Source organism: Diadema antillarum, unplaced genomic scaffold (genome assembly GCF_040938485.1).
Source record: "Diadema antillarum isolate AM-2024a unplaced genomic scaffold, OU_Dant_1.0 seq00000746_RagTag, whole genome shotgun sequence".
NCBI classification, from domain to species: domain Eukaryota; kingdom Metazoa; phylum Echinodermata; class Echinoidea; order Diadematoida; family Diadematidae; genus Diadema; species Diadema antillarum.
In genome coordinates this window covers 403,657-475,745 of record NW_027271643.1, presented here as the reverse complement: position 1 = coordinate 475,745, position 72,089 = coordinate 403,657, and the positions used below count along the sequence as shown (strand labels likewise).

The 72,089-nt window shown below is 37.1% G+C and overlaps 2 long non-coding RNA genes across 7 annotated transcripts; both read left to right on the top strand.

Annotated features, from left to right (window-relative positions):
• Window positions 1–11,496: 11,496 nt before the first annotated feature.
• On the top strand, window positions 11,497–32,516 carry LOC139738490 (uncharacterized). 4 transcript variants are annotated; one of them, XR_011711450.1, is made up of 7 exons: window positions 11,497–11,738; window positions 13,043–13,087; window positions 15,077–15,187; window positions 15,856–15,989; window positions 17,030–17,102; window positions 26,876–26,899; window positions 27,628–32,516. It is a non-coding gene; the product is annotated as an uncharacterized lncRNA (long non-coding RNA). The 4 variants fall into 4 exon arrangements; XR_011711448.1 differs by having other exon boundaries at window positions 11,498–11,738; window positions 27,631–32,516; XR_011711449.1 differs by having other exon boundaries at window positions 11,499–11,738; window positions 17,030–17,094; window positions 27,631–32,516.
• Window positions 32,517–47,918: 15,402 nt separating this feature from the next.
• Window positions 47,919–66,325, top strand: LOC139738489 (uncharacterized). 3 transcript variants are annotated; one of them, XR_011711445.1, is made up of 7 exons: window positions 47,919–48,048; window positions 49,360–49,404; window positions 51,394–51,504; window positions 52,173–52,306; window positions 53,347–53,411; window positions 63,193–63,216; window positions 63,948–66,325. It is a non-coding gene; the product is annotated as an uncharacterized lncRNA (long non-coding RNA). The 3 variants fall into 3 exon arrangements; XR_011711446.1 differs by having other exon boundaries at window positions 63,945–66,325; XR_011711444.1 differs by lacking the exons at window positions 63,193–63,216; window positions 63,948–66,325 and having other exon boundaries at window positions 53,347–53,778.
• Window positions 66,326–72,089: the final 5,764 nt, after the last annotated feature.

Here is a 72,089-nt window from a genome sequence, read left to right as displayed (position 1 = left end):
AGATTAAGTGTTACTATAGAACCACAATTGTACCAAAACCTTGTGGGTCGAATAACTTGTAAATCTTCAAGTATTCATAATGAAATTTAGAATGTGTGACAATCTAGAGGTGTAGTTGTGCAAGATGTCAGTGAGCAAGTATAAGGGAAATGTTTTGGTGTGGTTACCAATCATTTTGTGTCAAAATGATCCATTTGATTTATGAAAGTAAAACTTGGTTCGTTTGTGTGATGGTCTTTAAGGGCAGTTTACTTTGTGTTTATGTTGGAGTCTGTGTCGCTGTGCATGGTGATCACATAGCAATACTGGGGTGGAATAATTGTATAATTTTAAGTGTAGTTGTAGTTTTAGTATTTTTTTTTTTTTTTGGGGGGGGGGGGGCTATAGTAGGCGTGTTGTAAGTTACAGGGCCGTTGTGGATAATGGTGTAAGATGTCATGATGTTGATGTGCCCAGATGTTATTAGAAATACGTTATTAGACATAGTCAAAAGTTTATGTTTCTGGTGGTGTTTGAAATCTGGTTGATTTGTGTTCAAAGTTTATTCAATTTTTTTCTTTTGTTCTCAGATTTCCTCTTGAGGTGGTCGTGCTGGAGAGTTCTTCAGTGCTGCTGGCTACAGAGTTTTGGAGGGAAGTTTTGGAGGAAATGGCGTTACCGTGCAGAGTTTCGTATGAGTGCGACTTGAACAGGGAAATCACGCAGTTGGAAGTTCTTCAGTGACATCCTAGAGGGGCGCAGTGCTGTCTGTGTGTGTGAGTGTGCGGTGTGTTTTGTTTGCTTTTGTTGTGTTTGATGTTACTTTTTTTTTCATTGTAATCATCACTAGTTATTCATGCAAGCGGTCAGAACCTATCACAGTGGCTTGATTTGTTTCATGCGCTGTTGTTTTTGTTCTTTGTCACACGGTCGTCTGGGTTTGTGTTTATTGTTTTCTTCATTTTTCTGATTGTTTCTTTTCGTGTTTTTTCCTTTATCATTCATGTTTTGTCGTTTTATGCCGGTTAGTAAACTTTGAATGATGCTGTTATATTTTTAGTTTTGATATGGTGCTTTCTGTTGTTGGTTTTGTTTTGTTAAAAGCGAAATAGGAAGTTCATGTCGTGAATTATTATTTGACTATGTGTTTAGTGTTTTTTGCATTTGTGTGATGAGCAGTTTGGTTGTGGGTTTTTACTTTTGGTTTGATGTTGTATTGTTTTTGAAAAAAGTGTTACCTTGTTTGGAAAGCAGAGCTCCTGTTCACTTGTGCATGCGTGGTGATTTTGTAGATGAAAAGTGAAGTGTGGTAAAATAGTTATTGGGTTTCTACTTATGGTGCTGATGTTGGTTTGTTTTTGTTATTAAAAGTTGTGGTAGGAGAACTGTATGACGATAAGAACATTAGATTTTGAAATTGTGTGATTTCAAAATCAGTAGGAGTTTATTTGAGTGTGTGAGGAAGAGGTTTTTGTTTTTTTTTCTGTTATTTTAAGTCTGTTTTGTGGTGTGTTAAAATGTTATCAAAGCCTTTTTCATATATAAGTCAATGTTTTTTTATTGATTTGAAGTTATCATTTTTTTCATTTGCTGTTCACTGTGGTTCATCATTTGGGTCCAAGCTGTGTGTGTGTGTGTGTGTGTGTGTGTGTGTGTGTGTGTGTGTGTTTTGCGGTTGTTTTTCTCAATTTTGTGCCCATTTCATTTACAGAAGTGACCAAAATGTCATTTTGAGCGATGTGGGCAGTAAAGCGTTTCCTCTATTGACTTAAAATAAATGGTGAAGGTGGCTTATGTTTTTGTTCAGGGGTGTAGGTTTACACGTTTTAACACAAGAAGAAGAATAAAAAGAGATGAAATTAGTTGGGTGTGGGTTGGGGAAGTGTGGGGGTGACATATTGTGGGCTCTGTCAATAAAGTATGAATCATGTTGTTAAAGTTTTGTTTTTTTCTTACTTTTCTGATGTGGTTATGTCGTGGTTTTGTTTTTGTGCGCAAAACAGTGAGTTCATGTAGTGAATATTATTATTAGATCATATGTTTTGTGACTTTGTTTTTGTGATGAGTAGTTTGTGAAGTAGTTGTTTTCGATTTAGTTTGAAGTTGTATGATATTGTTTTTGGAAAAAAAAATTGGGGCCTAGTTTGAAAAGTAAGGCATGTGTGCAAGATGTGGGGACATATGCTTTCTGCGTGTGGTGATTTTTGTAGGAAGAAGTGGCCAGTTTTGAAGTAGTTTTTGTGTTTCTACTTACAGTGGGGTTTTTTTTAGTAAGTAATGAGAAAACTGTGTTAGAAAAAGGTTTTTTTTATTTTAAAACTGTATGTTTTCAAAATCAGTGGGAGTTTGTGTTAGTTTGTAAGGAAAGGTTTTTTTTTTGCGTTTTTTATATTCTTTGATAGTGTTTATGATGTGTTAAAAGATTATGAAAGAATTTATGGTCTGTCAATATGCTTTGATTGAGTAGATGTTAGGATGCTTTATATTTGCTGTTGTGCCAACATAAGGGGGTGCATGTGCCTTGTGTTAGTCTTTTGTTTGTTTAAGTTTGTCAGCAACTGTTATACTCGAACAACTTTTTTTTTGAATGGTTGAAGTTAGGGGGAAATGTTTTTATGTTAAGTTTTACATGTTGTGAACTTTAAGGTTGTTTGAAGGTCAAAGGTCACAGACTAAATTTGTTGTGTCTACTCTTATCATGATGAAGCCAGTTTGCCTTTTAATGCTTATAGATGAATTTGAGCTTAAATTTGAGTAAATGTTGCCAAGTTTGTGTGAATGCTAAGGGGAGGAGTGTTGTTAGATTCTTTTTTAAATGCGATGACTTTGGTTACTCGTTTTGGTGTTCGTACCTTTAAAATATGTTCAGAGACAATTTTCATCAGGGAAAAAAGGAACGAAATTTTGAACCAAAGTTGTGAACTATGGAACATTCATAACAAATAAGTAAAAATATTTGAAGATGTGAGAATCGAAATATGTTGGGTAACTTTTGAGAAATGAAAACTGTGAATAAATAAGTAGCAACACGGACAGTTGTGGTTTGAATTCCTGTTTGTTTTTATGGGTCAAGAAAGGAATGAAATGTTTCATGTATAGTTAATGTTATTGTGGCATGCAATGTTTACTGTGTTAATGTCTGTGTTTGTGGGCATGTGTGTGTGTGTGTTTGTGTTGTTGAGTGAGTGTTTGTGTGAGCGTGTGTTCGTGTGTGTGTCTGTGTGTGTGTGTGCGTGTGTCCTTGAGCATGTTTATTGTGATATTGCAATTGTATATAGTGAAATGTTTTTAAGCAACTTTTTGATGGTATTGAATTAGTTGGGATTTGGTTTGGCCTATGAGTTTTGATGATTTGTTCCCTTGGGGATAATAGTGTTTTCATAAATGTTTTGTTTTTTGTTGTTTGTGCATAAATTATGGCTCCATGCTGGGTTTTATGTCGTTCACCAAGAGATGGCTGTGCCAGAAATGCATGGATCAGTTGTGTCACTTGTGTGGGCTACTGATGTGACTGACGGTTTTACTCTTGGCTTGCCTGAGTTTAAATCCTACGATCGGCAACTTTTTAATTAGTAAGTTTTTAATTTTAAAATTTATTATTATAGAACTTTAATAGGTTATAGTACAACAAAAACATTGCATTCAATGAAAGTAGTGCTCTCTAAGAAACAAAATCGAGTGAAAATATTCGCTCTCGAAGAAGTGAACATAAGGAAGAATGAATTTAGAGTGAAATTGGAGTGAATTTCGAGTGAAAATTTTCATTTTCAGTCGTTTTACAGTGATGTCAGTGATCACTCCAAAATCTTTGGGTGATCGCTGACGTCACTGCAATATGAGTGAAAATTGATGTTTTCACTTGGCTTATTCACTCTAATTTCACTCTAAATGCATTCTTTTTTATGTTCACTCCTTCAAGATTGAAACAAATTTCAGTCGATTTTTCAAGAGAGCACACAATAACATTATTCAGTGTTGTGGTTTATTCCGTCAATAAACTGATGTTTTGTATCAAGGGCCAAAAGAGTATATGAAAAGAAACACTTCGGCGGGGGTGGGAAGGTCCGTGTGATGGTTTCGCTCATGTAAAGTAAACATGTGCGAAGTATGGGGGTGGTAGGGCCTGTTTTTATTGAGTTACAGCACAGAATGTCGGAGAAAAAAGGAAATACCTCTACACCTTTTGGATAAGTTTTAATTTGAAATAACATTTTTCATCTGTTCCTGACATGTTACTGTTATTAGAAAATGAGGGACATTCATTATTATGATCAAGCAATGTTTCACAACCACATAGCAAAAATGGTGAGAGAAATTAAGTAAGTGATTTGTTGGTGTCGAACTATTACTTCGACCTAGTTAGGTTTTGTTTTGTTTTGTTTTGTTTTTTATTGTTCCATATTCCACATTTCAACAAATACATAAAACATAAACATCACAATACAAAAGCCTGGATGAATTGTCACGTACAGCTTATAAGACAATAAAACATGTGAAATATGAGGAATCTACATAGAAGCATTGCTTGTAGGGTGTAGATTCCCAGATGCGGATGTGAGATTATTTCTTACTTGGGTATGTAATTAAAGGAATGACAATTTCTGAATTGGAGAAATATAAACGCCAAAAAGTAAAAAGAAAAAGAAAAAAGTAAACAATGAAAACAATGTCCGCGGCACAGACTTCTTGAGTGTTGCGTGATCACCCGAGCGAGGTACAAGTCAGATGCAGTGTACAATAGCAGAGATACCAAATGTGTACAAAGGAAGTTCAGGAGATAATACAGAAATCACGAGCGAGGCACATGTTAGATAATCGATAATGTCAGTAATGTGAAGTATGAACAGAGAATATCGAGGAGGATTGAAGAATAGCTATAGATATGAATTCAGAAAAACTAGTCTAAGTTTATGTTTAAATGAATAAAGAGACTGAGATTGGATTATTTCTCTATCCAACTCATTCCAAAATTTGAAGCACATAACAGAAAAGGTGGAGAACAAAGTCCATGCTGTGCAATGCCAAAAAAAAAAACAAAAAAAAAACTGCAGAGAACCCAGTTCTCCTGCTTTCGACAAGAGGTTTCCCGCCAAAAGCCCCCCCCCCCCCTTTCTTTTTGGCCAAATCTTCTGTTCTCCCGTTGGAGATTTCTCCCGCTTAAAATGTTTTCGCACCTAGTAGTGCCCATGTGTGTTAAAAAGCAAGCCTTAGATGGAACTAAAGATTGTAATTTGTCATCACTGACAAATTAAGGTGATCCGATTTTTTTTTATCAATGATTCGAGTCCTGGTCGCAATACGCATGACCATACAGGTTTCATATGTGTTTAGAGACATTGGCCGTGTGATGTTTGGATTCTCATTTAGAAAAGGGAGTCAGATCTGCCATCTTTGGTGCCAAATTCTGTATACACTAAATAACGAAGATACAACAACAAATACATATGACCTTTGACTCGACTTTACACTCCTAAGTTGGCATCTGAGGAAGAAGTCGTTATTTTGTGAAATGATTCTTCCTACATCGTCTATACGTGTGCAAAATATGGGGAAAATAGGACAGGTGTTCACCAAGATACAAGATGAAACATTTATGACTTTTGACCCTAATTTACATACCCAAGATGGTGTCCGATCAAGTAGTGGTGTTTTATAAAATAAAGTACGTGACATGAACTAAACATGTGCAAAATATGGGGATGTTAAGGGCTGTTTTTCTTGAGTTACTGCAAAGAAAGTTGCAGAAAGAGTATCTCAATACATCGAAGTTAACCTTCAGTTTAACCAAGTTTTTAACGCGATTCCGACATCGTGTGAAAAAACGAAGGAGACTCATACGATAGCGCAAAGCCTCAGCTACAACATATCAATATCTGAGAGAAATTCACCGAGGGTGTTGAAGTTAGGCAGTGCTCGATAAAGACAATCATGTCAATTTTCACATCCAGAAAAATTCCCTCCCGTATGTACGTCATAACGAAGATACCTGTAGAAAGAAGTACACCACCTTTGAACGCACTTTGCACAGACAAGATGCCATCTAAGCAAAAAGTGGTTGTTTTATGAAATGATTCTTGTAACATGGTCTTTGCGTGTGTAAAATATGAGAAAGGTAGGTCATGTATTCACCAAAATAGAGGATGAAACATCTATCACCTTTGACCCTAATTTATACATACCGAAAAATGGCAGATATGACTCCTTTTTCTACATGAGAATGCAAACATCACACGGCCAATGTCTCTAGACACATTTGAAACCTGTATGGTCATCCTTTTGCGATCAGGAAACGAATCATTGATAAAAAAAAAATCGGAACACCTTAATTTGTCAGTCATGACAAATTACAATCTCTATGGTTTTGTGAAACGATTCTTGGGCATTGTCTATACGTGTGCAAAATATGTGAAAGATAGGACAGGTGTTCACCAAGATGCAGGGTGAAACATTTATGACCTTTGTGTCTATACTTTACATACCCAAGATGTGTCCGATCAAGAAGTTGTTACGTTATAAAATAATGTATATGATATGAAGTAAACATGTTCAAAATATGGTTGTGGTAGGGGCCGTTTTTTAATAGTTATTGCAAAGAAAGTTGCAGAAAGAAAGAAATATCTCAGTACATCGAAGATAGGCTTTAATTTCAACCAGGTTTTCTAACGTGATCACAACATTGCTTGAAAAAACGAAGGGCACACATGCGATAGCGCAAAGTGTCAGCTACAACATATTAAAATCTGGGAGAAATTCACTGAAGGGTGAATGAGCAAGTGCTTGATAAAGGGGATCATGTCAATTTTCACTTCTAATCCCGACATCGGGTGAAAACACGGAGGACGCTCACACTACATCTCAAAGTGTCAGCTACAACATATTAAAATGTGGGAGAAATTCAGTTAAGGGTAAGTGAGCTAGTACTCGATAAAGACAATCATGTCAGTTTTCATATCTGGAAAAATTCCTTCCCATAGAGATAACACGTACGATCATGAAGATACAGAAAGAAGTACCTGGTGTAGTACGTATGTCGAACTTTGACTCCACTTTGCACAGGCTAGATGGCATCTGTGCAAAAAGCAGTTATTTTGTGAGATGATTCTTGTGAAATGGTTTTTGCGTGTGCGAAATATGGGAGAGATAGGACATGTATTCACCAAGATACAGGATGAGAAAATTGTGACCTTTGTCCCTAATTTACATACCCAAGATGGTGTCCGATCAAGTAGTTGTAGTTATTTTGTGAAATAATGTGCGTGACATGAACTAAACATATGCAAAATATTGGGGTGATGGGGCTGTTTTTCATGCGTTTCTGCAAAGAAATTTGCAGAAAGAAATAATTATGCAGACCGATTTTTCGGCCAACGGCTACCCATGAAAGGGGGAAATGTACCATTCATCGCCGCAGCTTTGAGAATATTACTAGTACATGGGCGTCACCAGGGGGGGTGCGTTGGGTGCGAACGCACCCCCCTTCAGATCCTTTAAAAAAAAAAAATAAAAAAAAAATTAGTCTGCGAGCGACCTCAACGCCGGACGCTAAATAATTATTCTTTTCTACTTTTTTTTATATTTTGCACCAGGGACACACACACACACACACACACACACACACACACACACACACACAAAACAATTCGCACCCCTGGTTCTGGCAGCACTGATTTTATACTTATCTATTAGTATTCTACAGTATTTACTATTTATCGACCATACTGTACATCCGTACGATACGGAGCACTTATACACGTTTGCATGTACGTGTGCTACTTACAAGTATGTAGGGTCTATGTACGTTATTTCTGACCAATCCATATTGCCAGCCCAAGAGCGAGCCTTAGCCTCATAAAAAAAAATAAAAAGAAATGGAGGGGCAAGCATATTAATTGCCCCCCCCCCCCCGTAATCAATAATTCCCGAAATGAGAAGATTTTCTTGCTTTTGAAAGAAAACAAAAATGTTGCCCCCATGAAAATATTGGAAGGCAAGCGCACCATTTGCCCCACCCCACATAATCATAATTCCCGCGATGAAAAGATTTTCTTGCTTTTTTGTTAGAATTCAAGAAATCTGTCCAATTATTTCACCCAAAAGCAATGGCGTAACTACGGAGAGGGGGGGGGGGGGTGCGGCCCCTCCCAATGCGCTGGTTAAAAAAAAAAGGATTTCCCGAAATAGTAGTTCAAGTGTTAGTAAACTGCTTTTGAATGAAAGGGTGATCCAGAAATAAGATATCTTTCTATGATTTCTTTTAACCATAATTAAATAGGTATATAGTGTGAAACATTGTTCAAAAAGCCCGGACCCGACAAAAGATTGTGATTCCTGGTTGGCATTCTGCATATAAGCAGGATGTGCGCAGTGTACTCAGTACATCCGAACGAAGAGTCGCTACAATCAGGGGCTTCCACCTCCCTGCTACAATGTTGCGCAATGTGATGTAGAATGTACACCTTTGTACGTTACGCTTCGTTATATCAAAGCTAGATCATTGATTTTGCAGTGTTGCTTTACATACTAGTCTATATATATATATATATATATATATATATATATATATATATATATATATATATATAAAATGTCTTGCATTGCCAATAAAAAGACTTGACCTGGGTTAATTCCTAACTTTTCCATGTATATAATATACACACACACAAACAAACACGCACAATTAGTTTAGGGGATGCTGTAAAGTGCAGATTTTGGACGTCCTTTCAACGCTTGGTCACTTCGACGCCACCTCGCTGGTCATACCTCCCCCAGTCATGAACATAAACCCACACCCTTGACTACCAGTGGCGGATCCAGGGGGTGGGGCGCACCGGGCGTCCCCCCCCCCCCCCTTTAATTTTCAAAGCGAAAAAAAAAATAGCTGCAAACGGCAGTTTGTGGACAGTAAATAATGTCAAATTTTCAAGCTTGCTCGCTCCTCTCGCTTGCATTTAGTCGTAATGCCATTCTCCTGGAGTTGCTGCCAGTAATTGCCGGCAGTTGCGCCTGGTGCGCCCCCCTTAATTTCCAAAGCGAAAAAATATACTTGAAGCTACAAACGGCAGTTTGGGGACTGTAAAATGTCAAAATTTTCAAGCTCGCTCGCTCCGTTCGCTCGCATTTAATCTGTATGCCATTCTTCTGATGTTGCTGCCAGTAATTGCCTGCAGTTGCGCCCGGTGCGCCCCCCCCCCTTAATTTCCAAAGCGAAAAAATATGGCTAAGAACGGCAGTTTTTAGACTGTAAAATGTAAAATTTTCAAGCTCGCTCTCTTCACTCACTCGCATTCAATCTTTATGCCATTCTTCTGATGTTGCTGCCAGTAATTGCCGGCAGTTGCGCCTGGTGCGCCCCCCCTTAATTTCCAAAGCGAAAAAATATAGCTACAAACGGCAGTTTGGGGAATGTAAAATGTCAAAATTTTCAAGCTCGCTCGCTCCGTTCGCTCGCATTTAATCTTTATGCCATTCTTCTGATGTTGCTGCCAGTAATTGCCTGCAGTTGCGCCCGGTGCGCCCCCCCCCCCTTAATTTCCAAAGCGAAAAAATATGGCTAAGAACGGCAGTTTTTAGACTGTGAAATGTAAAATTTTCAAGCTCGCTCTCTTCGCTCGCTCGCATTTAATCTTTATGCCATTCTTCTGATGTTGCTGCCAGTACTTGCCTGCAGTTGCGCCCGTTGCGCCTCCCCCCTTAATTTCCAAAGCGAAAAATATGGCTAAGAACGGCAGTTTTTGGACTGTAAAATGCAAAATTTTCAAGCTCGCTCATTCCGCTCGCTCGAATGTAATCATTATGCTCTCTTGATATTGCTGCCAGTATTTGCCAGCAATTGCGCCCGATGCGCCCCCTTAAATTCTAAAGCGAAGAAATATAGCTACAAACGGCAGTTTGTTTGTTTTTTACTGTAAAATGTCAACAATTTCAAGCTCGCTCGCTCGCTCGCTCGCATTTAATTGTTACGCAATTCTCCTGATGTTGCTGCCAGCAATTGCCGGCAGTTGCGCCCGGTGCGCCCCCCCCCCCCTCCTTTATTTCCAAAGCGAAAAAATATGGCTCCAAAAGGCAGTTTTTAGATTGTAAAATGTCAAAATTTTCAAGCTCGCTCTCTTCGCTCGCTCGCATTTAATTGTTATGCCATTCACCTGATGTTGCTGCCAGTAAAATTGCCAGCAGTTGCGCCCGGTGCGCCCCCCCCCCCCTTAATTTCCAAAGCAAAAAAAAAATATGGCTACAAATGGCAGTTTTTGGACTGTAAAATGTCAAAATTTTCAAGCTCGCTCGCTCGCTCGCTCGCATTTAATTGTTATGCAATTCTCCTGATGTTGCTGCCAGTAATTACCGACAGTTGCGCCCCGTTGCGCCCCCACCCCTCCTTTATTTCCAAAGCGAAGAAATATGGCTCCAAACGGCAGTTTTTGGACTGTAAAATGTCAAAAATTTTCAAGCTCGCTCTCTTCGCTCGCTCGCATTTAATTGCTATGCCATTCACCTGATGTTGCTGCCAGTAATTGCCAGCAGTTGCGCCCGGTGCGCCCCCCTTAATTTCCAAAGCAAATAGATATGGCTACAAACGGCAGTTTTTGGACTGTAATGTCAAAATTTTCAAGCTCGCTCGCTCCCCTCGGTCGCATTTAATTGTTATGCAATTCTCCTGATGTTGCTACCAGTAATTACCGGCAGTTGCACCCGTTGCGCCCCCCCCCCCCCCCCACGCCTCCTTTACTTCCAAAGCGAAAAAATATGGCTCCAAATGGCAGTTTTGGGACTGTAAAATGTCAAAATTTCCAAACTCGCTCTCTTTGCTCGCTCGCATTTAATTACTATGCAGTTTACCTGATGTTGCTGCCAGTAATTGCCAGCAGTTGCGCCCGGTGCGCCCCCCTTAATTTACAAAGCAAAAAAATATGGCTACAAACGGCAGTTTTTGGACTGTAAAATGTCAAAATTTTCAAGCTCGCTCGCTCCCCTCGCTCGCATGTAGTCGTCATGCCATTCTCCTGATATCGCTGCCAGTAATTTGTCGTTTCACACCGTCATTCCATAATCCATTTATAGGGGGTATACCCTAACCCTTTCCCCGCTTGGTTTCCCTCAAAAAACAGTAAAAGTCTAGGGATTGAGAGCTTCCTATATTCCAAATGTCTGTCCAAAAAATCTCGTAAACATTTAGTGTCAAAACGCACCCCCCTTGAAAAAAAGCTGGTGACGCCCCTGCTAGTATGTGAAGACAAAGTTGTGCGTAAATTGTTTCATAAAGCTGTTCGTATATCAAGTTACGAACAACTTACGAGCGACTGGTGATCACTTTTCGATTGCTATAGTTATTAGAATTTCAATAATTCAGCACAAGAACTGATCACCAGTCGGTCGAAAGTTGTTGGTGACTTTACGAACAGCTTTATGAAACACCCACGAATTCTCGGGCGTGTGCGACGGGCTTTCCATGGTAGTATCGCGTCTCTCGCAGTGCTCCCTCCGTGATCCACACAGTGCATGCCTGCGTGGAGTGTACGTACGTACCAAAGAGTATAGAAGCGCACGCGTGCTCGTACGCTTATACCATGGCTCTACTCTGTTAGTAGCTCCATGCTTTATGCGTAGTACCTTACCCACATATACAATACGGAGGTGGTGTACGTGTTTGTCAATTCGTAACCTACTGCATTGGCGTGGCAGCGCAGCGACAGGCTCACAAATACGACTTCTGAAGACCTTTGCGTGAGACTGACGGTTTGATTAGTTTGGAGTTCGAGTACCAGGTGGGTATTAGTCTGTAAACGCAGGCATGCCTAAACACAGATGTTTGGGTTTTTAGAACAAAATTTCATGTGTGTAGTCGTGGTGCTGTTAGTGTTAGTGACTATAATAAACGTTAGGGTCTATCAGTAGTATCACTCTTATGTGTTCAGTAGTGTCTGGGGACATGCCCATCGTATCACCACAGCTCAGGCCCTATACGTGTACGAAGCTGTTGTAGTGCGTAGACCGTACGTTTAAATGTCAGGAGTATCAGGAAGGAAGTTGCGAAGTTTTTAACGTTAGACCGCGTTTCCTGAATGGACAAGGTGTGAGCCATATCATGATTTGCTATGTAATTACTAGGAAGGCTAAGTTCCAAAGAACCTACTTTAAGAGTTGACGTTGACTAAGAGGGCTTAGCGTTACTCTGGTGATTTGCTTCTGCCAAATCTGGGCGAGATGCGGGCGCCATACTTTAATGCGTAGCTAACACCACGACCAGTAGAGGGCGTATTTTACAGTGCTATATAGCGGTGATTCCTGTCCCCCTTTCCTGTCCCGTAAATATTCCCTGTCCCCCTTTCCTGTCCCGTAAATATTCAATATTGAATGATGCGCCTTTAAGCACCACCAACAACAACAACCCTTTCATTTCACCTTTTTTTATAGGGGGCATGCAGGGGAAGAAATATAACGTTACTTAGCCTGGACCTTGTTTTGTCATACAGAAGTATCATTCCTGTTTAATCATGAAATGTAACTGAAGAGAAGTCATTTATTTTCCAATATGTAGTCCCACAATTACACATCACAAGCTTGACTTTGACCTAATTTCACTGAGTTATGCTGACCGTGTTATAACAATAGGGTTTCCCTGTGCAGATGTGTGCACAGTGAAAAATGTGTTTTTAAGCAAGATTATAAGTTTAAAAGATGGTTTTCCTTTGTTATAAGAATTGTTTAGATTGCAGGAACAGTAAAATAATTTTACAAAGATTTGTATAAAAAATTTGGGTGTTGTGCCTCATATTCCTCTCAAGTACCGGTATGTATTTTCAGAATGTGTGTACCTCACATTATTAGTGGTCTGTCCTTAACACAAGGTCCTCAGGACCAGAAAAATGTGCTTGTTATAATGAAACCTTGTTATATCAGGGTTACAAAAATAATACAATACAAATTGAAATTACAATCTAGGACCACAAAAAAATTACCTTGTTATAGTGAACTTCGTCGTATCAGTGATAATTGTAGAGAGTTCACTGTATAGCCTATACAGGTATTGTTGTAACGTTTGTATTTTTCCTTTCTTTTCTTTCTGCAGGTACTGGTTGCTTTGGAAGGAGATTTATGTTGGTCTTTGTTGAAAGTACGTTTGTGTTTGTGTTTGTTATTTGTTGAATCATCTTCATCCTACATTTCATCTCATACCATTTCACCTTCATCCTTGAATATTCAGTGAATATTCACTGAGATTACATCTGGAAATTCATCCTGGAATTCACGAACTCATCCCTGAAATATCTGAAATATACCTGAAATACCTGAACTTTACCTGAAATACCTTAACTTGAACTTTACCTGAAATACCTTAACTTGAACTTGAAGAAAGCTGAGAACAGAGAACTTCTGAGTGCATGAGAATAAGACAGTATCAGAAGGAGAGAAAGTTTCAGAATCAGAGGCAGAAAGGGTTAGAGTCAAAGAGAAAAAGAGTGAAATCAAAGAGAGGAAGAGTGAGAGTTGACGAAAAAGGAGTAAAAATTAAGCAGAATAACAGAGTTTTAAAGAGTGTTTGAATGAAAGAGTGCATTCTTTAAAAGGATAGTTAAAAACTGGAAAGAGAATTGTCCTAGAGAAGGCGAGAAGTTTGCTGGAAACTTGAAAATAGAAACAGTTAATTTGAGAAAAGGTGTTTAAGAGTCCAGATTACACTGAAAGATTATTAAAGAGTGCCGTCATAAGACGAAAGCATTATAGTGTTGTAAACTAATTGGGGTAGACAAAATTTGCACCTTCAAGGATTATTTGATATTTGATATATTCTGCATTGAAAGTTGCTGCAAATAAATCAACTACAGTTGGCAAGAGCTAATAGCTAGGAGTTGAAATTTTGAAGGAATTGTTAAAAGTGTGAGAAACAATTTATGAGGTGAGGCGAGAAGTATACTAAAAATTTTATGTAAAAATATTTTTTGGTATCTTGAGTCTTGAATTTTCGTTAATTGTTAATAGGATAAAAGAATAATTGAAGAGCGCCATCTTCAGATAAAAGCATTTTAGTCATAGTAAATGAAGGGAGAGACGTTAATATTGCACCTTAAAGGGCTATTTATAAATATTGGGCTGTGAAAACAAAAGCACAATTAGTAAAAGACATACCTTTATTGCAAAAGGAGTCATCTCAAAACAGAAACATTACTGTTTCTTTAATTGTCAGTGAAGACAAAGAATAATTGGTGAAATTGAAATTTTTGTTGCGAAAGACCCTACCCTAAGAGAAAAACATATAAGGGAGACCGATTATTGTGCAGTTAAGGCAAAAGCATAATTGGTAAAATTGTAACCTTTTTTACAAAGAGCATAATCTCGAGATAAAGGCATAATTTAGTCAAATCAAATGTTAGAGAATTGAAGCTGAAATTTCTGTTGGCAGATATCGTAAAAGGAAATTGGCATAGCTTTTCTATAAAGTAGGAATTGAAGCACGTAACAGACAAAGAGTGCCACCTGTTGCTAGAAACAAGCAAACATTGTAGAAATATCCCCACCTGTTGGTAGAAACATTATATGGATCGGTGTTGCAGCTTACTGCTGGAATTTGTATTGCAGTGAAATATAGTACATGTACTGTACACATGTATTAGTGCAACTTTCAAAGCTATTCAATCCGACAATTTTGTTACCAATCGCAGTACTAGTGGAGTAGGTGTGATTCATAAAAGTATAGTGATTCAAGGAATATAACTGTGTTGATTGACAGTTGATTGATATACATTTATTTAGTAATAGGTACCATTATACTTTCAAAGATTCGAAAGCCCTGTAGTTTGACAATGGAAGCAAGTGAATTCAAGATTGTTATTGGTGATATCCTAGATATCCTCCATAGTTGTGACTTGATGAGAAATGTAGAGGTCAGTGAATGTGATGCATGTTGCAGTGTGATCAATGAAAATGAAAGCAGAGTACCATGTGAGGATTGTGGCAAGCAGTTTCATGTGATGTGTACAGGAACTATTTCTCATGAGGCTAGAATGTGTGATGCAAGGTTGATTTGGATATGTTCAGCATGTGGAAGCAATAATATTGCCCATCGCATCTTTGACAAAATTGGCATTCCTTGTCATTTCAATAGATACGAACTTCTCGAAGACCTTGGTGATGAAGATTTTCATGTTGATGTTTCACTTACATCACGCAAGAGCAACCAGAGAAAGAAACCAACGAAGATGAGACTGAAAAAGAGGTATGTGAGAAGAAAGAACAAACGTGGTGTTCTAGAAATGACAAATGTGTGTGTGGAGGAAAGAGCAAATTGTGACAGAGATGAATCAGATCCGACATTCATCTCAAATCTCACTAGGAGGCAATTTGAACCATTAGAAACTGCAGTTGATGATGGTTGGACAACTGTGAAATCAAGGAAGACAAAAGTGATTGAGAAGGCCAAACTGACAACATCCCAAACAATGACTAACAATCCTAAGACCAAGACCAATAACAAGAGCACAGTGAGATCAGTAAATGGTGTGATTCTCCAACCTGGCGTGACCTACATTGGCAAAGCAATGAAAGGCTACTATCTTGAAAAACAGAGAAGAGCCAAGACCAGCAAAGGCAAAAAATCAAAAGTAGAAACAAGGCAAGAAGAACATGGTGAACTCGTGAAGCGAAATATGAATCGAAACTTGGACACAGAACGAAATGATAGTCTGCAGGTGTATACTGAATCTGTATTGAATGTATATTCAAAGTGTGTTCAGTCACCTCATGTTATGGCAAAATACTCTGAGCAAATCTATGCAAAAACACAGAGAAGTTGGGCTGATGTGGCTAAAAGCACTCCGAATATGACTAATGGATGTTTCGTACTGAGTGGTGATCAGGCTACATGTGTCTCTGTCCTTTCCACAGACATTGAAAAAGAAGTTTGGAATGTAAACAGGCTCTATGGAGGTGGAAATGCACGGCAACCAAGAAAGAAAGGTCGTTTCACGAAGATCCGCAACAAACAAAGTGTGCCAGTGGTTAAAAATGCTGACTCACAGGTGCGTAACAATGAAAAGGTGAAACATGACATTTTTGAAGGAGAACATGCAGCAAAGAATGAAAAGTTGTGTAAGAATGAAATATCTGACCGTGAGGACAGTAATTCCACAAATAGAGACAACACAGGCTCGAATGATATGTCCAAAGTGAAGTGTGACAGAATCCACGATATGCATGAACTAAACCCATGTTACAGCGAAACAAAAGATGTTGAAGGTGACAGTCAAATATCAGTGAATGAATTGTTCTCTGTGAATTCTACTACAAATGTAAATGTTCACTCTCCGTGTCACAAACCTGTTTCAGGTATGCAAAACATGTGTGTTCAAGTTTGTAATGAATCAATATTCCTGCCTGAACGTGAAAAAACTATTAATCCATCTGATTGCATAGTAATGAATGCTGGTTCTGCAAATAGTGTTGACCACCATAATTCATATGATGTTCAAGAATCGTCTGTACTTATATTAGATGGTGAACCAGCTGCAAATGATTTAGAGACTGAAGAACGTGTCTGTAAGCCTGTTTCTCTTTCAGATTCAGAATATGATAGAAGGCAATCATATCCTCTGACTAAAACAATCGCACAAGGAAATTTTAATCAAGGTGATCAACGATTTGGTTATACTGCTGGCAAACAATGTGCATGTAATTCTATTGTGGCAGTTCTCTACATTCAAACAAAGAATGGAATCGAAATGAGACCTCGTGATCTTGATCAGATTCTGACACTTGGGAATGAGTTGTATTATTACATAAAGAAGGATTCACAACTGAATGAAGAGCTTGTAATGATAGATGAATTACCGAAGGAACTTCATATTCTGGATGAAAAATTTCAAATAACCTATGGTGAATCGAAATATGGAGTGTTGGAAGGAGATCAAAACAATTTGTCAAATTTTGGTGCTTTGCCATTGAGTCAAGCATTAGAACAAGAACTGTGCCGATATGATGCATGTCTTATGAATTTTGCTGAGAGTACATTTGCAATCATTAGGCATCACAGTGGTTATTATGTGTTTGATTCTCATTCCAGAAGTCATGATGGATACTTGGTACAAGATGGATGCAGTGTCTTGCTTAGCATTTCATCATGGCAAGGTATACAGGTACACTGTTTGAATTTGGCAAAATCTATGGCATGTGATTTACGTACTACTCAGTTTGAATTAACCGGTCTGGCAGTAGAATTCAATTCTAAGAAAAATGTATTGACAACTAGTGGCTCTAAGAGATCAAAGACCCTAAATACTGCGTGTGGGAATATAAATGATCAAAACAGCGACTATTCGCAACATTGTCATCATATTGAAAGAAATCTGAGTTATAGTGATGAGACTCAAAATGTAACAATAAAGGAAACCAGAGTTAATGTAAGCAGTGATGACTATGGAAGTGAGAATGAAGTTGAATTTGTTTCACTTGAAAAGACAACACAAAGAAGAGATAGAAACTTCAAATTTGCACCAATTACATATGTAGACAAGCAGTGTTTGTGCAATAGATTAAATGTCAATTACTGTGGCGCAGCCAGTGAACCAGTGGAAGATACAAATGAAAATTTGTGTATGAGGAAACCTGTAAATATCAAGAGAGTTATGGGTGATGGCAACTGCTTTTACAGAAGTATTTCTCATGTAGTTACTGGCAGTGAAGGAAACCATTTCATGCTCAGGAAATCCAATGTGGCACATTTACTGGAAACGGGTGATTTATTTAAAAATTTAATTAACACAGTGAAATATCAGAATGTCAGGGACTTTGTACTTCAAGAGAAATTGATGGATTTAGGAACATGGGCTGGTCACACTGATATTAGTTCAATGGCACATATGCTAGATTGTGATATATATGTGTATGATGATCGTACAAAAAATTGGCAAATTTTGTCTGCAAGGAAACCGGGGTACTATAACAAGGTAACAACTGAAAGAGGCATATATATTGTGTTCACTGGAAGCAATCATTTTGATGTAGTTGAAAGTGTAACTGCTGTTCAGTCTAGTACTTTGGATGAAAAATTAAGTGTGTTTCATGTGAATTCAGATGCAAATGTGGAAAGTAAAAAAGAAAGTCATCATGAATCATCTAAGGCTACCGAAAACTTGACATTGAAGAAAGGCAGTGTTAGAGTGAAGAAAATGATGTCCAAACAAATAATGGTGTCAAACTTGCAAGAGACACAAATTCCATTACAAAACACATGTCAACAGATAGTAGTCGATGTTGATGCATCCGAGGTGAAGCAAGTGGGAGAAATTAAAAAGATTAATCTCATGTACACACCTGTGAATAAATTTGACAGAGAGAAGTTTTGTTGCAAATTAGGCATAAAGGTTAATGACAAATGTAGCAGTAATGATGTGCCAAAAGATATGGTGGAAAATGGTAATATTACTGTCCTGTCACAACCATTAACTATCTATAAAATTAGTGGTGATGGAAATTGCTTTTACAGAGCTATGTCATATGTCACATGTGGCAAGGAAGATTCACACCGTGATGTTCGAAAAGCAACAGTTATGCATATTTTACAAAACAAGCAAGATTATGTAAGCCTTTTAAAATCAGGATACACAGATGTTGTAAAATACATTGCAAAGGAAAGAGTATTCAACAATGGCACATGGGCTACAGAATTGGAAATAATGGCCTTATCAAATCTACTAGATACTGATATTTATACATATGAAGAAAACTGTTCAAAATGGAAATTATTTGGTGCAAGCAAACTTCAGTTTGGAATTGTTACATCACAAAGAGGTGTTTACTTGCAACACACAAATGGCAATCATTACGATGTTGTAGAGTCTGTATGTCCAAGGATCCAAACATTAAGTTCATGCCAAAACTTGTCAAGACCACAAAACATTACCGCTATGGAAACGCCTGTGACAAGAAAGAGAAGACTCACAACTGAGAGAAAAGTTACGAAACAAGTCGGTGATTGTCAAATAAATGTATTGAACAATGAAGTTTTAGAGGATGACATTGAACGTGCTGTTAAAATGAGTAGGGATACTGAAGAATCTGAAGAAGTTGAAACTACAAGGCAAACTACAAAAAGGAAAAAACAAAGAAAAAAAAGTAATGCAAATATTACCAGACGAAAAAATAGAGATCGAATGAGAGCACAGAGAGAAAAGAAAAAAAATGAGCAAAGACAGTTAGAAATAGAATGTTTATCAGATGTTCAGCCTTTTCTATTCCGCAAACTAAAAAATGCAGCTGCAAAGAAAGTAAAATATCAAACAGATGAACCTTACCGGTTCGAAAAGAGAAGAGAAATTAAGGAGAGACAAAGAAACAGGTACTTGTTCGATCCTACTTACAGAGAAAATGTCAAGAGAGCAATGAGCAGAAAGATGAGAGCTAGATATCAACGCAATGCTTTATTAAGAGAAAAAATCAAGAAAATGATGAGGACAAAGATGAAAGCTAGATACCAAAATGATGCTTCATTTCGAGAAAAAATTAAGAAAAGGATGAGAACAAAGATGAAAGCCAAATATCAAAACAGTGCTTCATTCAGAAAAAGGCTGAAGACAATGAGGAAAGTAAACTATGGGTGCAATGTTCTACATAGAGAAAGGCTTAAGAAAATGAGGAAAGCTAGATATCAAAACAATGCTTTATTCAGAGAGAGGCGTAAGAAAATTATGAGGAAAGTTTCAAACATTAAGTACAAGACAAATTTTTTGTACAGACAGCAGGTTGCAATGAGAAACATGAAACGAAAAAAACAAGAAAAAATGAATATGAGAAATTGTGACCATGTTTTGAAAAAATTTAGGGAAATTGTTTCACACGGCCCTGAATATGTATGTTGCGTATGTTTGAAATTATTATTCAAGAATCAAGTATTGAAGTGTACAAAAGCAAAATATAACGATTTGAGGTGCTTAAAGGAGGAGTATTTACATACATGCAGCGATGACTGTGATATTGACTGTCAAATAGTAAAGTCATCAAGAAATTTTTTATGGGTTTGTTACACTTGCCACAGGAAATTATTAGCTGGTAATATGCCTGCTGAAGCTAGCAGAAATAATTTAGAATTACGTGCTATTCCTGCGGAACTTGGAAATCTGAATCAGTTGGAAACACATTTGATTGCACTAAACATTCCATTTATGAAAGTTTTGAATTTGCCTAAAGGAGGACAATATGGAGTGCATGGCCCAACAGTTTGTGTACCTTCACGCACAAATGAAACTGTAAAGATATTACCTCGACCAGAGACTGATGATCAATTAATTCGCGTAAAGCTAAAGAGGAAACTGTCATATAAAGGACATTATGAATATCAGTTTGTCAAGAAAAACAATGTCCTAGCTGCATTGGAATATTTGAAAAAGAATAATAAGTGGTATTCTGATATTGCTATTGATAGCGAATGGGACTCTGATTTATCAGACAAAAATAGTAAAACAGCTTGTGGTAAACTATTTGATTTAAGTGAAACTAATGATGATGATGATGATATAGAGGATGATCAAGATGGACGATTACAAGGCATTCAGTTGGGCACATGTTTGCAGAAGGTCGATATGAGACAAGAAGTGCTTGATCAGTTTTTTGATGATATTATATGCTGTGCTCCTTGTGAAAAGAATAGTCCTGTGTCACTATTGATGGATGAGAGTAATGAGGCAAAATGTTTTCCTGCTCTGTTTCCAACAGGCCAGCCAACATTTCATGATACCAGGTACATTAAAGTAACACTTGGTCGTTATTTGCATAATCGTTTGATGCATGTAGACAACAGATTTGCAAAAAATACAGAATATATTTTCTATGCTCAGTGTATTTATGAACTGCAACAAATACTTTCTAGTGTTTCTATAGCTGTCAGAAAAAGCTCAGAGAAAATAGATAATTCCACATTGATGCGATGTTCAGATCTAAAGGATGCAAGAAAACTTCATGAGATACTGGATTCGAATAAAGGATATAAATTTCTGAAACAAATACGAGGAACACCTCCATACTGGCAATCTACACAGAAAGATGTATTAGCAATGGTTAGACAACTTGGAAAGCCTACATGGTTTGCATCATTTTCATCAGCTGAAATGAGATGGCCTGAAGTTATTAACACATTGCTAAATCAACAAGGTGATGGGAGAAAAGCAAGTGATCTGGATTGGACAGATAAGTGTAATTTATTAAAATCAAATCCAGTGACAGTAGCTCGTATGTTTGATAAACGCTTTCATGCATTTTTGAACAGAGTGATTCTTTCTGAGGCAGAACCTATTGGCAAGATAATTGACTATTTTTACAGGATTGAATTTCAACAGAGAGGATCTCCACATACACACTGTTTATTCTGGGTTGAAAATGCACCTAATTTGGGTGTCGAGAAAGATGAAACTGTCATAGATTTTATTGATAAGTATATTTCATGCAACATTCCATGTGAGGATGAAGATGAAGAACTGTATGAAATAGTGAAGAATGTTCAGCTTCACTCAAAGAAACATTCAAAATCATGCAAGAAAAAGGGAACCTCCTGTAGATTTAATTTTCCAAGACCACCTTCTGAGAAAACATTTGTTGTGAAGCCTGATGATAATCCAGAAGTTACAGATGAGGCTCAAGATGTTCTGTCTGCAGTAAAGAATTCATCATGTGTGGAAGGCAAATATGATAATGCTAGGCAGCTCTTTGAAGCTCTTGGGATGTCTCAAAAGGAATTTGAAGATGCCTATAATGCTGTAGCTACAAAAGAAGATGTAGTCATGAAAAGAGATCCAAAAGATATATGGGTTAATCAATATAATTCATTCTTACTCAGAGCTTGGAATGCCAATATGGATTTGCAGTATATAACAAATGAGTATGCCTGCATTGTTTATGTTGTGTCATACATGTCAAAAGCAGAAAGAGAAATGAGTTTGCTCTTGAAAAATGCTGAAAGTGAAATGAGAGAGGGCAATGAAGATGCTCGAAAGAGTATGAAAGAAATAGGACATGTGTATATGCAAAACCGTGAAGTTTCAGCACAAGAAAGTGTGTATCGTGTTTGTGGCCTGAGATTGAAAGAGTGCTCAAGAAAAGTAGAGTTTATACCTGTTGGACCAAACCCTGTGAGAATGAGTCTACCACTGAGTGTTATTCAAAGCAGACGAGACGATGATGATAGGAGCCCATGGATGCCAAGCAGAATTGATAAATATAAAGCCCGACCTGATGGTTTTGAATTTGAAAATATGTGTTTAGCCACATTTTGTTCAAAGTATAGACTACTCAGTGAATCTGATATAAAGGGTAAGAAACAGAAACAGAGTGTGTTTAAATTGAGAGATCAGCTGGGCTATATACAAAAAAGAACAAGAACCAATGATGCTGTAGTGAGATACCCTCGTTTTTCACCGACTGTAACCCCAGAAAAATATTATCAGAGTATATTGCAACTATTTTTGCCATATCGTACTGATAAACAGTTAAAACCTGACCAATTTTTGACATATGAGGAATTTTATCAAAATGGATCTGTTCGAATGTTTAATAAGAATTTGGAAAGTGTCAAAAGTATTGCCAATGAAAATCTCAGGCAGTATGAAAAAAACGCTGATACAATTGATCAGGCACAAGAATATCTTGAGAAATTTGGTGCACAAGAAGATGCATGGGGATTACTCTGTCCAGAAACAGAAGTTGAAAGACATGAAACAGCTAAAATCCATGTAGAAGTTGAAGATGCTGACAATGAGTTTAGAATCCCAGATCTTGAATCTAAATCTCAGGAGAAAGAGTCATATGGCATAGAATTTCGATCATGTAGCATTTCGAGAGAAGACAGTAATGTCTTATTAAGAACTTTAAACAGCAAGCAGCAAAAAGTGTTCTACAAAATACGACAATGGTGTCTTGACAGAGTTAATGGAAAAGAAGCCACACCGTTTCAGATATTTGTGACAGGTGGTGCTGGAACAGGAAAAAGTCATCTGGTGAAATGCATATGTAATGAAGGGACAAGAATTCTAGGTAAAATGATGCATAATCCAGATGATCTTTCAATTATGAAAGTAGCTCCAACTGGAATTGCAGCCTACAATATTGATGGTAGTACTATTCATAATGCACTGTCCATACCCATTTCTGCTTCATTACCTTATCAACCCCTTGGAGAAGAAAAGATAAGTCATTTACGTACTCAGCTGGGCCAATTACAGATACTAATAATTGATGAAATATCCATGGTTGATCAGAAGCTACTGTGGTATGTACATGGACGTTTAAGGCAAATAAAGCAGACGCGTGATGATGCTCCATTTGGAAAGGTTTCAGTTATTGCAGTTGGAGATTTTTATCAGTTACCCCCAGTAAAAGGTACTCCTTTGTATAAAGATACATTGCAAAGTTCTTTATGGACAGACAACTTCTCTATGATTAACTTGGATGAAATAATGAGACAAAAGGATGATGCAGACTTTGCTGTTCTTTTGAACAAATTAAGGGTAAAAGAAAAGAAAGATGAATTATCAAGTGATGATTTTGCAGTTCTTCAATCATGCCAAACTGGAGAGCAATGTGAGGATGCACTGCATATATATTCTTCAAACAAACAAGTAAATGACTGGAATAAAATAATGCTTCACAAGAAATGCACAAATATCATCTGTCTTGATGCAGAAGATTTTGAACTTGGCGATAAGGGTAAAAACAAAGCATGTGACAAGCCACGGAGATGTACTAAAGCTTCTTTGCCAGCATATCTTTGGGTTGCTGAAAATTCTAGAGTGATGCTGATCAAAAATGTGAATGTGACCAAAGGTTTATCAAATGGCTGCATTGGCACTGTAACTGACTTAGTAAGAGTAAATGAAAATGCCAGACCCTCAAGTGTGCTTGTGAAATTTGACAATGAAAAAGTAGGAACACAGTCAATAGAAATGCAACAGGAATCAATTGGGAAAAAATATACGAGGAAACAATTTCCCTTGAAATTAGCATATGCATGCACAATACATAAAGTACAGGGCATGACAATGGAAAAAGCTGTTGTTTCTCTGAAAAATATATTTTTGCCCGGACAAGCATATGTTGCTCTGAGCCGTGTCACATCAATACGTGGACTAACTATTGAAGATTTTGATCCCAAAGTTATATATTGCAATCCAACTGTTAAAGAAAGTTTAGAAAACATGCCAACATTTGTTGATGAAAAGAGCTTTGATAATGATGTTTCTGTTGCGACTCTGAATATAATGCTACATAACATTCAAGGTCTTAAAGCACATTTCAAAGATATCCAATCAAACCTCCTATGTAGAAATTCTGATATTATTTGTTTAACTGAAACTTGGCTTAATGATGACATTTTTGATGTGAATTTAGATCATTTTAAAATGTACAATCAACCTCGGTCAAAATCTTATTCAGATGAAAGTCCCTTATTTTCGGCACTGAAAAATCAAGCACATGGTGGAGTTGCAGTGTACAGTAAAATCAAATCTATTAGTAGGCTGGATTTACATGTCAATAATCTAGAATATATTACATTTGCAGTAACTTGTCCTTCATGTCTCATTTCTGTGATATATAGACCTCCCAGATATGATAAGAAACAATTTTGTGAGAAACTGAAGAGACTACTCATAGAATTGCAGCAGAGAAGTACGAAACGCATAGTTATTGGTGACTTCAATGAAAATCTCAGACAAGGTTCAAGTGATTCATGTGTGCATAAATTGATGTATTCTTACGGATATCAACAACATGTACTTGATGCTACAACAGAAGGTAATACATTGATTGATCATGTATATAGCACAGGTATAGACTCACTTCATGTTGAAGTTATTCCACTTTACTACAGTTACCATGAGGCTATCAGAATACAGTTCTGATGAGTGATGTCTTGAGTTTACGCAAAGTAATGTGGCACATATATTCAAATCAATTGATATTTATTTTCTTTTGTCATCATATTTCCTTTTGTAATACAGAATGAGGAAAATAAAAAAGTGTGAATAGGACAGAGCATACAGCAATTCAAAAACAAATGAGTAGAAGTGATACTTATGATCAATACTGAGGTGTTTGAAGTTAAAAAAAAAAATTGCAATGAGTAAGACATGTGAAGTATGGAGGGTTCCACTGGGAAGATTATGCTTGTGAATATGAAACAAGACTTCAACAAAAGTATGACTACTAGTACTACAGAAAACAGCGACATTATGAGACAGAAAGTGACAATTCAGTGATTATAGACTTCCTAAATATGACCCAAAAATAATGTGAGAAATTATGGAAATTAGTTGTTGAATTGCACCAAATAAGCACAAAAAGCATAGTTATTGGTGAATTTAATGAAATTCTCAGACAAGGTTCAAGTGATTTGCTTGGCATAATTTGATGTGTTCTTATGAATATCAACAACATGAAGTTGATGCTACAACAGAAGGTGGCACATTTATCGGTCATGTATGTAGTATAGGTATTAATGATCTCACCATTGAAGTTATTCGCCTTTACTACAGTTACCATGAAGCTATTTGAATACTGTTTCACTGAACTTGTTTTTACTAATAACATTAGATGTTTATTCAAGGTTTTTTTCACAATGCTGAAATCAAATGAAATATATTTTCATCTTTCATCATACATGTTTTTATGATGTTATGGAGAATAGATGAAATATGATGAATGAAATGAACAGAATGTTCAACAGTAGTGAAACCTTATGATAATATTAAATTGTAATGAATACTGAAGTGATTGAAGTGAGGAAAACAGTGTGCCATGAGCAAAGTGTGCAAAGGGTGGAGAGATCCACTGAAGCGACCTTGATTGTGCACAGGAAACAAAACTTGGGCAACAATAAAAGTACTACATAACACATTGACATTATAAAGAAAAAATAAATAGACAACGACAAGAGCATGCAACAGAAACAATGATCTTTGATTGCTTGTTGAAAGAAATGTGGGCTTGCATGTCAAGAAGAAGGAAAAACACATAAATTGTGTAATTGCAAAAATGATTTAAAGGACTGTAATTATAATGTTACATGTATGTCAGCAATAGTGGTGATATTAAAAATTTATGAAGTGGTAATGCTGAATCTAGGTGAGAATTATCAACCCTTTTCACAAAGCAGTAGCTGAGCTGGTAGTTGCTCTTCTCTAAATATCATTGTTGGAAATGTAACTATAAAAGGAAGATACAAGTTCAGTATGGAACAGAAATAAAACAAAAGACAGAAAATGGAATTGAAATAGAATAGACAAAGAATAAAAATAGAACAGGCACAACAGAAATAAAACATAGCCCAGAAAATGACAGTGCAGAAAGGTAGATTTTGGCATAATAATCATTTTGAAAAATATTTTTTTTCAGAGAATTAAATGCTGATAATGATAAGTTTGTGTTACTATTTGATGAGCGTTTAGAGCTGAGGAAAATCAAATTGTAAATGCTGATGAAAGTGCTTTGAAATAAATGGAAAAAGTAGGAGTTGCATTTATATGTGCAAAACCTGATCAATAGGCATATGTTGTAATTGATAGAAATGAATATTTCACCAGAGAAGATAGAGTGAAATCCATGAGTGATCATGTATGTGGTGCAAGAATTGTATTTATTACGTAAACATTATGAGCTACATAGCACAAGTTTTGATTGATTTCATGCAAATTTATGAAAAATGTTTTGAGTTTTCAAACCCCTGTTTCTCAAACATTTGCTTTCATTGATTGATGTCATTGTTTCTCTTTAGCACCCATGGTAGTGAGAATAAAGCACTGGCCAAAATGAAAAAAGCATCAATTAGGTGTATTTCATCTAGGTGTTTATGGCTAACATCTTTATGTCTTTACATTTGCCTGGTGAATGATGAACTGGTCTGTGCTTGTGCCGCAATCATGTCCAGCCTTGTACCCAAGTGTTTCCACCGGTGAGTTTTATTTCTTTTTTGCTTTTTTTTCCCCCTACTTTTTGTCAGATTTGTATGCATTTAACTTTTCACACAACTTTTTGACAAAATCAGGCTCAATCATACTCAGTGTTCAAATTAAATTCTCACAATAATCTCTCCAGGTGTGTTTTTAAGCTGTATTAGCATAACCTGTAGAATTATGCATACACAGGTGTTTCTTCAGAATTATTTTTTTTTCCCCTGAAATGTTTGTAATATATGTTCTATCATCTAAAGTCTGTGATCTGAAACAGTTTGTTAATTCCATATTACATTTATGAAATGTTATTCACATATTCCTTATTCTTATAAATGTGACTGTACAAGTGTAGTTTTGTTCTGTCCAATTTACATCGTAGCTAAACATGATATACACCCAGAGAACTATGATGTATATGCTGTACTCCTGTAAGAGAAATAGGTGTATGTATTCATGAAAAGAAAGGTTAACATAAAAGGTGATGTGATGTTATGTGAAGTTGTGAATGTTTCAGTACAGTTGTGTTCGCAAGTTATGACTACAAGAAATTGGTTGTATCTGTCTAAAATATGTAAAACATAATGTAACTTTCTTCGTAACATTTGTGATAATGATATTTATGTTCTCCCATTCTAACAACACATATTTCAGTTCTTTCATTTTATCGATGTTAAAAGATAAGCAGTGTACTTCATTTGTAACAGTATGTTGTTTATGTATTTTAAAGCAGGGTCTTGACCAACAGAGAGAACACACCAGCTTTGCTTTGCAGCGTTGGTGTAGCACAGGGAGTAGAACTCTACTGGTTAAAGGCTCAAAACCAGTCAATTGGACCAGGTGTGGATCGCATCTATTTCAACTGTGTGGACAGCTGTCAATCTTGGATCAAACTTGGTTGACATGCAAGCACTTCATATCAGATGATAACAGATGAGCAACGTAATAGTTTCTCAGGACTTCCACTCTCTTCCATCTACAATAATTCTAAGCACAGTGAACAGTATGCATGATAAATGCAAAAGCAAAGGGTATAAATGTAATTGAAGTATTGTGGAATGATTTACGCAACATAAAATACCTCAATAATTATTAATTTTATGTTTATGTGGTGGTAATCAGATCATGTGTAGTATTGGAAGGTACGGTAAGTTAGCCATAGTGGCATGTTAAGCCACCGTCCCTGGAGACACTCAAGTGGTAACGTGTTAATGACCCATAGCATAATCATTTACACCACCATATTGTTTTCGTGATTGACACAGAAACGTCTTTGATTAAGGGCAAAACCAAAATGTAGACCATAAAAGTAGAAGTATGTGAAATGCAAATGTGCAGTATTTTTACATTTTTCCATTATGGATCAAAGCTATGACTTAGATATTAGATGATGATTGTGAGAAGCAAGTGTGGGTCTTTTTTTCTGTTTTATCCTTTGAATAATTGCAAAGATGCAAAGTTTAAAAAAAATTAACAACAAGATTTTCATGACTTAGTGTCTTTGCGCTCGCGCAAACGAGAAGGGTATTCCCCCTCCCACAGTAAGGAGCCTTTTTTAAATTTGTAGCTGTTAATAAAGGATCTGGTGCATAATTAAGTGACTATTGTTTGCTAATTTGGCATGATGAAGGGAAATACACCTTCAATTGCAAGCATCACTTCAATCCTTTTAGCTACACTCCTCATTTTTGGTTCAAGTTGCAATTTCACTTGATGTCTGAGAAAAATGGGTACTATGTGTGAAATCGTGAGACAGACCCTAAATGCATGAGTCTCACCATAATGAGAGACTTGGTCTGTAATTGATGCATATATTTTGTGTATGCACATATATGTAAACCTTCAGTAATGCTCTAGGTGTGGGGTTAGTTGAGGAAGACTCTATGACCCTGTTTACAGTGTGGGGCTGCACCATGCTGCGGCCAAGCCGTGGTTGAGCATAACCTCAATTGCGAGGCCAAGCCCCGCAATTTTGTTCCTTTACACTACTGGGCTCGGCCGCGCTTTTATTTCAAACCTTTTAATATTTTGTCATAGTGGCGCTCTACTTGTAAACAAACACAATTCGGTGTTGTCTGGTTTTCAGACCCTTTGCCAACTGAATTTCATGGCAACGAAATCACCGTTCGGGCAAAGGCCTTTTCTGAAGGGAAAGATCCTTTGCAGGACAAGATCACATTAAACTATGCTAGTTTTCGATGTTGAGGGGGTTAATATCCTGAATAGTGAAATAGTACAAGTACGGGGTTTGGAAACCAGAATAAAATTGGCAGCGCATTTGGCCCCATTTGCGTTTACACAGAGAAAAAGGCCAGGCTCAGCCGCGGCTTAGCCACCTCCAGAGCGAGGCCAAATGCAAGGCCAACTTTGGCCTTGCATTTGGCCTTTTGCACGTTTACACTGAAATGGAGGTTGGCTGGGCTATCGTTGAACTGCGGCCAAGCCTCGCATCGTAAACAGGGTCTATGTGGCAAATTGAGCTATGGCTCAACTTGCCCTAAAGACCTGCATTCATGTCCATGGTACAATTGAAAACATAGTTGAGACCATGGACAATTTGTATGGAGCACTAGGCGTGGTGTGGCCTATTTTGTTAGGAAATTAGTCATTTGTCAACGTAATGACCATTTCTTTAAAAAATGTTCATTTCATTCAACATTTTGAAACATTACAAAGTGACTGATTTTGTAATGAAATAGGCCATGCAATATTTAAGGCTCTATTCAAATAGTCCATGATTTCAATTTTACCATCTTCATAAATTTATGCCATAAAGTCTAGCACATTTTACTAAATATAATGCGTGTAATCACTTCATACTTTTAAATACTTCTGAGATATGAAACTAAAAAAAAGAAGTCCATTTGATTTATGTTGGATAGTAAAAAACAAAACAAAAAACAAAAACATGTTTTTTAAAGAGAGTTTCAAAACTTACACTGCTTCTCTGTGTGGGAGTAGCAAGTAAGCACTACATGTAGCTACCTCGAATTTTTCCAGAGGATTAATTGCAATGGCATGACACAAATTTCTGCAAGACACTCAGTTATTTCTGATGCATCATGCGAAAAACAAAAATTGACCCATAATACCTTACATTCACCAAGTGCAGATAAAGTAAAATTTTAAACCATTTGAGGGTTTTCATGAAACAAGAATGGAATTTGTGTGTAGAATATGTTTCAGTGGTAATTCTAGATGCTGCATTTTTCTGGGGAAAAATATATTTGAAGAGGTTGCTTTGTCATATTTAGAATTGTTGAATATTGTCATTTGAATTGAATCAAATGATGGAAAAATCTTTTGTGTTATAAATTGTGCATTAGGAAATTTAGTGTCCATATAACATATTGTCAATGTGACTTGAAAGAAAATGATGGCCATGTTGAAAGTAGCTCTCATTGCTTATTCAATATTTTGTTTCATTGTAAGTGTAATCAATTCCAGCAGTATTGATGTTTTAGTTATATGTTTTAATAGATATTTATTGCCTACATATCAGATATGACCTGTGACAAAAGTGGTGCCATTTTTGTAGCTGCTTGCTTTCTTCAAGAAAGCTGCCATTGTTAATTGATGTTTTTTGATATTGTTTATAAAGGTTTAAAGTTGAAGGGAAGAAATGTTTCTCTTTTGTATTATAAATCACAGATCAGCAGTTTCTACTGTTTTTATATTCAGCTGAGCATTGGTTAGTGTCAAAAAAGGCTGCCATTGTCATAATGATTGCCATTGTTTTTTTGAAATTCTTTGACATTGTCAAATCAATTTAAGGATTGGAACTATTTGTATGTGTGAGTGTGTGTGTGTGTGTGTGTGTGTGTGTGTGTATAAATCAGGAATTTCATTGTCCATGTTTTAGTTAAAGTGGCAAATAATTGAGTCAATATTGTGACAAGTCAATTTTTAAAGCCATGATGCGCCAAGTAATGGACATCATGAAGACTGTAGTTGATGTCCTGAACCCCGGTCAGATTCCAGTCCTTACATGTAATCAAGCACTCTACACTATGGCAAAGGGGGTCCAATGGAGCAGCCCTAGAAGTTATATTCCAGGGATTATTCCATAGTGATTTTTGGTTGACGATGCGTTTTGAGGATATCCTGACTCATATCACATTGTGTCAGATCTAAACACACATTGCAGCAGATAGGATCAACCCAGTCCTGAATGCAGTTTGCAGAGCTATCTCTGGATGTCTGCGACCAACAAGAGTAGATGACCTTTATTAACTGTGTGGTATTGCCCCACCACACATCAGGCGAGAGGTCTCAGCACAGATGGAGAAAACCAAGCAAGAAGTTAACCCTCGCCACCCACTCTACAATCGCGAACTTGCTAAAAAGAGACTCAAATCCAGACGCAGTTTTCTCCATTCAACCGAATCCCTTGATGGCACCGCCCACGGTCGAAGGATTACCCTATGGTCCAACCACCTCCAGTCTGTGACGAATAAGCTCTCCTATGGACCAAGTGAATCACTCCCTCCGGGTTCAAGTGAGGCATGGCCCACCTGGTCATGCCTGAATCGCCTACGGACAAGAACAGGACGATGCAAAGTCCTCATGCAGAAATGGGACTACAATAGGGATGGAGAAACTGCTTGCAACTGTGGGCAGGATCAGACAATGCAACATCTTTTGGTCTGCCCCCTCCTACCAGAGCCATGCACTGTCAATGATCTGGAGACTTTCAACACCAAAGCCGGATCCTGCACTCTGCACTGGGCAGGACTTGTGTGGTGACTCGAGAAGAAGAAGAAGAAGAAGCAGATAGGTTGCAGACAGATTCTTGCAGCATGAGAGCAAACTGAGCAGGAGACAATTTGAGCTATCAACTGTGGTTACTAAAATGGCAACATTTTTTGCATAACATAATTAAAACCAGACGACTCTGCTGTACTTCTTGGTCTCTAATGGAAGAGACATTAGCACCAACAAAGATCTCATCACCACACAAGGTAGTGACATTCTTTGCTGCGATTGTCCGGACATGTCAGATGATAGCACCGTGCACGTGTGAGGAGGCAGACACTGGTACATCATATACTTGTGCACCTATAGGATGCCGTACATTCGCAGATTAGCAACGTGCCAATATGCACTGTTCATACAAGTGTTGCACCCTTTGAGCTTGTCCTAGCAGCAGCCATCACCGGAATATCCATGAACAGTGGATTGCCTTTGGAGCTGGGAAGAACTTCAGGTTCATAGCTTCTTTATGGGATCACCAAAACTTGGCTGATGTGTTGCCATGCCAATGTTTCATGTTTTTAGTGGCTGTGGCTTAGCGTCTTGTTTTTGTAACAAGGCAGAAAGATTGCGTGGGTACCTGGACTACCTATGAACAAATCACAACCGTATTCAGCGCCTTCTATGCTATGCAGACTTACATACTATTGAGGAGTAGATGCAGCTCAATGGAGCAATTTGTAGTTTGTTGGAGTGTCGCTGAAAGAAAAGAATAGATGCAGAGTGTTAAAGTTGACAATGCCAGAATGTGACTTTGCAGTGTGCAGCTCCTTATTTGTTGTTGTTGTTGTTGTTGTTGTGTTTTGTTGTTTGTTTTGTTTTGTTTTGTTTTGTTTTGATTTTTTTTTTTTTTTTTTTTTTTTGTGCAGGGGGAATTGGCCTGAGTTTCAAACCCACAAAAAAAAAAAGGGTGCTGGCAAGCATCTTGAAAGGTAGCTATTTTTGTCACAGGTCAAATCTGAGATGTTATGCACACAGTAAAATTACTGATGTTTGACTGAAAATACCACAGGAAAACATTTGCACCCAACAATGTATTTAATCTCTAATATCAAAAACTTGCTAATAAAGATATATAGCCATTTTCATAATGGTCACCATTTTTGTCAAAGTCAAATTTGCCTAGCTCTACATCCGTATTTAAGCTAGTATTTCACGTACAGTTATTTTGGTCATGAGAAGATCACATGAAGTGTATTAACAGGGTATTATACAGTAGAAATCAGTGTGTGACCAGTTGGACTGTCTGTTGCAAATGTTGCGTAGAGAATTCTTACAGTTTTGAAGCAATCTTTATGGAAATAGGGATACATCATGAAATTGAGGCTTCTTGGCTGAGCAAAACTGGAAGGGTGTCATAATTTTCTTGTTACTATTTGCTGTGTTTTTCACTTTATATTGAAAGATACAACAGAGGTTAATGTTAATTGGGCAAAATTGTATACCTCATTGGAAAACATCGAGTGTTGTTGTCTGGGAAAGCTGATTTTTTTTTTTCAGCCTTTTTTTACAGGAATCTGCCACATATTGTCAGTTGAGAATGATAAGGGCTTTAAGGTGCCACTGAATCTATAATGTTCAAGACAACTTAATGCCCTTCTCATTCTCAACAGATGAGTATGATGGATGTGTGTCAGTTGAAAGTTCATGTCACAGAAGGAAATCCCCCAAATATGCAAATGGAAGTGATAAATCAAGGGTCTTTTGTTTGATATTGGTATGTAAATGTTACATGTAGAATTGCACAGATGCGAATTATGAGGTATGCAACAATGGAATGTTGTGTGAGCAAAACATGCCATTCTAAAAATGTCTGTCAGTGAATGTGCTTAGACTGTAATTGCACAGGTATTATTATTGTTATTGTTACTATTTTTGTTATATTTATTTGTTTCATTCATTTACTTATTTATTTATTCATTTATTTATTTGGCCATGCAATTGCAATTTAAAGTACAATTTCATGTTACATACAGGGTATAAAGACTCATGTATAAACCCATAATTGCTGGAAATTGCACATGTAAACATAAATGTCAAAGTTGGGTTGAAGCAAATTGACCAAGTTTGCAACTGACATGAAAGAAAGTTAAGTCACATGGCACAGAAATTAGGGCATGAACATTGCATGTTTTGTAGACATGGAAATGGAAAAAATGAGACTTCCTGTGATGCAGCCATAAATAATGAATGAGTTGATGAGAGTTGAGAATAATTGCAGAAATCAATTTAAAGCTCTGTTGTAGTTGATGCAGCTGTATTGTGTCAGTTTAGTTCAGATTTCAGAGTTCTACGCTTATTCATACAGTGGTGAAAATTATGGATAGATATTTCCCTTGGAGCAAGACTGAAGGTGTTATGTCAACGGAACTGTAACACACAAACTATGAATCAGTTTGAAGCTGACATGCACTTCAGAATGTGGTAAAATTATTAATACCGGCACATGTATGCAAAAGTTGCAGCTACCGTACAGTGTAATTGTGTACTTGCAGCCTTATTTCAATAAAAATTGGATTAGTTTCATGATTTGAGAACAGACACAGTGCATAAATTATGTATTTAGTGTTGATATTTTGGGTGCTTGTTTGTTAAAATTATTCCCAAGGTTCGCTATTCTGAAGGGTCGTTAATCCGAAACACAGAAATTTCCTGCACCGAAAGGTTCGTTAATCCGAAAATGAAAAAGGGTTCATTATCCGAACATTTGTGGCGTTATTCCTAAGGTTTGTTATTCCAAAGATTCATTAATCCGAAATGAAATTCGGAACAATGAACCTTCGAAATACCAAATCTTTTGACTAAAGAGCCTTCGAAATAACGAACCTACACAATAACGAGCTGTAACCAATATTTTAAGTCTTGAGATCAAATACTTGATTAGTTCATTTTGTTCATTGCATGCAAGGCAGGTAGTGATATAACAGCGGAGTAAAATATACCTGTACATGTGCCACTTTGACGTAGAGATACAGCAATACATACAAAAAGTGCATTGGCTGTTAATCCCCAACCATTGTATGTGACAGTGTAAAGGGATGGCACAGTATTGGTGGAGATGAGGATCGTGCTTTTAACTTTTCGCAGGATACCTAGTAACTTATGAAGTAGTATGTAGCATACCATTTGAAGAGGAATTCAAAGTTTAATTGAAGAAAATCAGGTTTGGAATGACTGAAACTTGAATTTTTCATGGATTTACATGTTCTTTCATATTTCATAAAAGGTTTCTCATTATCTTACCAAAAAAAAAATGTTAGAAAGCCTGAAATTAGGTCTCGAATAAAACTTTATTGCACAATCATTTTAATGAGTCAGAGCATGCATTCATCAAGAGTAAGAGCAAAAAAGCTTACACACGTATGCACATAAGAGGTTGAATGTGTGGTTACAAAGTAAACTATGCTTTTTTCATGTGACAACAAATATCTGGTGTATCAAATAGGAATAGTAAGATAATTTTCAGATGATAAGAGTAGCCGGTTCAATATCATTCATAAGAGCATGCATTAAGCACACAATGGTGATTGTGCTAACTACAGGTATGTGGGTGGATAAAAAGGAATACACTGTATATGCAATAGCAAAGTACAGTTGTATGAGCTATACATTGTTTAACAGGCAAGTGTTAAAAGAATATGCACACAACAGAAACTGTGTAACACGAAAGCAACATTATTTATGGAATATGAATATTTCTGTTGTTCACCTATGTGTACGCAGATGGAATTAACCATGACCATGACCATGAGAGTAACCAGAGTAGCTGACCCTTGGTGAATCTTTTAAGAATGCAATAAAGAAACATATCACAACAATCAAAATATGATAAGAATCTACTTTCTTCCTAAGCTATTCAGAGGCGTAGATATGCAAGGCAAGTTGCTTTTGGGGTTTTTTCAAACGTGTGTGTCTGTGTGTGTGTGTGTCTGTGTGTGTGTCTGTGTCTGTGTGTATGTGTGTTTGTCACAAAAGATGTTGCTTTGGTAATCACAATTGTCCAGAACCTTAGCTTGTGGAGCAAAATTCTTCTACAGTATTAAAACATTTTTTTTTTAAAATACAAATCAGTGATTCGAGTCTTGATCGTAATAGGCATGACCATACAGACTTCATCTGTGTTTAGAGACATTGGCCGTGTGATGTTTGGATTCTCATTTTGAAAAATGGAGTCATATCTGTCATCTTTGGTGCCAAATTCTGCATACACTATAACGAAGATACAGCAACAAGCACATATGACCTTTGACCCACCTTCATACTCCCTAGATGGCATCTGAGCAAAAAGTGGTTGTTTTGTGAAATGATTCTTGCGACATCGTCTATACGTGTGCAAAATATGGGAAAGATAGGACCGGTATTCACCAAGATACAGGATGAAACATTTATGACCTTTGACCCTAATTTGCATATCCAAGATGATGTCCGATCAAATAGCTGTTATTTTATGAAATGATGTACGTGACATGAATTAAACATGTGCAAAATATGAGGGTGTTTTGAGTCATTGCAAAGAAAGTTGCAGAAAGAAAGAAATAACTCAAAACATCGAAGATAAGCTTTAATTTCAGCCAAATTTTTTAACGTGATCCCGACATCGTATGACAAACCAAAGGGAACACATACGATTACAACATATTAAAATCAAGGAGAAAATCTCCGAATGGTAAGTGAGCTAGTGCTCGATATTTAAGACAATCATGTCAATTTTCACATCTAGAAAAATTCCCTCCCACAGAAATAACACGGCACAACGAAGATACACAAAGAAGTACATATGACCTTTGACCCCACTTCGCACAGACAAGATGGCATCTAAGCAAAAAGTGATTATTTTGTGAAGTGATCCCTGTAACATGGTCTTTGCGTGTGCAAAATATGGAAGAGGTAGGACATGTATTCACCTTGACCGAAAGATCGGTCTGTATCTGTCCGTCGGGGAATGTTCCGCGGAGACTGCGTCTGGCTTCACGGATCCCCTCCGACAGCGTTAATGGCAAAACATAAAAGAGTCCTCCGGACAGACGGATCTTTCTGTCTAGTATTCACCAAGACACAGGATGAAACATTGATGACCTTTGACCCAATTTACATGCCCAAGATGGTGTCTGATCAAGTAGTTGTTATTTTATGAAATAATGTACGTGACATGAACTAAATATGTGCAAAATATGGGGATGATAGGAGCTGTTTTTCTTGAGTTATTGCAAAGAAAGTTGCAGAAAAAAAGAAATATCTCAAAACGTCTAAGATAAGCTTTATTTTCAACCAAGTATTTTGACGTGATCCTGACATCGCATAAAAAAACAAAGGGCACATTACGATAGCCCAAAGTCTCAGCTATAACATATTAAAATCTGGGAGAAATTCACGGAAGCATAAGTGAGCTAGTGCTCGATAAAGACAATCATGTCAATTTTCACATCTAGAAATATTCCCTCCCATGAGATAACACGTCATAACGAAGACACACAAAGAAGTACATGTGACCTTTGACACCTGGGGCTGTTTTTCTTGAGTTATTGCAAAGAAAGTTGCAGAAAGAAAGAAATATCTCAATACATCGAAGATAAGCATTAATTTCAACCAAGTTTTTTGACGTGATGACGACGTCGTATGAAAAAACAGAGCGAACATTATCGATAGCCCAAAGTCTCAGCTACAACATATTCAAATCTGGGGGAAATTCACTGAAGGGTAAGTGAGCTAGTGTTCGATAAAGACAATCATGTCAATTTTCACATCTAGAAAAATTCTCTCCCATAGAGATAACACGTCATAACGAAGATACAGAAACAAGTACATATGACCTTTGACCCCACTTTGCACAGACAAGATGGCATCTGAGCAAAAAGTGATTATTTTATGAAGTGATCCTTGTAACATGGTCTTTACGTGTGCAAAATATGAGAAAGATAGGACATGTATTCACCAAGATACAGGATGAAACATAAATGACCTTTGACCCTAATTTGCATACCCAAGATGTTGTCCGATCTAGTAGTTGTTATTTTATGAAATAATGTACGTGACATGAACTAAACATGTGCAAAATATGGGGGTGATAGGGCGTGTTTTTCTTGAGTTATTGCAAAGAAAGTTGCAGAAAAAAGAAATATCTCAATACATAGAAGATAAGCTTTAATTTCAACCAAGTTTTTTCATCGTGATTCCGACATCGTATGAAAAAACGAAGGGCAACTTGACGATAACGCAAAGTCTCAGCTACAACATATTAAAATCTGGGAGAAATTCACCGAAGGGTAAGTGAGCTAGTGCTGGATAAAGACAACCATGTCAATTTTCACATTAAAAAAAATCCCTCCCATAGAGATAACACGTCATAACCAAGACACAAAAAGAAGTACATATGACCTTTGACCAAAATTTGCACAGACAAGATGGCATCTGAGTAAAAAGTAGTTATTTTGTGAAATGATCCTTGTAACATGGTCTTTGCGTGTGCAAAATATGGCAAAGATAGGACATGCATTCACTAAGATACAGGATGAAACACTTATGACCTTTGACCCTCATTTACATACCCAAAATGGTGTCCGATCAAGTAGTCGTTATTTTATGAAATAATTTACGTGACATGAACTAAACATGTGCAAAATATGGAAGTGATAGAGGCCGTTTTTCTTGAGTTATTGCAAAGAAAGTTGCAGAAAGAAAGAAATATCTCAATACATAGAAGATAAGCCTGAATTTCAACCAAAATTGTTGACGTGATCCCGACAACGTATGAAAAAACGAAGGGCACACTTACGGTAGCGTAAAGTCTCAGCTACAACATATTTAAATCTGGGAGAAATTTACCGAAGGGTAAGTGAGCTAGTGCTCGATAAAGATAGTCATGTCAATTTTCATTTCCAAAAAAACTGCACTCCCATAGAGATAACACGTAAACTGGTCAAATTTGACAAGATTACTTTCAACCCATTTTTACGAGGTGATACCGTTATCCAGTCAAAATTTTGTAATTTTATGTTTGAAAGAACATTAAATAAGCTACAACATACTGAAATATGGGTGAAAATTGACAAAGGACTAGTGAGATACGCTCGAATAAACTTGAAATTTGATGACGTCATTTTGAAAATTTACTTTTTTTACTTTATTAAGAAATTTGATATCTTTTAATCATTTTGTCAACATTGCCACCCTATGAAATGACACGTACAACTCATCAGCTTTCAAAATATGTAAAGAAAATGGGGGGTCACCGTCCATCCTGACGAGTAAAATCGGATTTAAAATTGGTGGTTTTTTGGCATAGTTGCACTGTACATCGCCATTGACGTGCGCGCGGAATTTCAACTTTGACGGGCCCGTATGACGTCATATTGAGTTGGATTGAGTTGAAACTTGGTAGAAATATTCCTTGACATTTCAGACATCCGATCAAAGTGAAAAAAACGGGAAATTTCAATTGCATATGAGCTGTGCGTGCGTATATGCGCGCGCGCGTACGCGTCCGTCCGATTTTTTCAATTTTTCAAAAAATGCTCCAAATGGTCTGAAACGTGTGCAAAAAAAATTTGAGCTCGATTGGAGCATACAAATATTTTAACGCGCGCGTACGCGCACGTTTTAAGAGAAAATATGAATTTTGAGAACATGAGTAAAATGCGCATAACTTCAAATATATGTGACGTAAATTTCATTGAAAATTTTTATTCCATTAATGAGATATGATTGAGAATGTGTTTTCATATAATGACGTCATAGTGACGTCACGGTCAACTGATCACATTGATACATTAGATTTGTCGTCTTTGGGACATGATGCATACATGGTATGATTTTGAAATTGATAGGCAGCGGACTTTCTGAGCTAACCTCTGCACAACTTTTGCGGAGAAATAAAGAAAGAAAGAAGAAGAAAGAATCCGTACAGATACAGAAGGTGATCCGAAGGATACTCGGATCACCTAACTAGAACCGGAATTTGTCAACACTGACAAATTAGGTGATCCGATCTCTTCGAAAATCAATGATTTGAGTCCTGATCCAAATATTCATGACCATACAGGTTTCATCTGTGTTGACGGGACATTAGCCGTGTGATGTTTGGATTCTCACTTAGAAAAGGGAGTGAGACCTGTCATCTTTGGTACCGAATTCCGTATACACTAACGGAAATGCAGAATGAAGTATATTTGACCTTTGACCTCACTTTGCACACCCAAGATGGCGTCTAAACAAAAAGTGATTATTTTATGAAATGATTCTTGTAACATGGTCTTTGCGTGTGCAAAATATGGGAAAGATAGGACATGTATTCACCAAGATACAGGATGAAACATTTATGACCTTTGACCCTAATTTACATACCCAAGATGGTGTCCGATCAAGTAGTTGTTATTTTATGAAATAATGTACGTGACATGTACTAAACATGTGCAAAATATGGGATTGATAGCTATTGTTGTTGTTCATCTATTGCACAGAAAGTAGTAGAAAAAAGAAAAATAAAGAAAAAATTATGTTATTTTATAGAAATTTGAAGGAGAAGCATAAAAAAATCAGAAAAAGATAAAGTAAGGAAAGGGAGATTAAGATTAACTAAAGAAAAAGAAGAAAAAAAGTGTTTAAAAAAATTTTTAAAAATATTGGCAGGAGTGAGCCTCGAACCAGGGACCTTAGGATTACGAGTCGGATGCGCTACGCAATGACCTATTTCATTCTCCATAGGCCCTGTGTATTAAGCAAAATGACGCTGCATCGAAGCCTCGTGCCATTTTCAACCAAGTTTTTCGACGTGATGCCGACATCGTATGAAAAAATGAAGGGCACACTTACGATAGCCCAAAGTCTCAGCTACAACATACTAAAATCTGGGAGAAATTCACCGAAGCATAAGTGAGCTAGTGTTCGAAAAAGAGAGTCATGTCAATTTTCACTGCCAGAAAAACTGCTCTCCCATAGAGATAACACGTAAACTGGTCAAATTTGATAATATTACTTTTAATCCATTTTTACGAGGTAATGCCGTCCTCCAATCAAAATGTTGTAAATATATTAATGAAAGATCATTTAATAAGCTACATTATACTGAAATTTGGGTGTAAATTGGCAAAGGATAAGTGAGATACGTCCGAGTGAACTTGAAATTTGATGACGTCATTTTGAAAATTTACTTTTTTTACTTTATTAAGAAATTTGATATCTTTTAATCATTTTGCCAGCATCGCCAACCCATGAAATAACATATCCAACTCATCAGCTTTCAGAATATGTAAAGAAAATGGGAGGTTACCGTCCATCCTGACGAGTAAAATCGGATTTAAAATTGGCGTTTTTTTGGCATCGTTGCACTGTATATCGCCATTGACGCGCGCGCGGAATTTCAACTTTGACAGGCCCGTATGACGTCATATTGAGTCGAATTGACTTGAAACTTAGTAGAAATATTCCTTGATATTTTAGGCATCCGATAAATGTAAAAAAACGGGAAATTTCCATTGCATATGAGCTGTGTGTGCGAATATGTGCGCGCGCGTACGCGTCCGTCCAATTTTTTCAATTTTTCAAAAAATGCTCCAAATGGTCTGAAACGTGTGCAAAAAAAATTTGAGCTCGATTTGAGCATACAAATGTTTCAACGCGCGCGTACGCGCACGTTTTAAGAGAAAATATGAATTTTGAGAATATGAGTAAAATGCGCATAACTTGAAATGTATGTGACGTAAATTTCATTGCAAAATTCCATTCCATTAATGAGATATGAATGAAAATGTGTTTTCATATAATGACGTCATAGTGACGTCACGGTCGACTGATCACTATGATTTTACTTGATCTGCCGTCTTTGGGACATGATACATATATGGTATAAGTTTGACATTGAAAGGCAATGCACTTTCTGAGCTAACCGCTGCACAAATTTTGGTTAGAAATAAAGGAAAACTAGAGATTGTAATTTGTCATCACTGACAAATTAAGGTGATCCGATTTTTTTTTATCAATGATTCGAGTCCTGGTCGCAATACGCATGACCATACAGGTTTCATATGTGTTTAGAGACATTGGCCGTGTGATGTTTGGATTCTCATTTAGAAAAGGGAGTCACATCTGCCATCTTTGGTGCCAAATTCTGTATACACTAAATAACGAAGATACAACAACAAATACATATGACCTTTGACTCGACTTTACACTCCTAAGTTGGCATCTGAGGAAGAAGTCGTTATTTTGTGAAATGATTCTTCCTACATCGTCTATACGTGTGCAAAATATGGGGAAAATAGGACAGGTGTTCACCAAGATACAAGATGAAACATTTATGACTTTTGACCCTAATTTACATACCCAAGATGGTGTCCGATCAAGTAGTGGTGTTTTATAAAATAAAGTACGTGACATGAACTAAACATGTGCAAAATATGGGGATGTTAAGGGCTGTTTTTCTTGAGTTACTGCAAAGAAAGTTGCAGAAAGAGTATCTCAATACATCGAAGTTAACCTTCAGTTTAACCAAGTTTTTAACGCGATTCCGACATCGTGTGAAAAAACGAAGGAGACTCATACGATAGCGCAAAGCCTCAGCTACAACATATCAATATCTGAGAGAAATTCACCGAGGGTGTTGAAGTTAGGCAGTGCTCGATAAAGACAATCATGTCAATTTTCACATCCAGAAAAATTCCCTCCCGTATGTACGTCATAACGAAGATACCTGTAGAAAGAAGTACACCACCTTTGAACGCACTTTGCACAGACAAGATGCCATCTAAGCAAAAAGTGGTTGTTTTATGAAATGATTCTTGTAACATGGTCTTTGCGTGTGTAAAATATGAGAAAGGTAGGTCATGTATTCACCAAAATAGAGGATGAAACATCTATCACCTTTGACCCTAATTTATACATACCGAAAAATGGCAGATATGACTCCTTTTTCTACATGAGAATGCAAACATCACACGGCCAATGTCTCTAGACACATTTGAAACCTGTATGGTCATCCTTTTGCGATCAGGAAACGAATCATTGATAAAAAAAAAAAATCGGAACACCTTAATTTGTCAGTCATGACAAATTACAATCTCTATGGTTTTGTGAAACGATTCTTGGGCATTGTCTATACGTGTGCAAAATATGTGAAAGATAGGACAGGTGTTCACCAAGATGCAGGGTGAAACATTTATGACCTTTGTGTCTATACTTTACATACCCAAGATGTGTCCGATCAAGAAGTTGTTACGTTATAAAATAATGTATATGATATGAAGTAAACATGTTCAAAATATGGTTGTGGTAGGGGCCGTTTTTTAATAGTTATTGCAAAGAAAGTTGCAGAAAGAAAGAAATATCTCAGTACATCGAAGATAGGCTTTAATTTCAACCAGGTTTTCTAACGTGATCACAACATTGCTTGAAAAAACGAAGGGCACACATGCGATAGCGCAAAGTGTCAGCTACAACATATTAAAATCTGGGAGAAATTCACTGAAGGGTGAATGAGCAAGTGCTTGATAAAGGGGATCATGTCAATTTTCACTTCTAATCCCGACATCGGGTGAAAACACGGAGGACGCTCACACTACATCTCAAAGTGTCAGCTACAACATATTAAAATGTGGGAGAAATTCAGTTAAGGGTAAGTGAGCTAGTACTCGATAAAGACAATCATGTCAGTTTTCATATCTGGAAAAATTCCTTCCCATAGAGATAACACGTACGATCATGAAGATACAGAAAGAAGTACCTGGTGTAGTACGTATGTCGAACTTTGACTCCACTTTGCACAGGCTAGATGGCATCTGTGCAAAAAGCAGTTATTTTGTGAGATGATTCTTGTGAAATGGTTTTTGCGTGTGCGAAATATGGGAGAGATAGGACATGTATTCACCAAGATACAGGATGAGAAAATTGTGACCTTTGTCCCTAATTTACATACCCAAGATGGTGTCCGATCAAGTAGTTGTAGTTATTTTGTGAAATAATGTGCGTGACATGAACTAAACATATGCAAAATATTGGGGTGATGGGGCTGTTTTTCATGCGTTTCTGCAAAGAAATTTGCAGAAAGAAATAATTATGCAGACCGATTTTTCGGCCAACGGCTACCCATGAAAGGGGGAAATGTACCATTCATCGCCGCAGCTTTGAGAATATTACTAGTACATGGGCGTCACCAGGGGGGGTGCGTTGGGTGCGAACGCACCCCCCTTCAGATCCTTTAAAAAAAAAAAATAAAAAAAAAATTAGTCTGCGAGCGACCTCAACGCCGGACGCTAAATAATTATTCTTTTCTACTTTTTTTTATATTTTGCACCAGGGACACACACACACACACACACACACACACACACAAAACAATTCGCACCCCTGGTTCTGGCAGCACTGATTTTATACTTATCTATTAGTATTCTACAGTATTTACTATTTATCGACCATACTGTACATCCGTACGATACGGAGCACTTATACACGTTTGCATGTACGTGTGCTACTTACAAGTATGTAGGGTCTATGTACGTTATTTCTGACCAATCCATATTGCCAGCCCAAGAGCGAGCCTTAGCCTCATAAAAAAAAATAAAAAGAAATGGAGGGGCAAGCATATTAATTGCCCCCCCCCCCCCCGTAATCAATAATTCCCGAAATGAGAAGATTTCTTGCTTTTGAAAGAAAACAAAAATGTTGCCCCCATGAAAATATTGGAAGGCAAGCGCACCATTTGCCCCACCCCACATAATCATAATTCCCGCGATGAAAAGATTTTCTTGCTTTTTTGTTAGAATTCAAGAAATCTGTCCAATTATTTCACCCAAAAGCAATGGCGTAACTACGGAGAGGGGGGGGGGGGGGGTGCGGCCCCTCCCAATGCGCTGGTTAAAAAAAAAAGGATTTCCCGAAATAGTAGTTCAAGTGTTAGTAAACTGCTTTTGAATGAAAGGGTGATCCAGAAATAAGATATCTTTCTATGATTTCTTTTAACCATAATTAAATAGGTATATAGTGTGAAACATTGTTCAAAAAGCCCGGACCCGACAAAAGATTGTGATTCCTGGTTGGCATTCTGCATATAAGCAGGATGTGCGCAGTGTACTCAGTACATCCGAACGAAGAGTCGCTACAATCAGGGGCTTCCACCTCCCTGCTACAATGTTGCGCAATGTGATGTAGAATGTACACCTTTGTACGTTACGCTTCGTTATATCAAAGCTAGATCATTGATTTTGCAGTGTTGCTTTACATACTAGTCTATATATATATATATATATATATATATATATATATATATATATATAATGTCTTGCATTGCCAATAAAAAGACTTGACCTGGGTTAATTCCTAACTTTTCCATGTATATAATATACACACACACAAACAAACACGCACAATTAGTTTAGGGGATGCTCTAAAGTGCAGATTTTGGACGTCCTTTCAACGCTTGGTCACTTCGACGCCACCTCGCTGGTCATACCTCCCCCAGTCATGAACATAAACCCACACCCTTGACTACCAGTGGCGGATCCAGGGGTGGGGCGCACCGGGCGTCCCCCCCCCCTTTAATTTTCAAAGCGAAAAAAAAAATAGCTGCAAACGGCAGTTTGTGGACAGTAAATAATGTCAAATTTTCAAGCTTGCTCGCTCCTCTCGCTTGCATTTAGTCGTAATGCCATTCTCCTGGAGTTGCTGCCAGTAATTGCCGGCAGTTGCGCCTGGTGCGCCCCCCTTAATTTCCAAAGCGAAAAAATATACTTGAAGCTACAAACGGCAGTTTGGGGACTGTAAAATGTCAAAATTTTCAAGCTCGCTCGCTCCGTTCGCTCGCATTTAATCTGTATGCCATTCTTCTGATGTTGCTGCCAGTAATTGCCTGCAGTTGCGCCCGGTGCGCCCCCCCCCCCTTAATTAGTTTTTAGACTGTAAAATGTAAAATTTTCAAGCTCGCTCTCTTCACTCACTCGCATTCAATCTTTATGCCATTCTTCTGATGTTGCTGCCAGTAATTGCCGGCAGTTGCGCCTGGTGCGCCCCCCCTTAATTTCCAAAGCGAAAAAATATAGCTACAAACGGCAGTTTGGGGAATGTAAAATGTCAAAATTTTCAAGCTCGCTCGCTCCGTTCGCTCGCATTTAATCTTTATGCCATTCTTCTGATGTTGCTGCCAGTAATTGCCTGCAGTTGCGCCCGGTGCGCCCCCCCCCTTAATTTCCAAAGCGAAAAAATATGGCTAAGAACGGCAGTTTTTAGACTGTAAAATGTAAAATTTTCAAGCTCGCTCTCTTCGCTCGCTCGCATTTAATCTTTATGCCATTCTTCTGATGTTGCTGCCAGTACTTGCCTGCAGTTGCGCCCGTTGCGCCTCCCCCCTTAATTTCCAAAGCGAAAAATATGGCTAAGAACGGCAGTTTTTGGACTGTAAAATGCAAAATTTTCAAGCTCGCTCATTCCGCTCGCTCGAATGTAATCATTATGCTCTCTTGATATTGCTGCCAGTATTTGCCAGCAATTGCGCCCGATGCGCCCCCTTAAATTCTAAAGCGAAGAAATATAGCTACAAACGGCAGTTTGTTTGTTTTTTACTGTAAAATGTCAACAATTTCAAGCTCGCTCGCTCGCTCGCTCGCATTTAATTGTTACGCAATTCTCCTGATGTTGCTGCCAGCAATTGCCGGCAGTTGCGCCCGGTGCGCCCCCCCCCCCTCCTTTATTTCCAAAGCGAAAAAATATGGCTCCAAAAGGCAGTTTTTAGATTGTAAAATGTCAAAATTTTCAAGCTCGCTCTCTTCGCTCGCTCGCATTTAATTGTTATGCCATTCACCTGATGTTGCTGCCAGTAAAATTGCCAGCAGTTGCGCCCGGTGCGCCCCCCCCCCCTTAATTTCCAAAGCAAAAAAAAAATATGGCTACAAATGGCAGTTTTTGGACTGTAAAATGTCAAAATTTTCAAGCTCGCTCGCTCGCTCGCTCGCATTTAATTGTTATGCAATTCTCCTGATGTTGCTGCCAGTAATTACCGACAGTTGCGCCCCGTTGCGCCCCCACCCCTCCTTTATTTCCAAAGCGAAGAAATATGGCTCCAAACGGCAGTTTTTGGACTGTAAAATGTCAAAAATTTTCAAGCTCGCTCTCTTCGCTCGCTCGCATTTAATTGCTATGCCATTCACCTGATGTTGCTGCCAGTAATTGCCAGCAGTTGCGCCCGGTGCGCCCCCCTTAATTTCCAAAGCAAATAGATATGGCTACAAACGGCAGTTTTTGGACTGTAATGTCAAAATTTTCAAGCTCGCTCGCTCCCCTCGGTCGCATTTAATTGTTATGCAATTCTCCTGATGTTGCTACCAGTAATTACCGGCAGTTGCACCCGTTGCGCCCCCCCCCCCCCCCCCACGCCTCCTTTACTTCCAAAGCGAAAAAATATGGCTCCAAATGGCAGTTTTGGGACTGTAAAATGTCAAAATTTCCAAACTCGCTCTCTTTGCTCGCTCGCATTTAATTACTATGCAGTTTACCTGATGTTGCTGCCAGTAATTGCCAGCAGTTGCGCCCGGTGCGCCCCCCTTAATTTACAAAGCAAAAAAATATGGCTACAAACGGCAGTTTTTGGACTGTAAAATGTCAAAATTTTCAAGCTCGCTCGCTCCCCTCGCTCGCATGTAGTCGTCATGCCATTCTCCTGATATCGCTGCCAGTAATTTGTCGTTTCACACCGTCATTCCATAATCCATTTATAGGGGGTATACCCTAACCCTTTCCCCGCTTGGTTTCCCTCAAAAAACAGTAAAAGTCTAGGGATTGAGAGCTTCCTATATTCCAAATGTCTGTCCAAAAAATCTCGTAAACATTTAGTGTCAAAACGCACCCCCCTTGAAAAAAAGCTGGTGACGCCCCTGCTAGTATGTGAAGACAAAGTTGTGCGTAAATTGTTTCATAAAGCTGTTCGTATATCAAGTTACGAACAACTTACGAGCGACTGGTGATCACTTTTCGATTGCTATAGTTATTAGAATTTCAATAATTCAGCACAAGAACTGATCACCAGTCGGTCGAAAGTTGTTGGTGACTTTACGAACAGCTTTATGAAACACCCACGAATTCTCGGGCGTGTGCGACGGGCTTTCCATGGTAGTATCGCGTCTCTGGCAGTGCTCCCTCCGTGATCCACACAGTGCATGCCTGCGAGGAGTGTACGTACGTACCAAAGAGTATAGAAGCGCACGCGTGCTCGTACGCTTATACCATGGCTCTACTCTGTTAGTAGCTCCATGCTTTATGCGTAGTACCTTACCCACATATACAATACGGAGGTGGTGTACGTGTTTGTCAATTCGTAACCTACTGCATTGGCGTGGCAGCGCAGCGACAGGCTCACAAATACGACTTCTGAAGACCTTTGCGTGAGACTGACGGTTTGATTAGTTTGGAGTTCGAGTACCAGGTGGGTATTAGTCTGTAAACGCAGGCATGCCTAAACACAGATGTTTGGGTTTTTAGAACAAAATTTCATGTGTGTAGTCGTGGTGCTGTTAGTGTTAGTGACTACAATGTATAATAAACGTTAGGGTCTATCAGTAGTATCACTCTTATGTGTTCAGTAGTGTCTGGGGACATGCCCATCGTATCACCACAGCTCAGGCCCTATACGTGTACGAAGCTGTTGTAGTGCGTAGACCGTACGTTTAAATGTCAGGAGTATCAGGAAGGAAGTTGCGAAGTTTTTAACGTTAGACCGCGTTTCCTGAATGGACAAGGTGTGAGCCATATCATGATTTGCTATGTAATTACTAGGAAGGCTAAGTTCCAAAGAACCTACTTTAAGAGTTGACGTTGACTAAGAGGGCTTAGCGTTACTCTGGTGATTTGCTTCTGCCAAATCTGGGCGAGATGCGGGCGCCATACTTTAATGCGTAGCTAACACCACGACCAGTAGAGGGCGTATTTTACAGTGCTATATAGCGGTGATTCCTGTCCCCCTTTCCTGTCCCGTAAATATTCCCTGTCCCCCTTTCCTGTCCCGTAAATATTCAATATTGAATGATGCGCCTTTAAGCACCACCAACAACAACAACCCTTTCATTTCACCTTTTTTTATAGGGGGCATGCAGGGGAAGAAATATAACGTTACTTAGCCTGGACCTTGTTTTGTCATACAGAAGTATCATTCCTGTTTAATCATGAAATGTAACTGAAGAGAAGTCATTTATTTTCCAATATGTAGTCCCACAATTACACATCACAAGCTTGACTTTGACCTAATTTCACTGAGTTATGCTGACCGTGTTATAACAATAGGGTTTCCCTGTGCAGATGTGTGCACAGTGAAAAATGTGTTTTTAAGCAAGATTATAAGTTTAAAAGATGGTTTTCCTTTGTTATAAGAATTGTTTAGATTGCAGGAACAGTAAAATAATTTTACAAAGATTTGTATAAAAAATTTGGGTGTTGTGCCTCATATTCCTCTCAAGTACCGGTATGTATTTTCAGAATGTGTGTACCTCACATTATTAGTGGTCTGTCCTTAACACAAGGTCCTCAGGACCAGAAAAATGTGCTTGTTATAATGAAACCTTGTTATATCAGGGTTACAAAAATAATACAATACAAATTGAAATTACAATCTAGGACCACAAAAAAATTACCTTGTTATAGTGAACTTCGTCGTATCAGTGATAATTGTAGAGAGTTCACTGTATAGCCTATACAGGTATTGTTGTAACGTTTGTATTTTTCCTTTCTTTTCTTTCTGCAGGTACTGGTTGCTTTGGAAGGAGATTTATGTTGGTCTTTGTTGAAAGTACGTTTGTGTTTGTGTTTGTTATTTGTTGAATCATCTTCATCCTACATTTCATCTCATACCATTTCACCTTCATCCTTGAATATTCAGTGAATATTCACTGAGATTACATCTGGAAATTCATCCTGGAATTCACGAACTCATCCCTGAAATATCTGAAATATACCTGAAATACCTGAACTTTACCTGAAATACCTTAACTTGAACTTTACCTGAAATACCTTAACTTGAACTTGAAGAAAGCTGAGAACAGAGAACTTCTGAGTGCATGAGAATAAGACAGTATCAGAAGGAGAGAAAGTTTCAGAATCAGAGGCAGAAAGGGTTAGAGTCAAAGAGAAAAAGAGTGAAATCAAAGAGAGGAAGAGTGAGAGTTGACGAAAAAGGAGTAAAAATTAAGCAGAATAACAGAGTTTTAAAGAGTGTTTGAATGAAAGAGTGCATTCTTTAAAAGGATAGTTAAAAACTGGAAAGAGGATTGTCCTAGAGAAGGCGAGAAGTTTGCTGGAAACTTGAAAATAGAAACAGTTAATTTGAGAAAAGGTGTTTAAGAGTCCAGATTACACTGAAAGATTATTAAAGAGTGCCGTCATAAGACGAAAGCATTATAGTGTTGTAAACTAATTGGGGTAGACAAAATTTGCACCTTCAAGGATTATTTGATATTTGATATATTCTGCATTGAAAGTTGCTGCAAATAAATCAACTACAGTTGGCAAGAGCTAATAGCTAGGAGTTGAAATTTTGAAGGAATTGTTAAAAGTGTGAGAAACAATTTATGAGGTGAGGCGAGAAGTATACTAAAAATTTTATGTAAAAATATTTTTTGGTATCTTGAGTCTTGAATTTTCGTTAATTGTTAATAGGATAAAAGAATAATTGAAGAGCGCCATCTTCAGATAAAAGCATTTTAGTCATAGTAAATGAAGGGAGAGACGTTAATATTGCACCTTAAAGGGCTATTTATAAATATTGGGTTGTGAAAACAAAAGCACAATTAGTAAAAGACATACCTTTATTGCAAAAGGAGTCATCTCAAAACAGAAACATTACTGTTTCTTTAATTGTCAGTGAAGACAAAGAATAATTGGTGAAATTGAAATTTTTGTTGCGAAAGACCCTACCCTAAGAGAAAAACATATAAGGGAGACCGATTATTGTGCAGTTAAGGCAAAAGCATAATTGGTAAAATTGTAACCTTTTTTACAAAGAGCATAATCTCGAGATAAAGGCATAATTTAGTCAAATCAAATGTCAGAGAATTGAAGCTGAAATTTCTGTTGGCAGATATCGTAAAAGGAAATTGGCATAGCTTTTCTATAAAGTAGGAATTGAAGCACGTAACAGACAAAGAGTGCCACCTGTTGCTAGAAACAAGCAAACATTGTAGAAATATCCCCACCTGTTGGTAGAAACATTATATGGATCGGTGTTGCAGCTTACTGCTGGAATTTGTATTGCAGTGAAATATAGTACATGTACTGTACACATGTATTAGTGCAACTTTCAAAGCTATTCAATCCGACAATTTTGTTACCAATCGCAGTACTAGTGGAGTAGGTGTGATTCATAAAAGTATAGTGATTCAAGGAATATAACTGTGTTGATTGACAGTTGATTGATATACATTTATTTAGTAATAGGTACCATTATACTTTCAAAGATTCGAAAGCCCTGTAGTTTGACAATGGAAGCAAGTGAATTCAAGATTGTTATTGGTGATATCCTAGATATCCTCCATAGTTGTGACTTGATGAGAAATGTAGAGGTCAGTGAATGTGATGCATGTTGCAGTGTGATCAATGAAAATGAAAGCAGAGTACCATGTGAGGATTGTGGCAAGCAGTTTCATGTGATGTGTACAGGAACTATTTCTCATGAGGCTAGAATGTGTGATGCAAGGTTGATTTGGATATGTTCAGCATGTGGAAGCAATAATATTGCCCATCGCATCTTTGACAAAATTGGCATTCCTTGTCATTTCAATAGATACGAACTTCTCGAAGACCTTGGTGATGAAGATTTTCATGTTGATGTTTCACTTACATCACGCAAGAGCAACCAGAGAAAGAAACCAACGAAGATGAGACTGAAAAAGAGGTATGTGAGAAGAAAGAACAAACGTGGTGTTCTAGAAATGACAAATGTGTGTGTGGAGGAAAGAGCAAATTGTGACAGAGATGAATCAGATCCGACATTCATCTCAAATCTCACTAGGAGGCAATTTGAACCATTAGAAACTGCAGTTGATGATGGTTGGACAACTGTGAAATCAAGGAAGACAAAAGTGATTGAGAAGGCCAAACTGACAACATCCCAAACAATGACTAACAATCCTAAGACCAAGACCAATAACAAGAGCACAGTGAGATCAGTAAATGGTGTGATTCTCCAACCTGGCGTGACCTACATTGGCAAAGCAATGAAAGGCTACTATCTTGAAAAACAGAGAAGAGCCAAGACCAGCAAAGGCAAAAAATCAAAAGTAGAAACAAGGCAAGAAGAACATGGTGAACTCGTGAAGCGAAATATGAATCGAAACTTGGACACAGAACGAAATGATAGTCTGCAGGTGTATACTGAATCTGTATTGAATGTATATTCAAAGTGTGTTCAGTCACCTCATGTTATGGCAAAATACTCTGAGCAAATCTATGCAAAAACACAGAGAAGTTGGGCTGATGTGGCTAAAAGCACTCCGAATATGACTAATGGATGTTTCGTACTGAGTGGTGATCAGGCTACATGTGTCTCTGTCCTTTCCACAGACATTGAAAAAGAAGTTTGGAATGTAAACAGGCTCTATGGAGGTGGAAATGCACGGCAACCAAGAAAGAAAGGTCGTTTCACGAAGATCCGCAACAAACAAAGTGTGCCAGTGGTTAAAAATGCTGACTCACAGGTGCGTAACAATGAAAAGGTGAAACATGACATTTTTGAAGGAGAACATGCAGCAAAGAATGAAAAGTTGTGTAAGAATGAAATATCTGACCGTGAGGACAGTAATTCCACAAATAGAGACAACACAGGCTCGAATGATATGTCCAAAGTGAAGTGTGACAGAATCCACGATATGCATGAACTAAACCCATGTTACAGCGAAACAAAAGATGTTGAAGGTGACAGTCAAATATCAGTGAATGAATTGTTCTCTGTGAATTCTACTACAAATGTAAATGTTCACTCTCCGTGTCACAAACCTGTTTCAGGTATGCAAAACATGTGTGTTCAAGTTTGTAATGAATCAATATTCCTGCCTGAACGTGAAAAAACTATTAATCCATCTGATTGCATAGTAATGAATGCTGGTTCTGCAAATAGTGTTGACCACCATAATTCATATGATGTTCAAGAATCGTCTGTACTTATATTAGATGGTGAACCAGCTGCAAATGATTTAGAGACTGAAGAACGTGTCTGTAAGCCTGTTTCTCTTTCAGATTCAGAATATGATAGAAGGCAATCATATCCTCTGACTAAAACAATCGCACAAGGAAATTTTAATCAAGGTGATCAACGATTTGGTTATACTGCTGGCAAACAATGTGCATGTAATTCTATTGTGGCAGTTCTCTACATTCAAACAAAGAATGGAATCGAAATGAGACCTCGTGATCTTGATCAGATTCTGACACTTGGGAATGAGTTGTATTATTACATAAAGAAGGATTCACAACTGAATGAAGAGCTTGTAATGATAGATGAATTACCGAAGGAACTTCATATTCTGGATGAAAAATTTCAAATAACCTATGGTGAATCGAAATATGGAGTGTTGGAAGGAGATCAAAACAATTTGTCAAATTTTGGTGCTTTGCCATTGAGTCAAGCATTAGAACAAGAACTGTGCCGATATGATGCATGTCTTATGAATTTTGCTGAGAGTACATTTGCAATCATTAGGCATCACAGTGGTTATTATGTGTTTGATTCTCATTCCAGAAGTCATGATGGATACTTGGTACAAGATGGATGCAGTGTCTTGCTTAGCATTTCATCATGGCAAGGTATACAGGTACACTGTTTGAATTTGGCAAAATCTATGGCATGTGATTTACGTACTACTCAGTTTGAATTAACCGGTCTGGCAGTAGAATTCAATTCTAAGAAAAATGTATTGACAACTAGTGGCTCTAAGAGATCAAAGACCCTAAATACTGCGTGTGGGAATATAAATGATCAAAACAGCGACTATTCGCAACATTGTCATCATATTGAAAGAAATCTGAGTTATAGTGATGAGACTCAAAATGTAACAATAAAGGAAACCAGAGTTAATGTAAGCAGTGATGACTATGGAAGTGAGAATGAAGTTGAATTTGTTTCACTTGAAAAGACAACACAAAGAAGAGATAGAAACTTCAAATTTGCACCAATTACATGTGTAGACAAGCAGTGTTTGTGCAATAGATTAAATGTCAATTACTGTGGCGCAGCCAGTGAACCAGTGGAAGATACAAATGAAAATTTGTGTATGAGGAAACCTGTAAATATCAAGAGAGTTATGGGTGATGGCAACTGCTTTTACAGAAGTATTTCTCATGTAGTTACTGGCAGTGAAGGAAACCATTTCATGCTCAGGAAATCCAATGTGGCACATTTACTGGAAACGGGTGATTTATTTAAAAATTTAATTAACACAGTGAAATATCAGAATGTCAGGGACTTTGTACTTCAAGAGAAATTGACGGATTTAGGAACATGGGCTGGTCACACTGATATTAGTTCAATGGCACATATGCTAGATTGTGATATATATGTGTATGATGATCGTACAAAAAATTGGCAAATTTTGTCTGCAAGGAAACCGGGGTACTATAACAAGGTAACAACTGAAAGAGGCATATATATTGTGTTCACTGGAAGCAATCATTTTGATGTAGTTGAAAGTGTAACTGCTGTTCAGTCTAGTACTTTGGATGAAAAATTAAGTGTGTTTCATGTGAATTCAGATGCAAATGTGGAAAGTAAAAAAGAAAGTCATCATGAATCATCTAAGGGTACCGAAAACTTGACATTGAAGAAAGGCAGTGTTAGAGTGAAGAAAATGATGTCCAAACAAATAATGGTGTCAAACTTGCAAGAGACACAAATTCCATTACAAAACACATGTCAACAGACAGTAGTCGATGTTGATGCATCCGAGGTGAAGCAAGTGGGAGAAATTAAAAAGATTAATCTCATGTACACACCTGTGAATAAATTTGACAGAGAGAAGTTTTGTTGCAAATTAGGCATAAAGGTTAATGACAAATGTAGCAGTAATGATGTGCCAAAAGATATGGTGGAAAATGGTAATATTACTGTCCTGTCACAACCATTAACTATCTATAAAATTAGTGGTGATGGAAATTGCTTTTACAGAGCTATGTCATATGTCACATGTGGCAAGGAAGATTCACACCGTGATGTTCGAAAAGCAACAGTTATGCATATTTTACAAAACAAGCAAGATTATGTAAGCCTTTTAAAATCAGGATACACAGATGTTGTAAAATACATTGCAAAGGAAAGAGTATTCAACAATGGCACATGGGCTACAGAATTGGAAATAATGGCCTTATCAAATCTACTAGATACTGATATTTATACATATGAAGAAAACTGTTCAAAATGGAAATTATTTGGTGCAAGCAAACTTCAGTTTGGAATTGTTACATCACAAAGAGGTGTTTACTTGCAACACACAAATGGCAATCATTACGATGTTGTAGAGTCTGTATGTCCAAGGATCCAAACATTAAGTTCATGCCAAAACTTGTCAAGACCACAAAACATTACCGCTATGGAAACGCCTGTGACAAGAAAGAGAAGACTCACAACTGAGAGAAAAGTTACGAAACAAGTCGGTGATTGTCAAATAAATGTATTGAACAATGAAGTTTTAGAGGATGACATTGAACGTGCTGTTAAAATGAGTAGGGATACTGAAGAATCTGAAGAAGTTGAAACTACAAGGCAAACTACAAAAAGGAGAAAACAAAGAAAAAAAAGTAATGCAAATATTACCAGACGAAAAAATAGAGATCGAATGAGAGCACAGAGAGAAAAGAAAAAAAATGAGCAAAGACAGTTAGAAATAGAATGTTTATCAGATGTTCAGCCTTTTCTATTCCGCAAACTAAAAAATGCAGCTGCAAAGAAAGTAAAATATCAAACAGATGAACCTTACCGGTTCGAAAAGAGAAGAGAAATTAAGGAGAGACAAAGAAACAGGTACTTGTTCGATCCTACTTACAGAGAAAATGTCAAGAGAGCAATGAGCAGAAAGATGAGAGCTAGATATCAACGCAATGCTTTATTAAGAGAAAAAATCAAGAAAATGATGAGGACAAAGATGAAAGCTAGATACCAAAATGATGCTTCATTTCGAGAAAAAATTAAGAAAAGGATGAGAACAAAGATGAAAGCCAAATATCAAAACAGTGCTTCATTCAGAAAAAGGCTGAAGACAATGAGGAAAGTAAACTATGGGTGCAATGTTCTACATAGAGAAAGGCTTAAGAAAATGAGGAAAGCTAGATATCAAAACAATGCTTTATTCAGAGAGAGGCGTAAGAAAATTATGAGGAAAGTTTCAAACATTAAGTACAAGACAAATTTTTTGTACAGACAGCAGGTTGCAATGAGAAACATGAAACGAAAAAAACAAGAAAAAATGAATATGAGAAATTGTGACCATGTTTTGAAAAAATTTAGGGAAATTGTTTCACACGGCCCTGAATATGTATGTTGCGTATGTTTGAAATTATTATTCAAGAATCAAGTATTGAAGTGTACAAAAGCAAAATATAACGATTTGAGGTGCTTAAAGGAGGAGTATTTACATACATGCAGCGATGACTGTGATATTGACTGTCAAATAGTAAAGTCATCAAGAAATTTTTTATGGGTTTGTTACACTTGCCACAGGAAATTATTAGCTGGTAATATGCCTGCTGAAGCTAGCAGAAATAATTTAGAATTACGTGCTATTCCTGCGGAACTTGGAAATCTGAATCAGTTGGAAACACATTTGATTGCACTAAACATTCCATTTATGAAAGTTTTGAATTTGCCTAAAGGAGGACAATATGGAGTGCATGGCCCAACAGTTTGTGTACCTTCACGCACAAATGAAACTGTAAAGATATTACCTCGACCGGAGACTGATGATCAATTAATTCGCGTAAAGCTAAAGAGGAAACTGTCATATAAAGGACATTATGAATATCAGTTTGTCAAGAAAAACAATGTCCTAGCTGCATTGGAATATTTGAAAAAGAATAATAAGTGGTATTCTGATATTGCTATTGATAGCGAATGGGACTCTGATTTATCAGACAAAAATAGTAAAACAGCTTGTGGTAAACTATTTGATTTAAGTGAAACTAATGATGATGATGATGATATAGAGGATGATCAAGATGGACGATTACAAGGCATTCAGTTGGGCACATGTTTGCAGAAGGTCGATATGAGACAAGAAGTGCTTGATCAGTTTTTTGATGATATTATATGCTGTGCTCCTTGTGAAAAGAATAGTCCTGTGTCACTATTGATGGATGAGAGTAATGAGGCAAAATGTTTTCCTGCTCTGTTTCCAACAGGCCAGCCAACATTTCATGATACCAGGTACATTAAAGTAACACTTGGTCGTTATTTGCATAATCGTTTGATGCATGTAGACAACAGATTTGCAAAAAATACAGAATATATTTTCTATGCTCAGTGTATTTATGAACTGCAACAAATACTTTCTAGTGTTTCTATAGCTGTCAGAAAAAGCTCAGAGAAAATAGATAATTCCACATTGATGCGATGTTCAGATCTAAAGGATGCAAGAAAACTTCATGAGATACTGGATTCGAATAAAGGATATAAATTTCTGAAACAAATACGAGGAACACCTCCATACTGGCAATCTACACAGAAAGATGTATTAGCAATGGTTAGACAACTTGGAAAGCCTACATGGTTTGCATCATTTTCATCAGCTGAAATGAGATGGCCTGAAGTTATTAACACATTGCTAAATCAACAAGGTGATGGGAGAAAAGCAAGTGATCTGGATTGGACAGATAAGTGTAATTTATTAAAATCAAATCCAGTGACAGTAGCTCGTATGTTTGATAAACGCTTTCATGCATTTTTGAACAGAGTGATTCTTTCTGAGGCAGAACCTATTGGCAAGATAATTGACTATTTTTACAGGATTGAATTTCAACAGAGAGGATCTCCACATACACACTGTTTATTCTGGGTTGAAAATGCACCTAATTTGGGTGTCGAGAAAGATGAAACTGTCATAGATTTTATTGATAAGTATATTTCATGCAACATTCCATGTGAGGATGAAGATGAAGAACTGTATGAAATAGTGAAGAATGTTCAGCTTCACTCAAAGAAACATTCAAAATCATGCAAGAAAAAGGGAACCTCCTGTAGATTTAATTTTCCAAGACCACCTTCTGAGAAAACATTTGTTGTGAAGCCTGATGATAATCCAGAAGTTACAGATGAGGCTCAAGATGTTCTGTCTGCAGTAAAGAATTCATCATGTGTGGAAGGCAAATATGATAATGCTAGGCAGCTCTTTGAAGCTCTTGGGATGTCTCAAAAGGAATTTGAAGATGCCTATAATGCTGTAGCTACAAAAGAAGATGTAGTCATGAAAAGAGATCCAAAAGATATATGGGTTAATCAATATAATTCATTCTTACTCAGAGCTTGGAATGCCAATATGGATTTGCAGTATATAACAAATGAGTATGCCTGCATTGTTTATGTTGTGTCATACATGTCAAAAGCAGAAAGAGAAATGAGTTTGCTCTTGAAAAATGCTGAAAGTGAAATGAGAGAGGGCAATGAAGATGCTCGAAAGAGTATGAAAGAAATAGGACATGTGTATATGCAAAACCGTGAAGTTTCAGCACAAGAAAGTGTGTATCGTGTTTGTGGCCTGAGATTGAAAGAGTGCTCAAGAAAAGTAGAGTTTATACCTGTTGGACCAAACCCTGTGAGAATGAGTCTACCACTGAGTGTTATTCAAAGCAGACGAGACGATGATGATAGGAGCCCATGGATGCCAAGCAGAATTGATAAATATAAAGCCCGACCTGATGGTTTTGAATTTGAAAATATGTGTTTAGCCACATTTTGTTCAAAGTATAGACTACTCAGTGAATCTGATATAAAGGGTAAGAAACAGAAACAGAGTGTGTTTAAATTGAGAGATCAGCTGGGCTATATACAAAAAAGAACAAGAACCAATGATGCTGTAGTGAGATACCCTCGTTTTTCACCGACTGTAACCCCAGAAAAATATTATCAGAGTATATTGCAACTATTTTTGCCATATCGTACTGATAAACAGTTAAAACCTGACCAATTTTTGACATATGAGGAATTTTATCAAAATGGATCTGTTCGAATGTTTAATAAGAATTTGGAAAGTGTCAAAAGTATTGCCAATGAAAATCTCAGGCAGTATGAAAAAAACGCTGATACAATTGATCAGGCACAAGAATATCTTGAGAAATTTGGTGCACAAGAAGATGCATGGGGATTACTCTGTCCAGAAACAGAAGTTGAAAGACATGAAACAGCTAAAATCCATGTAGAAGTTGAAGATGCTGACAATGAGTTTAGAATCCCAGATCTTGAATCTAAATCTCAGGAGAAAGAGTCATATGGCATAGAATTTCGATCATGTAGCATTTCGAGAGAAGACAGTAATGTCTTATTAAGAACTTTAAACAGCAAGCAGCAAAAAGTGTTCTACAAAATACGACAATGGTGTCTTGACAGAGTTAATGGAAAAGAAGCCACACCGTTTCAGATATTTGTGACAGGTGGTGCTGGAACAGGAAAAAGTCATCTGGTGAAATGCATATGTAATGAAGGGACAAGAATTCTAGGTAAAATGATGCATAATCCAGATGATCTTTCAATTATGAAAGTAGCTCCAACTGGAATTGCAGCCTACAATATTGATGGTAGTACTATTCATAATGCACTGTCCATACCCATTTCTGCTTCATTACCTTATCAACCCCTTGGAGAAGAAAAGATAAGTCATTTACGTACTCAGCTGGGCCAATTACAGATACTAATAATTGATGAAATATCCATGGTTGATCAGAAGCTACTGTGGTATGTACATGGACGTTTAAGGCAAATAAAGCAGACGCGTGATGATGCTCCATTTGGAAAGGTTTCAGTTATTGCAGTTGGAGATTTTTATCAGTTACCCCCAGTAAAAGGTACTCCTTTGTATAAAGATACATTGCAAAGTTCTTTATGGACAGACAACTTCTCTATGATTAACTTGGATGAAATAATGAGACAAAAGGATGATGCAGACTTTGCTGTTCTTTTGAACAAATTAAGGGTAAAAGAAAAGAAAGATGAATTATCAAGTGATGATTTTGCAGTTCTTCAATCATGCCAAACTGGAGAGCAATGTGAGGATGCACTGCATATATATTCTTCAAACAAACAAGTAAATGACTGGAATAAAATAATGCTTCACAAGAAATGCACAAATATCATCTGTCTTGATGCAGAAGATTTTGAACTTGGCGATAAGGGTAAAAACAAAGCATGTGACAAGCCACGGAGATGTACTAAAGCTTCTTTGCCAGCATATCTTTGGGTTGCTGAAAATTCTAGAGTGATGCTGATCAAAAATGTGAATGTGACCAAAGGTTTATCAAATGGCTGCATTGGCACTGTAACTGACTTAGTAAGAGTAAATGAAAATGCCAGACCCTCAAGTGTGCTTGTGAAATTTGACAATGAAAAAGTAGGAACACAGTCAATAGAAATGCAACAGGAATCAATTGGGAAAAAATATACGAGGAAACAATTTCCCTTGAAATTAGCATATGCATGCACAATACATAAAGTACAGGGCATGACAATGGAAAAAGCTGTTGTTTCTCTGAAAAATATATTTTTGCCCGGACAAGCATATGTTGCTCTGAGCCGTGTCACATCAATACGTGGACTAACTATTGAAGATTTTGATCCCAAAGTTATATATTGCAATCCAACTGTTAAAGAAAGTTTAGAAAACATGCCAACATTTGTTGATGAAAAGAGCTTTGATAATGATGTTTCTGTTGCGACTCTGAATATAATGCTACATAACATTCAAGGTCTTAAAGCACATTTCAAAGATATCCAATCAAACCTCCTATGTAGAAATTCTGATATTATTTGTTTAACTGAAACTTGGCTTAATGATGACATTTTTGATGTGAATTTAGATCATTTTAAAATGTACAATCAACCTCGGTCAAAATCTTATTCAGATGAAAGTCCCTTATTTTCGGCACTGAAAAATCAAGCACATGGTGGAGTTGCAGTGTACAGTAAAATCAAATCTATTAGTAGGCTGGATTTACATGTCAATAATCTAGAATATATTACATTTGCAGTAACTTGTCCTTCATGTCTCATTTCTGTGATATATAGACCTCCCAGATATGATAAGAAACAATTTTGTGAGAAACTGAAGAGACTACTCGTAGAATTGCAGCAGAGAAGTACGAAACGCATAGTTATTGGTGACTTCAATGAAAATCTCAGACAAGGTTCAAGTGATTCATGTGTGCATAAATTGATGTATTCTTACGGATATCAACAACATGTACTTGATGCTACAACAGAAGGTAATACATTGATTGATCATGTATATAGCACAGGTATAGACTCACTTCATGTTGAAGTTATTCCACTTTACTACAGTTACCATGAGGCTATCAGAATACAGTTCTGATGAGTGATGTCTTGAGTTTACGCAAAGTAATGTGGCACATATATTCAAATCAATTGATATTTATTTTCTTTTGTCATCATATTTCCTTTTGTAATACAGAATGAGGAAAATAAAAAAGTGTGAATAGGACAGAGCATACAGCAATTCAAAAACAAATGAGTAGAAGTGATACTTATGATCAATACTGAGGTGTTTGAAGTTAAAAAAAAAAATTGCAATGAGTAAAACATGTGAAGTATGGAGGGTTCCACTGGGAAGATTATGCTTGTGAATATGAAACAAGACTTCAACAAAAGTATGACTACTAGTACTACAGAAAACAGCGACATTATGAGACAGAAAGTGACAATTCAGTGATTATAGACTTCCTAAATATGACCCAAAAATAATGTGAGAAATTATGGAAATTAGTTGTTGAATTGCACCAAATAAGCACAAAAAGCATAGTTATTGGTGAATTTAATGAAATTCTCAGACAAGGTTCAAGTGATTTGCTTGGCATAATTTGATGTGTTCTTATGAATATCAACAACATGAAGTTGATGCTACAACAGAAGGTGGCACATTTATCGGTCATGTATGTAGTATAGGTATTAATGATCTCACCATTGAAGTTATTCGCCTTTACTACAGTTACCATGAAGCTATTTGAATACTGTTTCACTGAACTTGGTTTTACTAATAACATTAGATGTTTATTCAAGGTTTTTTTCACAATGCTGAAATCAAATGAAATATATTTTCATCTTTCATCATACATATTTTTATGATGTTATGGAGAATAGATGAAATATGATGAATGAAATGAACAGAATGTTCAACAGTAGTGAAACCTTATGATAATATTAAATTGTAATGAATACTGAAGTGATTGAAGTGAGGAAAACAGTGTGCCATGAGCAAAGTGTGCAAAGGGTGGAGAGATCCACTGAAGCGACCTTGATTGTGCACAGGAAACAAAACTTGGGCAACAATAAAAGTACTACATAACACATTGACATTATAAAGAAAAAATAAATAGACAACGACAAGAGCATGCAACAGAAACAATGATCTTTGATTGCTTGTTGAAAGAAATGTGGGCTTGCATGTCAAGAAGAAGGAAAAACACATAAATTGTGTAATTGCAAAAATGATTTAAAGGACTGTAATTATAATGTTACATGTATGTCAGCAATAGTGGTGATATTAAAAATTTATGAAGTGGTAATGCTGAATCTAGGTGAGAATTATCAACCCTTTTCACAAAGCAGTAGCTGAGCTGGTAGTTGCTCTTCTCTAAATATCATTGTTGGAAATGTAACTATAAAAGGAAGATACAAGTTCAGTATGGAACAGAAATAAAACAAAAGACAGAAAATGGAATTGAAATAGAATAGACAAAGAATAAAAATAGAACAGGCACAACAGAAATAAAACATAGCCCAGAAAATGACAGTGCAGAAAGGTAGATTTTGGCATAATAATCATTTTGAAAAATATTTTTTTTCAGAGAATTAAATGCTGATAATGATAAGTTTGTGTTACTATTTGATGAGCGTTTAGAGCTGAGGAAAATCAAATTGTAAATGCTGATGAAAGTGCTTTGAAATAAATGGAAAAAGTAGGAGTTGCATTTATATGTGCAAAACCCGATCAATAGGCATATGTTGTAATTGATAGAAATGAATATTTCACCAGAGAAGATAGAGTGAAATCCATGAGTGATCATGTATGTGGTGCAAGAATTGTATTTATTACGTAAACATTATGAGCTACATAGCACAAGTTTTGATTGATTTCATGCAAATTTATGAAAAATGTTTTGAGTTTTCAAACCCCTGTTTCTCAAACATTTGCTTTCATTGATTGATGTCATTGTTTCTCTTTAGCACCCATGGTAGTGAGAATAAAGCACTGGCCAAAATGAAAAAAGCATCAATTAGGTGTATTTCATCTAGGTGTTTATGGCTAACATCTTTATGTCTTTACATTTGCCTGGTGAATGATGAACTGGTCTGTGCTTGTGCCGCAATCATGTCCAGCCTTGTACCCAAGTGTTTCCACCGGTGAGTTTTATTTCTTTTTTGCTTTTTTTTCCCCCTACTTTTTGTCAGATTTGTATGCATTTAACTTTTCACACAACTTTTTGACAAAATCAGGCTCAATCATACTCAGTGTTCAAATTAAATTCTCACAATAATCTCTCCAGGTGTGTTTTTAAGCTGTATTAGCATAACCTGTAGAATTATGCATACACAGGTGTTTCTTCAGAATTATTTTTTTTTCCCCTGAAATGTTTGTAATATATGTTCTATCATCTAAAGTCTGTGATCTGAAACAGTTTGTTAATTCCATATTACATTTATGAAATGTTATTCACATATTCCTTATTCTTATAAATGTGACTGTACAAGTGTAGTTTTGTTCTGTCCAATTTACATCGTAGCTAAACATGATATACATCCAGAGAACTATGATGTATATGCTGTACTCCTGTAAGAGAAATAGGTGTATGTATTCATGAAAAGAAAGGTTAACATAAAAGGTGATGTGATGTTATGTGAAGTTGTGAATGTTTCAGTACAGTTGTGTTCGCAAGTTATGACTACAAGAAATTGGTTGTATCTGTCTAAAATATGTAAAACATAATGTAACTTTCTTCGTAACATTTGTGATAATGATATTTATGTTCTCCCATTCTAACAACACATATTTCAGTTCTTTCATTTTATCGATGTTAAAAGATAAGCAGTGTACTTCATTTGTAACAGTATGTTGTTTATGTATTTTAAAGCAGGGTCTTGACCAACAGAGAGAACACACCAGCTTTGCTTTGCAGCGTTGGTGTAGCACAGGGAGTAGAACTCTACTGGTTAAAGGCTCAAAACCAGTCAATTGGACCAGGTGTGGATCGCATCTATTTCAACTGTGTGGACAGCTGTCAATCTTGGATCAAACTTGGTTGACATGCAAGCACTTCATATCAGATGATAACAGATGAGCAACGTAATAGTTTCTCAGGACTTCCACTCTCTTCCATCTACAATAATTCTAAGCACAGTGAACAGTATGCATGATAAATGCAAAAGCAAAGGGTATAAATGTAATTGAAGTATTGTGGAATGATTTACGCAACATAAAATACCTCAATAATTATTAATTTTATGTTTATGTGGTGGTAATCAGATCATGTGTAGTATTGGAAGGTACGGTAAGTTAGCCATAGTGGCATGTTAAGCCACCGTCCCTGGAGACACTCAAGTGGTAACGTGTTAATGACCCATAGCATAATCATTTACACCACCATATTGTTTTCGTGATTGACACAGAAACGTCTTTGATTAAGGGCAAAACCAAAATGTAGACCATAAAAGTAGAAGTATGTGAAATGCAAATGTGCAGTATTTTTACATTTTTCCATTATGGATCAAAGCTATGACTTAGATATTAGATGATGATTGTGAGAAGCAAGTGTGGGTCTTTTTTTCTGTTTTATCCTTTGAATAATTGCAAAGATGCAAAGTTTAAAAAAAATTAACAACAAGATTTTCATGACTTAGTGTCTTTGCGCTCGCGCAAACGAGAAGGGTATTCCCCCTCCCACAGTAAGGAGCCTTTTTTAAATTTGTAGCTGTTAATAAAGGATCTGGTGCATAATTAAGTGACTATTGTTTGCTAATTTGGCATGATGAAGGGAAATACACCTTCAATTGCAAGCATCACTTCAATCCTTTTAGCTACACTCCTCATTTTTGGTTCAAGTTGCAATTTCACTTGATGTCTGAGAAAAATGGGTACTATGTGTGAAATCGTGAGACAGACCCTAAATGCATGAGTCTCACCATAATGAGAGACTTGGTCTGTAATTGATGCATATATTTTGTGTATGCACATATATGTAAACCTTCAGTAATGCTCTAGGTGTGGGGTTAGTTGAGGAAGACTCTATGACCCTGTTTACAGTGTGGGGCTGCACCATGCTGCGGCCAAGCCGTGGTTGAGCATAACCTCAATTGCGAGGCCAAGCCCCGCAATTTTGTTCCTTTACACTACTGGGCTCGGCCGCGCTTTTATTTCAAACCTTTTAATATTTTGTCATAGTGGCGCTCTACTTGTAAACAAACACAATTCGGTGTTGTCTGGTTTTCAGACCCTTTGCCAACTGAATTTCATGGCAACGAAATCACCGTTCGGGCAAAGGCCTTTTCTGAAGGGAAAGATCCTTTGCAGGACAAGATCACATTAAACTATGCTAGTTTTCGATGTTGAGGGGGTTAATATCCTGAATAGTGAAATAGTACAAGTACGGGGTTTGGAAACCAGAATAAAATTGGCAGCGCATTTGGCCCCATTTGCGTTTACACAGAGAAAAAGGCCAGGCTCAGCCGCGGCTTAGCCACCTCCAGAGCGAGGCCAAATGCAAGGCCAACTTTGGCCTTGCATTTGGCCTTTTGCACGTTTACACTGAAATGGAGGTTGGCTGGGCTATCGTTGAACTGCGGCCAAGCCTCGCATCGTAAACAGGGTCTATGTGGCAAATTGAGCTATGGCTCAACTTGCCCTAAAGACCTGCATTCATGTCCATGGTACAATTGAAAACATAGTTGAGACCATGGACAATTTGTATGGAGCACTAGGCGTGGTGTGGCCTATTTTGTTAGGAAATTAGTCATTTGTCAACGTAATGACCATTTCTTTAAAAAATGTTCATTTCATTCAACATTTTGAAACATTACAAAGTGACTGATTTTGTAATGAAATAGGCCATGCAATATTTAAGGCTCTATTCAAATAGTCCATGATTTCAATTTTACCATCTTCATAAATTTATGCCATAAAGTCTAGCACATTTTACTAAATATAATGCGTGTAATCACTTCATACTTTTAAATACTTCTGAGATATGAAACTAAAAAAAAGAAGTCCATTTGATTTATGTTGGATAGTAAAAAACAAAACAAAAAACAAAAACATGTTTTTTAAAGAGAGTTTCAAAACTTACACTGCTTCTCTGTGTGGGAGTAGCAAGTAAGCACTACATGTAGCTACCTCGAATTTTTCCAGAGGATTAATTGCAATGGCATGACACAAATTTCTGCAAGACACTCAGTTATTTCTGATGCATCATGCGAAAAACAAAATTGACCCATAATACCTTACATTCACCAAGTGCAGATAAAGTAAAATTTTAAACCATTTGAGGGTTTTCATGAAACAAGAATGGAATTTGTGTGTAGAATATGTTTCAGTGGTAATTCTAGATGCTGCATTTTTCTGGGGAAAAATATATTTGAAGAGGTTGCTTTGTCATATTTAGAATTGTTGAATATTGTCATTTGAATTGAATCAAATGATGGAAAAATCTTTTGTGTTATAAATTGTGCATTAGGAAATTTAGTGTCCATATAACATATTGTCAATGTGACTTGAAAGAAAATGATGGCCATGTTGAAAGTAGCTCTCATTGCTTATTCAATATTTTGTTTCATTGTAAGTGTAATCAATTCCAGCAGTATTGATGTTTTAGTTATATGTTTTAATAGATATTTATTGCCTACATATCAGATATGACCTGTGACAAAAGTGGTGCCATTTTTGTAGCTGCTTGCTTTCTTCAAGAAAGCTGCCATTGTTAATTGATGTTTTTTGATATTGTTTATAAAGGTTTAAAGTTGAAGGGAAGAAATGTTTCTCTTTTGTATTATAAATCACAGATCAGCAGTTTCTACTGTTTTTATATTCAGCTGAGCATTGGTTAGTGTCAAAAAAGGCTGCCATTGTCATAATGATTGCCATTGTTTATTTGAAATTCTTTGACATTGTCAAATCAATTTAAGGATTGGAACTATTTGTATGTGTGAGTGTGTGTGTGTGTGTGTGTGTGTGTGTGTATAAATCAGGAATTTCATTGTCCATGTTTTAGTTAAAGTGGCAAATAATTGAGTCAATATTGTGACAAGTCAATTTTTAAAGCCATGATGCGCCAAGTAATGGACATCATGAAGACTGTAGTTGATGTCCTGAACCCCGGTCAGATTCCAGTCCTTACATGTAATCAAGCACTCTACACTATGGCAAAGGGGGTCCAATGGAGCAGCCCTAGAAGTTATATTCCAGGGATTATTCCATAGTGATTTTTGGTTGACGATGCGTTTTGAGGATATCCTGACTCATATCACATTGTGTCAGATCTAAACACACATTGCAGCAGATAGGATCAACCCAGTCCTGAATGCAGTTTGCAGAGCTATCTCTGGATGTCTGCGACCAACAAGAGTAGATGACCTTTATTAACTGTGTGGTATTGCCCCACCACACATCAGGCGAGAGGTCTCAGCACAGATGGAGAAAACCAAGCAAGAAGTTAACCCTCGCCACCCACTCTACAATCGCGAACTTGCTAAAAAGAGACTCAAATCCAGACGCAGTTTTCTCCATTCAACCGAATCCCTTGATGGCACCGCCCACGGTCGAAGGATTACCCTATGGTCCAACCACCTCCAGTCTGTGACGAATAAGCTCTCCTATGGACCAAGTGAATCACTCCCTCCGGGTTCAAGTGAGGCATGGCCCACCTGGTCATGCCTGAATCGCCTACGGACAAGAACAGGACGATGCAAAGTCCTCATGCAGAAATGGGACTACAATAGGGATGGAGAAACTGCTTGCAACTGTGGGCAGGATCAGACAATGCAACATCTTTTGGTCTGCCCCCTCCTACCAGAGCCATGCACTGTCAATGATCTGGAGACTTTCAACACCAAAGCCGGATCCTGCACTCTGCACTGGGCAGGACTTGTGTGGTGACTCGAGAAGAAGAAGAAGAAGAAGCAGATAGGTTGCAGACAGATTCTTGCAGCATGAGAGCAAACTGAGCAGGAGACAATTTGAGCTATCAACTGTGGTTACTAAAATGGCAACATTTTTTGCATAACATAATTAAAACCAGACGACTCTGCTGTACTTCTTGGTCTCTAATGGAAGAGACATTAGCACCAACAAAGATCTCATCACCACACAAGGTAGTGACATTCTTTGCTGCGATTGTCCGGACATGTCAGATGATAGCACCGTGCACGTGTGAGGAGGCAGACACTGGTACATCATATACTTGTGCACCTATAGGATGCCGTACATTCGCAGATTAGCAACGTGCCAATATGCACTGTTCATACAAGTGTTGCACCCTTTGAGCTTGTCCTAGCAGCAGCCATCACCGGAATATCCATGAACAGTGGATTGCCTTTGGAGCTGGGAAGAACTTCAGGTTCATAGCTTCTTTATGGGATCACCAAAACTTGGCTGATGTGTTGCCATGCCAATGTTTCATGTTTTTAGTGGCTGTGGCTTAGCGTCTTGTTTTTGTAACAAGGCAGAAAGATTGCGTGGGTACCTGGACTACCTATGAACAAATCACAACCGTATTCAGCGCCTTCTATGCTATGCAGACTTACATACTATTGAGGAGTAGATGCAGCTCAATGGAGCAATTTGTAGTTTGTTGGAGTGTCGCTGAAAGAAAAGAATAGATGCAGAGTGTTAAAGTTGACAATGCCAGAATGTGACTTTGCAGTGTGCAGCTCCTTATTTGTTGTTGTTGTTGTTGTTGTTGTGTTTTGTTGTTTGTTTTGTTTTGTTTTGTTTTGTTTTGATTTTTTTTTTTTTTTTTTTTTTTGTGCAGGGGGAATTGGCCTGAGTTTCAAACCCACAAAAAAAAAAAGGGTGCTGGCAAGCATCTTGAAAGGTAGCTATTTTTGTCACAGGTCAAATCTGAGATGTTATGCACACAGTAAAATTACTGATGTTTGACTGAAAATACCACAGGAAAACATTTGCACCCAACAATGTATTTAATCTCTAATATCAAAAACTTGCTAATAAAGATATATAGCCATTTTCATAATGGTCACCATTTTTGTCAAAGTCAAATTTGCCTAGCTCTACATCCGTATTTAAGCTAGTATTTTCACGTACAGTTATTTTGGTAATGAGAAGATCACATGAAGTGTATTAACAGGGTATTATACAGTAGAAATCAGTGTGTGACCAGTTGGACTGTCTGTTGCAAATGTTGCGTAGAGAATTCTTACAGTTTTGAAGCAATCTTTATGGAAATAGGGATACATCATGAAATTGAGGCTTCTTGGCTGAGCAAAACTGGAAGGGTGTCATAATTTTCTTGTTACTATTTGCTGTGTTTTTCACTTTATATTGAAAGATACAACAGAGGTTAATGTTAATTGGGCAAAATTGTATACCTCATTGGAAAACATCGAGTGTTGTTGTCTGGGAAAGCTGATTTTTTTTTTTCAGCCTTTTTTTACAGGAATCTGCCACATATTGTCAGTTGAGAATGATAAGGGCTTTAAGGTGCCACTGAATCTATAATGTTCAAGACAACTTAATGCCCTTCTCATTCTCAACAGATGAGTATGATGGATGTGTGTCAGTTGAAAGTTCATGTCACAGAAGGAAATCCCCCAAATATGCAAATGGAAGTGATAAATCAAGGGTCTTTTGTTTGATATTGGTATGTAAATGTTACATGTAGAATTGCACAGATGCGAATTATGAGGTATGCAACAATGGAATGTTGTGTGAGCAAAACATGCCATTCTAAAAATGTCTGTCAGTGAATGTGCTTAGACTGTAATTGCACAGGTATTATTATTGTTATTGTTACTATTTTTGTTATATTTATTTGTTTCATTCATTTACTTATTTATTTATTCATTTATTTATTTGGCCATGCAATTGCAATTTAAAGTACAATTTCATGTTACATACAGGGTATAAAGACTCATGTATAAACCCATAATTGCTGGAAATTGCACATGTAAACATAAATGTCAAAGTTGGGTTGAAGCAAATTGACCAAGTTTGCAACTGACATGAAAGAAAGTTAAGTCACATGGCACAGAAATTAGGGCATGAACATTGCATGTTTTGTAGACATGGAAATGGAAAAAATGAGACTTCCTGTGATGCAGCCATAAATAATGAATGAGTTGATGAGAGTTGAGAATAATTGCAGAAATCAATTTAAAGCTCTGTTGTAGTTGATGCAGCTGTATTGTGTCAGTTTAGTTCAGATTTCAGAGTTCTACGCTTATTCATACAGTGGTGAAAATTATGGATAGATATTTCCCTTGGAGCAAGACTGAAGGTGTTATGTCAACGGAACTGTAACACACAAACTATGAATCAGTTTGAAGCTGACATGCACTTCAGAATGTGGTAAAATTATTAATACCGGCACATGTATGCAAAAGTTGCAGCTACCGTACAGTGTAATTGTGTACTTGCAGCCTTATTTCAATAAAAATTGGATTAGTTTCATGATTTGAGAACAGACACAGTGCATAAATTATGTATTTAGTGTTGATATTTTGGGTGCTTGTTTGTTAAAATTATTCCCAAGGTTCGCTATTCTGAAGGGTCGTTAATCCGAAACACAGAAATTTCCTGCACCGAAAGGTTCGTTAATCCGAAAATGAAAAAGGGTTCATTATCCGAACATTTGTGGCGTTATTCCTAAGGTTTGTTATTCCAAAGATTCATTAATCCGAAATGAAATTCGGAACAATGAACCTTCGAAATACCAAATCTTTTGACTAAAGAGCCTTCGAAATAACGAACCTACACAATAACGAGCTGTAACCAATATTTTAAGTCTTGAGATCAAATACTTGATTAGTTCATTTTGTTCATTGCATGCAAGGCAGGTAGTGATATAACAGCGGAGTAAAATATACCTGTACATGTGCCACTTTGACGTAGAGATACAGCAATACATACAAAAAGTGCATTGGCTGTTAATCCCCAACCATTGTATGTGACAGTGTAAAGGGATGGCACAGTATTGGTGGAGATGAGGATCGTGCTTTTAACTTTTCGCAGGATACCTAGTAACTTATGAAGTAGTATGTAGCATACCATTTGAAGAGGAATTCAAAGTTTAATTGAAGAAAATCAGGTTTGGAATGACTGAAACTTGAATTTTTCATGGATTTACATGTTCTTTCATATTTCATAAAAGGTTTCTCATTATCTTACCAAAAAAAAAATGTTAGAAAGCCTGAAATTAGGTCTCGAATAAAACTTTATTGCACAATCATTTTAATGAGTCAGAGCATGCATTCATCAAGAGTAAGAGCAAAAAAGCTTACACACGTATGCACATAAGAGGTTGAATGTGTGCTTACAAAGTAAACTATGCTTTTTTCATGTGACAACAAATATCTGGTGTATCAAATAGGAATAGTAAGATAATTTTCAGATGATAAGAGTAGCCGGTTCAATATCATTCATAAGAGCATGCATTAAGCACACAATGGTGATTGTGCTAACTACAGGTATGTGGGTGGATAAAAAGGAATACACTGTATATGCAATAGCAAAGTACAGTTGTATGAGCTATACATTGTTTAACAGGCAAGTGTTAAAAGAATATGCACACAACAGAAACTGTGTAACACGAAAGCAACATTATTTATGGAATATGAATATTTCTGTTGTTCACCTATGTGTACGCAGATGGAATTAACCATGACCATGACCATGAGAGTAACCAGAGTAGCTGACCCTTGGTGAATCTTTTAAGAATGCAATAAAGAAACATATCACAACAATCAAAATATGATAAGAATCTACTTTCTTCCTAAGCTATTCAGAGGCGTAGATATGCAAGGCAAGTTGCTTTTGGGGTTTTTTCAAACGTGTGTGTCTGTGTGTGTGTGTGTCTGTGTGTGTGTCTGTGTCTGTGTGTATGTGTGTTTGTCACAAAAGATGTTGCTTTGGTAATCACAATTGTCCAGAACCTTAGCTTGTGGAGCAAAATTCTTCTACAGTATTAAAACATTTTTTTTTTTTAAATACAAATAAGTGATTCGAGTCTTGATCGTAATAGGCATGACCATACAGACTTCATCTGTGTTTA